The following is a 72089-nucleotide window of genomic DNA, read 5'->3' as shown; positions in this document are numbered from 1 at the left end:
TGACCTTTTAAGGGCCTTTGAAAAAGAACAATATCCAACAAAGTCACACTTTTTTTATGAACTAGAACAGAACAAGCTCAACTTAGTACAGTGTGATTCCTCAATTTCAAATAAGGCCTTCATATCTTTGTCAGAGTCTCGTGGCTTTCAGAAAAAGGCCATGTATTTTTGTTCTTTTTAAGGCTCAAAGTTGTTCTAAGCCCTCGGTGTTGAATATAGGGATAAATTATATTAATGAATTTTAAAAGAAAATGTTAACAAATTCTAAACCCATTTTTAAAATGTCTACATCATACTTATAACTCGAGTTATCTTCATTTAAAGAGAAAAATAGGGGATATAAGAGATAGAAACAAGAAGAGAGAATAGAAAGTAGGATTTAGTCCGAGGTAATGCTTTAAACCATGTAGCCAAACGTGAAAGTCAGCCAGAGGAGATACAATAGTGCTGTGCCTTAACACTTTTTCGAAAATGTCGTTTTACATATGACGTCAGTCTGTCATTGTTCTTACTAAAGACATAGGATGGGGTGTAATAAAGAGAGTGATGGATGATGCACGACTACCTCACTCTAAAATTGCTGTTGAAAAGAAGAAATTATTTTATTCCTTGATTTTTCCTGTTTCGAATTACCGATTAAAGAGAAGAAACTTGAGTTTTCAATTAAGGAGAGTGAGGAGACATGTTAGACTGTCAATAACTTTAAAATACAAAGTTATCTAACCCCCAAGTTTTTATACAATTGAAAGTCTTCCTTTGTTTATCGAATCAACATAAAACCTGGGTTAATTAATGCTTACAATTATAGAGGATTTCAACATTGATATTTTTGACAAAAAGTAAACATTTTAGCTAAGTAAGATATGTTTCTTTCATAAAACCTGAGATGTTAATCTTATATTGTTAAATGTCATAGTCTAGCATGTTGTTCAGGTAAATCTCATACTTGTAACTTATTATTGGTTAATTATGCAGTTCACATCATGTATGCTGATTCCAATACCATGGAAGAGACTTGTTCCACCCCATTTTTATAATATATACTCCTGCTCTCTCTCTCTCTAAATATATATATTATATTTAATTATGTTTTGTTTTTTATTTAACTTCTTGTTATACTTTAATTATCAATAACAGTAAATAATAATAATATAAATAATAATTTCATTACTATCTATTTTCTATTCTTGTGAATGTTGTATTTTTTATCTTATTTATGTAAATATATGTATTAATTTTATGCTGACCAACAGTAACAAAAAGTAAATTAATGCTTTAATTTAACAAATTAAAGTTTTGACATGTTTTCTCCTGTTGTAACATGACTAATCCTACCCTCTACCATGTCTCCTTCTGGTGTATCAAGTATCCTACTCTTGATTAGTTTCAAAAACACCATTAAATGTCTATTAATTATTGCACTTTATCAAGAATACTTAAAAAATTATTTGTATTTTATAACTACCTATGTCATGTTGCTCGGGCGTTGAATTACTTTTAAAATTGTGAAATAATGATCAATTATTGTCAAAAGTGAGAAATTAGTCTTGAGACTTGAATGGACTCCATAGTTTTATATAAAATATATATGTTTACATTAATTATATATGAATAAATAACCCAGAATAAACAAATTATTGGTTTAACAAAAATACATTGAATAAAAATCTTTTCTTGTTAAGCTAAATCCATCTTCCAGACTTCGCATGAGCATTTTCTAAAATATAAAATATATTATACAACATCCTAACTCTTAATTATATCTTCAACTAATAACTAAAACAGTACCTCTAGCGAAGAAAAAAAGTTTATGTGTACCAATACAATCTTTAGCTATAGATTAGGTGGACCCTCGTTTAGGTATTTGGTTTAATGCTTAAGTACAAGGGTGCTTTTAATGTCCTTCTTTTGGAATCCTTCCCTCATTAGAGGTATTCACCGAGTCATCTTTTGTCAACGGAGCTTAAAATAATGTATTTATGTAGGTTTGAAATATTAGGCTTAATCTTATAACAAATTGTATAATATATGTTTTCTTTGTCTATCTCTTTGTTTCTATCTCTTCCAGTATTTGGACGTTTATTATGAGATCAATTCAATAGTGAGTTTTATCCTTAAAATACTGTCGTGGCCTTATCTCTAATTAACAACAATATAGAGCGTTTTTGGAGAGGTTTTTTTTAAAATCAAAGTTCGTACTTTCTGCTATCCAATGAGATACTTTTAAACTTTTTTCATTTATTCGTCTTGAGGCTATGAGTCTTTTATTTAAAAGCATCTATTTTCCACTTTAAACAAAGATAGCTTGAGTTATAAGTATGATGCAGCCATTTTAAAAATGTTTTTAGAATTTTTAAGGTTTGTTTTTAAAATATATAAACGTAATTTATCCTTATCTTCAACAGCAAGGGCTTAGAACAGCTTTGAACCTTCCAAATAACAAAAAACGTATTACCTTTGTCTGAAGGCCACCAGGCTCTAACACAAAAAATAGGACCATATTTGAAATCAAGGGATAAATTTTTACTGAATTAAGGTTTTTTTTTTTTTTAATACAGTTTTTGTACCATTTTTGCTGTTGGATAGTGTAATTTGTGTATTTAATTTAACCAAAAACGGAATAATGTTGAGTTAGATTGACAAAACAGTTTCACAAATGCCAAATTATAAAATGTTATGTAGTTAAGATAAATATAAGGCATATGAAATCTTTGAGGACCTGAAACCTTCCACAGAGTTGCCCCCCCCCAAATACTTACTGCAGTTAACAAATTAAATAATTGCATAAGTGTCGAATACATTTTTTATTGCCGTTTTTGTCGTCATTAAACATGTATCTATGTTCATCATCCACTTACTCCTTGGTATTTGAAATTAAATTCTGATGTTATCAAATCTCCTGTTACGTGTCTTTGTCCAACATGAGAGAGGAGGATTATGCTCTGAAAGGTATCCATAAAGGTAGAAAACTCACTTCACAATTTCAAATATCGAATAGGTTGATTTTTTTTTTCTATATATTTGTAAAGACGGTTGAAAAAATATAACAATGTCAAACATGCTTTTGTTTCCTGTCCACTTTTGAAAAATATAAATGATTTTATTGTACTTATATACCAAGTATATTTTAGATTTTGAGGCGAGAGAATGGGAAGCATTTGTGCTATTTGGTATTCTTCTAACAGGAAGTAGAGTTCAGAGGAGGAAAGAGCAAATAGTGTTGGAATTGCAAAGCTTTTATTGCTCAACAGCTCACAGAAGATAGGACGATTGACCAAAGAAGTTTAAGGACAATTTTTTTATTGGCTGTAGACCGATACACTGCTTTATCTCTGAGGATTCCCAATAACAATACTTATCTTGGGACTATGCTGCCGAAATAATTATATATTTTCCAAAGATATCACTTTGGTATGAATAAACTCTTGGAATGACTATTCCGCGATTTAAGAAGTTCTGCGAGTCAGTTTTCTCTGAGATGAATGCGTTGAAGAATAAATGTAGTATTAAACTCACTCATGAGCACATACATCAGATAATGAGGATTGCCAAAATCAGTCTGTATGCGTACTTTAAAACGAGTAAATACCAATCATTAGACTTATAATATGTATATATAGTCAAAAGTTAATTACTTATCACATTTACATTTATCTGCATTCCAATTCAATTAAAGCCAATTATTAGGGCTCGCCAGATGATTTCTTAATCTTATTGTGCACAAAGATTTTAGTAAACCTTGTTATGAACCTTACTGTCTATCAAGTATCTATCTCTCTAATCCCTAGTTTTATTATATATCATTAGATGTATTAAAAATATGTTATTACATTGTTATACATTCGTCTTTCTGTGTTGAAGATTAAGATAAACTATTACAAATGGAAGGAATAATACTTTTTTACTAATATCCTGTGTTTCTAGTCCATAATCCCTCAAAAAAGAATAATAATTGTACAAATTAAAAATTTTCATTGGGATTTTCAGTATATTTTTTTTATTATTACATTCAAATATCAGTGTTGATCGTTGTCATAAAGTAATATTCGATGTAAGTGTTAAGTCTTTTCTTTATAGGCAATTTGATGGAGTTTAATCAAGATTTATTGTAAATTTATCCGTTTTATGAAGTAAAAATATCAACTTTTAGCCCCCAAAATGGCGTCTCCTTCAATTTTGATCCAATTCATGACGCATATTAAAAGGCTGTATATATATTGTAATCGAAGTGGATATTACATTTTTTTTATCTCATTAAATAATAGGTGTTATCTATAAGTTTTGTTGTCAAATTTCAAGAGTTTCTTCTACTGTGATGCTTAGATTCCTTCACATTGATGAAATAAATAACAGTTGTCAGTTAGTTACAACTTCAGCAGCACACCTTACCTCCATCCATCAACGCCGATCCAAGATTTAACTCAGAAAAAAGATTTATCTTTTTACATTGACTCTAAAATTCACTGGCTAGAGTTAAACTTATTTCAAGCTCCATAGACACAAGATGACATGTTGCATACACGCAGTGAGTGAATAATTCCAAAAGACAGACGTTCAAGAAAGTTCTCGAAAACAATCTTACTGGCCAGGGCAGTTCAGCAGGGATTCCTTCCAGTACATGCATTCTTCCCTATTGATGAGCACCGATGCCAAATTTGGAATTATACATTACCAGGATGGATTGAATTAAATTTTTTATTCATTTTTACACCAACATACTTTTTCTTTTTCTTGTTTCGATTTATTTTCTTCTCCTCTCTCATTGTTTCTATTTCTTCTAGCGGGGGCGTACCAATACACCTGTGCTTTAATTATTAGATCAATTAAAAAACAAATTTTATCTTTGAAATATGGTGTTGGCATTATCTCAAACAGAAAGCAATATAGAGCATTTTTAGAGAAGGCTCTTTTCTAAAATATAAGTTCATACTTATAACTATCCAATGAGATATTTTTTAACTTTTGGAATCTATTTGTCTTGAAACTATGAGCCTTTGAATAAAAATCACTTATTACAACTACTTTCACCCTTAAAAATCGGCAAAAATGATATGAAATGAATGGCCTTCTTCTGCATACTACGAGGCTATAAGGTAAAAAACGAGGCTATATTTGGAATTATAGGAATTAATTGTACTAAATTGAGCATATGCTGTTCTTGTGCATAAAAAAAAGTTTGATTTTGATGGATAGAGTAATTAGTTAATTTTCACAAATTTGGGTGCATGCTTGTATTAGAGTTTTGTAATAAATCTTTCTTTGGGATATTATAATATATCAGAGTAGATTATATTACTACAAAAGTTACTTTTTTCCAAAAGTAACCTTTATTTTATTGTATTTTGTTAAAAAAATAAATTGAAATTAACTAATTTCACCTAGAAAAGACATAAAGAGACCATAATGAAATTTACATATATAAATATTTTTGTTGAAACTTTCAGATCATTTAGTAATTATGACATTCTACACTTGTAATTCTTCAAATGTTCTTTAAATTTTGAGTTATCATACATATATGTCTTAAAAGGATTTATAGCTTAGGTATATGAAAAATGGCAATATTTTAATATTGAAAATAGTGTGAGTAGCAAATTTTAAATAGATTGTTGACTTTTAAAGCAGAGAAAGAGCTATGGCATAGTTTACAAAAAGTTATCTTTTGGAATAATACTCAGAATGTAGAAATGATATTGAGGTTATATTTTTTAAATGTTCAAACAAAATCCAATTTGGGGGATTAATTTCATAAAATACTAATTGATGATACTATAGTCTTTTAATCAATTTATATGTAGGTATTAATGCATATTTGCATGACTTCAACACTTTAAATGCCATTATTTTAGAGCCATAAAAACTAAATTTTGTAAAACAACAAAAACCCTTTTTTGAAGCTTATCAAAGAAAAATATGAACTAGTGGCTGTAAAATTTTACTAAGAAATAAAATTTCTGAAACATTACTGATGTTGAAAAATGATTCATCTAATGACTAGTTTTATTATTTAAAAGACCCTAAAATATCTTATAATACGTTAATATTATCGTTCTACAACCTTATTTCAATATTATAGACCATTAATTATCTTTTACCGTAGAAAACATAAGATATTTTTCTCCAATTATACAACGTTATATTTATCGACCAAATATATCTTTTTTTTACAAATCTATTGAGTGGCTGTTTGTCATAAGCATACTTAAGCATTTAATGCAAGTATTGAAATTATCTTATTTTTAATGTCATTTGCTGAAGTTATATTAAGTAATGATAAAATATCTTGGGTATATTTGATATGTAAAAATTCTTATTATTTTGTGCAATAAATACTTTCAAATAATCCTTTGCTAAGTATAACAACAGACTATTTTCTTTAATAAAAGGTACGTGAAGTTTTATTTCAATTTTACAAAAAAATACAATATACTTTTCTTCAAAAAAGAAATATATCAAATTGTATCATCTAAAAACAATACCTTTACGAATTCACCAAATTAAAAGTGAATATTTTCTTTACATGTGTTTTTGTCGAAAATCAGACAGCGTAAAAAATTTAAAATCATTTATCTACATACAAATATTTATGAATCAAGCAAATCAACAGATAATTGTCGCGAAAAATGCTGAAGGTAAATGCAAATGAAGACAAAGACTTGTACAAGTTTCTTACGTTTTACATTTTTTGGCATCATATTTCAACCGCCTGTAGATTGATATAATTGTTATGTAACATTGATTACTAAAATTATACAGTCTACATTTTTAAAAGAAATTAAGGAAAAAAGCAGCAGCTCAGATATAATCTTTATAATTTATGAAAGTATTGAATAACAAAACGTACACACTAACAAAAGTAAGTACCATAACAATACGTAGACACTAACAAAAGTAAGCATCCATAGTGAAATTTTTAGACTTTTGTACCTTGTAACTTCTATGGCATTCTGGAACGAAGCAAGACACTTATGAATCAACCTTAGACCAATGAGAGGAATCAACAAAAAAATATTACGTTCTTAGTACATAATTAGATATTTATATGTATGAAAATCGTTGTAAATGATATTATAAAATATATATTATACGGGTAAAGAATTAGACAAAATAAAAATATTAGTTTAAATCAATGAAACAAATAAATTGAATTAGACCATTACATATTTACAATTGATAATCAAGAAAATAATTTTAATTGTTAATATCAAATTAATATGCTTTACTTTACTTTACTTTCATATTCAGTTTTTTTAATTCGTAATTATTTAGTGTAATCCGTATTTATTTGTATGGTATACTCAGTGTAAAGGGAATTTTTTTTATTATCAAGCTCGAGGTATTATAAGATAAGTCATCTAAAATATATTTAGAGGATTTTTCAAAGCCTTAAGCTTCAATTTTCCTTCCTTTGTTCTCCTTAATCCACTCCAAGAAAGAAGTGACTCCTCCAAATCCGTTAGGCTTTCCATCATCATAAGTTTTTCCTCCAACAAAGCCTGCAACACCGTGTATTTTCCATTTTCAATTTCATAGTTCATTGGGATTTCCGCTATCATAATGTCATTATGAGATCCGAATTAAATCGTTGGTATAATCGGGGTGAAAATATGTTCATCAGCAAACATTACTTGCTGATGAGGTTCATCCTTGGTGTAATCATGAGTTACAGCATAGATAGTGAATCTATTAAATTTATATGTCCTGGGATTCTGGTTTTTATCTTCTTGTATATTCACAATGTATTATAAGTACAGAGTTTTACGTATTATAAAAAGTTTTTAATTTGTAAATATATTGGAAATTGATTGGAAGTTCACATGATTCAATGAAATCAGGAGAGTTTCATTCCTCCAAATCATTCTTCATATTCTCCTGAAGATCATTGAAAAAATCCCAATGGATAAAAAACTGTCTCGTTCGTCAGAAGCACAAAATAACTTCATGATGTTTGATGGTGTACACGCCTAATGTTAGTAGAGTATAAAGGCTCTTTATATAATTCATTTTACCCTTATCTCTATGGAGTTAATATGTTAATTTTAATCTATGTAGATAAAGAAGATTGAATCTGCACATTAATTTATTCTCAATTATTAAATGGAAAAATTGCAGTGCTAAAAGTGTACTAAAATATATGACTATCAGGGACCGCATCAATTAAAAATGGGTTTATACATTAGATTTTTTTTCTTATTTTTATTAAATAATAACGTAAGTAATATTACTATATATAAATTGAAATAAACATTAGTTTTGGAAACAAAAATATTTAACTACGCAATAACCTTCATAAAAGGACCATTTATTTTCTTCTCTCGAGCCCTCCCCTTCAAAAGGATCACAAAGGGTAAATCTCCCAATTATATTCTCAGGGACGAGACAAACAGGATGCAATTTGTCAACCGCGTATTAAAACCTCCACTTGAGAAGGAGTATTGTAATCAAGGTGGACACGGCAGCTTGATGAGAGCACGGCAGTCTATGGAGATAAATTTTTGTATGTTTGCCAGGAAGAATGTTTTGTCCTCGCCTGGAAACATGGATGTTCTCTATTTTGAGATCTATGGGCTGCTTTATTGATGCAGACGTCTCACTCTGTTTAGTGGCACCATGCCATGGATTTGTTATGGGGGTAATTTATTTATTAAATATTTCTGGTTTTTATCTTCTTGTAATTCGTAACAATCGAGGAATATTTAAAATATTGACAGGTCATTTAGTATTATAAAATATCGTTTTTGTAAATATATTAAAATATAGTAAACAAAATACCATATCTAGTGTTATTAAGATCACATATAATTTATTAACACATTTATCTCGTTAGTCATAAACTGTTTGCATATATATAAAAATATATGTAATACTAATAGAAGAGTTGAATATGTTTTGCGGCTTTGCTCATAAAGATATCCACAAGAGGACCACATTAAATCCATGGTCCAGGATCGTCTTCTACTTTATTTTTTCCAATAACAGAAGAGAAACACAACTAATATTGGAATCAGATGCAAGATCAAGATGAAAGATGATAATTTTCTTTGTTCCTCACTGTTCATTTCATTTCATTTCAGAATTACTTCTCTTGATTCAACTTAAGATCAGTTATTAATCTTGTTTTGGAATTAAAGTATACAACAATTCCATTCGAGATAAAAAGAGACGGATGATATTTGAACCAATGGATAATGAAGTAACAGATTTGGACATTAAAGGAAATTTGCAAAATGATTTATGCTTCCATTAAATGAGATGACAGCCATCGAGTAAAGTGCAAGAGAAGATATCATCCCTGAACAAGACTGATATCCCAATGTCATAAACATAACGGAGTTGAATGAAACTATGGATTGACTCAGATCCATATATTCGGGTGTTCAGTGAAAAAATCCATTCCTACTGTCTTATAAGTAATTAATTAGATGATTAAAGTTTATAGCAATAACTCTTTTCACGAGAAATTGCTAAATTATTTCTTCCTCCTTTACCCGATGAAGTAATGTGTATGTGGGAGGTTTTGTGAGATTTCTCATTCTGACTTGCTTACATATAATAGAATTAACATAAAGTTTACAGAGGTTTAATGATGAAAAAATATAAACCTTTTCGATATTTTGTACATTTTGGTCCGAAATCTTTCCTACATAAAATAAAATGTAATTAGGGCTATGTTTTGATGAAAAGGAGTGCAACATTGGTAAACATCTGTAGAATATATTTATATTTATATACAGATTATAATATTATTACGAGTTGGGATATTTCTATGTATAATATAATAATAGATCCAAAGAAGAACCGAGTTTTATTTAATGTCTAGAAGTACAAACAAAGTCACAAAATTATGCTTCGCTTGGATCAATCGGGGAAGTAGGACAAACAATGGAAAATAATAAGCTTTACTATCATAATTAAAATAAGTGGTTTTAAGTGAAATTTAAAAAGGTTATTAATTTTTTCAGTGGTGCACGAAAAAAATGTAGTTCACCCATTTAACATCAAGGGCGGAGCAAAATGACTTTTTTTCTTTAGTTGTAAATTCAGAGTTTTATTTCTTTCCAAACAAATGTTACCTAGGTAACTTGATATGTTAAGCCCGTAAAGGTAACAAGCTAACGTGAAACATGAGAAAAGTTCCCCAAAAATAGTTTTCTTCAGCCAATACTAGGGAGAATTGGGAAACTCCACGTGCTTAACGAAAATCAAAATAAAAAATAACATTTGCATGTCCAAAGTAAAGCTGAATGAATCAATAAAATAACACAACGGAGAACTTAAAAATATCTTTGATTTTCAATTTTTTTTTTACTTTGTCCAGTCAATACTAAAAGAATCGTATTATTATTTTGGTTGCGTTTTAACTAGTTTAATTAGGTCGTATAAAAATGTAGATTTATAACTTTGTCTTTTCTCTGTTTAATGAGTCTTTCAGGGAGTATACTGAATTTTTAGGGAACTCATTAGTTTATTATTATTTCATAGAAAACATAGAAAAATTTAAGTAGGTTTGAGTATTGATGTCACGAGGTCCAAAGTTAATATAAGAGACCGTGATATTTGCACAATAAACGATTTTTTCCATTATACTTACAGGACATAAGATCCACTGAGTAGGGTGCAAAGAGACAAGATCCCTTGAAATTAAAATGGAATTGAATATTAGAGGGCGTGTGGGTAAGATATCCCAATGAAAAAATAGGAGCTTTTAGGAACAATGAGTAGATAGAGGTCCATGAATCCACAGGAAAAATTCGTCCATTAATGAAATGTCTTTCTATGCAGTTTCATCTATTTTCTTATCTCATCCCCATCCATCTGTTTAGTAATGGAATTCAGTCATGATTTCACACATCCAAAGACTCTGTGAATGAAAAAAAAAAAAAAAAAAAACAACTTTTAAATCCTCTATTTATATAATTCCGGGATTTGATTATAGTTTGCGATAAGATCTTAGAATTTCTTGTCAATACTAAATATAATATTTAAATATCGGAACATTCTAATATATTTACAATTAGGCAGCCTTTACAAACAATCGTAGATAAGTTAACATAGAATATAAACTGGAATATGTAAATAATAATGTATCTATAAGTTTTCAAGCCTTTGGCTATGGGTGATGGATGGAATAATTTATGTATATAAGTAATTAAATACTCTCTCTAGCCCTTTTCAAAATTTCTAACTTTATATTGTACATATTGTGAATAAATGTCTGCACAGTTTGTCATACCATTTGAAGTGAATAAAATAGAACACAAGTTTCATTACTGTTGCCGTTGGTTGAACTTATAGTGTCAAAACAAATTGCTTTGTTTTTATAAATATGTATGCACTCTTTGTTTAATTAAAAATTCACTCATAATTTATTTGCTAGATCATAAAGAGAAAAGAACAGAAATGTATTTAAATTATATATTTTTTGTAGATACCATCTTCAAATAGGATGACTTAAACGTTTATTTCTTGTTTTATTTGTTAAAATTGAATTAAATGGTCAATTTCCGTGAAAAGATGTTAAGAAGGACACTAAGGCCATAATAATTAAAACTTTATATTTTTGTATTGAATTTAATATGATTTAAACGTAATAACAAATTTTTTATATTTATCAGTCCAATAGTTGGGTTACAAGAGGCTAAAGAAATAAAAAAAAGGGTCGTGGGATAAATTTCAATCAACTTCAATTGACGTTATTTTGAACATATAAATATTATTTTTGTTGAAATAATTATCAAAATATATTTTATAGTAAATTTAGTAAGCTCAATTTATTGTATTAACAAAAAAGCTTTAATCTGAAGTATATAAACAGTTTTGAAGAAAGTACTCAGTTTTTTAGTTGAAAATGTAAATCTTTTATACTTTAAGGCCATTGAACTACCTTTAAATATTCTTCAAAACTTTTTACAATTAAGTACCATTTCTCAACCTAAGCCATTTACTTTTCCAAAAAAGTTGATTTCATTGTCACCCGAATATACATTGTGAAGCAGTATAGCAGCAATCTTCAGAGTCAGGTAAGAGTTTTGTTGAGGATTCTGTGGTGGATAAGATGCGTATATAGTATGTGTTCAGTATTTTTATTACTTTGTTCCACTCAACAAGGGAGATGTGATCACCATTTCTCCTTACAATGGTGATAAATGTGGTCTCCTTGGCAATTTCTGCATATAGACGCTTACGCTTAGGGTTTGATAGTGGAAACTTTTGTTACTCACCAGACTCCTTCTATGAGATTTGAAGCCTTTTGGATGGAGGAGTTTCGTCAGAATGACCCTCTTTCTCTCTTTTCTTACTTCAAAGAGATTGTTTTTCAGTTTTTTCATTTGCAGAGAGTTGTACTTTCCGATTATTATTTTTATGGAGTTAGAATTTTGGACTCCAAGCTTGTTATTTTTGTTTTGAGCTTCTTTGGAACCTTGTTCTTCCATCGTGGAATGTGCTCTTACTCTGTTACCCCACTTTCAGGTCGACGTCATTTGTACTTATATCCAGATATGTTCCATCAGTATTATTCTCTTCATTTGCAACCATAGTCAAAGGTTGACTGACAGAGGAGAAAAAATGTTCTGCTCAACTAGAGAGTTAGAAACGCCCTTATTAAGAAGAAGATGAGATCAATATATTAGCTTTTGAGTGATCCATTTATTGGTGGAATGAAGATGCTTGAGGCCAACCCTGGTTCAGAAGAGGAATGATGTACACTTATAACAATTTTATACTTAATAAAAATGTGAAAACGAACCTTTAACCCCACTAAAACGAATTAAACTCCAAGACAAAACGAGTGACGTGTTGATAGTATAAAGGAAGGAAGTCAACTCAGGAGCTGTACACCAGCTTTCACCAGGCTTCCATTTACTGCTATTATTTATAGAAGACTATAGGGGTCAACAAGGACCTCAAATATATAGTTTGAAGATCTCAAAACTCTTGTATTTCTCTTCAGCTTCCTGATCATCTGAATTTACTCTAGGCTATGAGTTCAGGACATGGGCAAATTTACCTATCAATGCCTTCAACTAACTTTCATCAACTCTTTTAAATTTATAGATTGTCTTAATTTTCATTTTTTTTTTCCTCCCGTCAATTTCAAAATGTAACATCCCTTTAATTTTATACATATAGTTGTTAATGCTCCATTAGGTCTTTCCACATCAGTGGTGTATTCTTTCTTCAATTCTGTTAGGCGAGGTCGAATATCAGTGAACTCGTTAGTATATATGGATGCATATCCATAACCCTGCTCGTTCTCCAACAACTTTGTCTTCTTTAAAACTAAAATACAATGCTGCAATATAAATCGTTACATGTTTTAAGTATATGTTGTTATAAACTCTTCCATTATTAACTTGAGTCAAAGTGATGACAAAGTACAATTTTTTTTTTTTAAACATAACAAATTTTGTAATAAAAAGTATTTCTTGTTTAGAAGAGGGAAATTGTGCCTAAGTTTATTTTTATTTTCTCCGATTTATAAATTTGAATTGTTCAGGTTATATCCAAATAGATCATACATCACTAACTCTATCTTATAAATGCAAATATATCAATATGATTGATTGGACAATGAAGGACTCTTATTAATGAATAATTTCTTAGAGAATGAGACGAATCAGAGTTGACTTAAGGAGGAATTGACTCAATAATTTCATTGAATGAGCTGTGGAAAGAGATTATGGACAATTTTTCATAGACATATAATGATTGATAAATAGAAAATAGCAAACTCAGAAAATTTTGCAGCAGTTATTTTTTTAAATAAGTTATATTGAAAATATAAATCTGCGTCACTTCCTCACAAGGTCTTTTAGTCAATTTTTATGTCTTTTCATGAAACTCCTTAGTTCTTATAGAAGTTTACGATGATTATTTACAAGATTCGGAGGAATTGATGCATTCTTGAGTATAGAGGCGATGATTCACAAGATCAGGAGTCACTATCAAAGATCTCCATGTGAATGGACATAATTTTATTTAAACTAATTAAATTAATGAGTTTCAATATAACTTAGAAAATTGCAAACTCAGAAAATGTTGTATTATATACTTAAACATTTTTTCTCGTTAGCGTCTCTCATTTCTGAATACTCTCCTACAACTCATCATTTGAATGCCTCTGCAAATTCTCTCATGGGTTCGGCTCACTGCAGCTAACAATTCTTTCTTTCAGAAATGAGTATTTCCAATATAAATAATCTGTCATGTCGAATGATAATTAAACGTTTCCCAGAAATAGATTAACCCATCTCCTATTAGAATTTATGTAGTGTTTATTTATTATTAAAGATGTAACAACGCTATAAGTTTGCACCACACTCGAAAAACTACTTAAATTGCGTTTGATAAATTTTATGCAAAAGTAGTGTTTGAAAAAAACAAAAGCCGATTATTTACCTTTTGAAAATTTTATTTACCAAGTTTCCAGGATAAAAATTCGGAAAGTAGAGCAAAAAAGATTAGAAGTGCCTTGTTCAGCCTACACTGGATATAGCAATTCTGATATTAAAAAGACAATTTATTTCTGAAACACCACCTTCTGGAGGGTCAGGGTTAAGGTCAACAACGGAAAAAACATAAGTAATTGTCATAGAAACGAAAGGCTGATCAAATAAAATTCAAAAAAAGGGTATTAGCCAAATAAGTTAATCACATCAATGGCTATTTATTTATAAAATCCTTCGAGACAAGTATTGACATATTATTTCTCCACAATTTTAAAATAAATTAAATATATATTATATTAATTATAAGGGTACTTAATTTAAAATATCAAAGATTCTCATTTTTATAGTAGAATCACGTGATATTCAATCCTCCAAAACCCGTAACTTTCATCAATAGTAGCGTATGTTTCGCTTTCGCTTTTTACAAGCACTTGTTCGATGGCCATCCCTAAACATAACGCGTTTACGACTGATGTTTGACATCTACCACGCTTTTAATAGTGACATCATAAACAATGATTAATTGCATGTTTTGTTTGCATTTTCAATTGTATAAAAGAAGAAACAATCTACATTCTTGATTCTACAATTTGACAAGGTCTTCATTTAATTAAAACATTCAAATCCATTTAGAATATTCCACATCGTAGTGAAGATAAGTCTTAGTTTCTCAAGAGGATCACTTTGCCATAGTTGGCTACTGGAAGGAATGAAGAAGATTTTCTGAAAGAATTCATGAAAGACAAAATTATACCGAAAAAGGGAGATGGGACTGATTAAGTCATTGGTGACAAATAATGGTACTAAATAAAACATACAAAATTCTTTCGGGAGTAGGAGCTAAACAATTGCAGCGTAATATTTTTATGGAGCATGACCTCCAATGACAACTCGAACTCCCTATTAAACCAAGGAAAATTCTTCTATTCTTTTTATTAATTGAAATGGTCATTTTTGGCTCAAAAAGTCGAAGCCAATTTTGGGGACATTTTAAGCTATTAAATGATACTGTATATTGCAACTATTTCGTGAATTTTTGGAATGCCAATATATATTTTATATTTTTAGGGTAATTTTTTATAATGTCGTTAATAAAAAGTCATCAAATTTATTATTCAAAAGATGTATATATTTAAGGAGTTTTATCCGTACTTCTTATCAATCATCTTTTAAAGCAACTTAATACGTGGGGAGAAAAAAAAATAGAGCTTTCGTCATAATTCAATGTTATTATCGTGGAGGAGAAACAATAAAGCAGATGCCTTAGATACATTCTTCATAAGGTGTAGAGAGAAGAGTTACTTCTTTCCTTCCGTTCCACTGCTTCTAAGAGTCATAAAAAGACTGAAGGAACAAAATTGTTCCTTAGAAATTCTGATAGCTCCACAGTCAAAAGGGCCAAAATGGGATTTACAGTTACAGGAAAAATCGAGGGAGTCTCTAAGATTGGGGGCAGGGAGAAGAATTTTCTCGTGGTTAGACCCTCAAAACCTCCCAGAATGAAAAATTCTGATGGAATTGCTGATTTAAAATGGGTTTTATTATATCAAGCTTTCAATTCTAAAGCAATTAGTATTTTTTTATATATTTGATTCCCAACTAAGAGGACTTACACATTGACCTTTATATTTTTCTATAAGTTTTGTTTAGGAGAGGGGTTTTCTCTCCTTAACGTGTCAGGGAATGTAGTAATGAATTACGTAACGTCACATTCCACGTCTTCCTATAGTGTCCTTGCAACAACAAAAGCTGCTTGAGCAAAAAATCCATTAAGGGCGTAGGTGTTATCATCAGATAACCTGTCAACCAGATTCAAGCAATGTTCATAGAATTTAAATCATCCGCTTCCTATATATCAAGATACGTGCTATGTTAAAATCCTAGCGATTGATCTTTTTTTACTCTCTGTTTGGGTCTAGAAAAATTCAAGTTTAAGTCATATTAGTAGTGGAATTAATTTAGCAAGTTTTCTTGTCAAAGATCAAGATCACGAATAAATAAAACAAAAAATGTATTTTGTATCATAATATCAGTGTACAATTTTAAAATTTAATATTTTTAAGAATATAATTTTATAATTTTAAATAGGGGCATTGTAAGATATATTTTTTGAAGATTTGATCAAGGGACCTTTTGTAAAATTCTAAAGTCAAAAAAAGGTATTCCAGTCATCTCATGGGCTTGAAACATTTTCCACATTTATGATATATATATATTATTAAATATAACATTCATAAGTTTAAATAGATATATTCTTGTATAAGTATTTTCTCTTATAATACTACAGTCAATATCACTATTAGCAATACGTAGAAGGGTTCCATTGACGTCACAAATTGCGTCGTCGCCCGAAATAAACAATATCTAGGGATTTCAAGTTAATATATTTGTCAAATAAAACAAACTTTGTGAAAATTGTCCATTAGGATTAACTACAAAGAGTGCCATGAAATATGAAAAAATAAAAAAATACGAAACACCTGCAATAAATATATTGTATTTACACCTCATTTTACTTTATAACCAAGCTTATGTGTATGTTGTTTCAGCTTTTATTATATAAATTTCATAAGTATAATTTAGTTTGATTTAAAGTAGCTGACTCTACGTATTTTGAACTCAGAAAAGGTATAACATAATAGTTGGCTTTTTATATTAATTTATATCATTAAAAGGCCCTTGTTTAGAATTTTGTTATTTCATACTCGGTCATTGATAGTTATTTTCAGAAATTATCAAATAAATGTATATAATTATTAATAACTATTCTTTAAATAAAAAATCAACAGTTGATAACACGAAAATACAGACTGTATCCTTTCCTTTTTAACAATTGAAGTAAAGAGTTGATAAAAAAGCTATTCGTTAAAGAATAATAGGGATATTTGATTTAAATTAAATAGCAGGCATCATAGACCAATGTTATTATTAAAAGGTTATGTAACAAGAAACAAGAAAATTGTAGTGCAAATACGGCAGATTTATAAAGTAACTCTCTTTATCCCCCGTTATGGTGACGTCATTATGACTCACAGCACGTGTAAAGGTAATACATAAGACCTAAAAAATGAAGTTCAAAATAACTGGAGATAAGACTCATTTATTTATATTTAACCTTATAATGATGAGTTTATTATAAAAATTGAATATTTCAATTAGTAAATGACTCTTTATTAAATCCCTAATTTATTTTATTGTTCTAAAGGAATGTTATATCACTTTACAGTTTACACATATTTTCCTATTAGAAGAATTTTTTTTATTATGTTTGTTTTTCTGTAAGATAATTTGGTATATTGTTTAGCTTTCCATTAATAATTTTTTCGTTTAGTTTTCCTATTTTGAAGTTGAATACTTACATAAATTAATTAGAGTTATATTCATTTATAAATATATAATGATATACAACATTAAATATTACGGAAAAATACAAATAATAGTTAATCTAATTTTTATTAATCTATGACAAATTTGAACAACAAAGGGAATCTATCAGTATTCATCCCCCCCCCATTTTTTGCTGGAAAAACAAGTAATTATTATATAAGTAATAGTTATTTACTATTACCTATAAACACTGAATTAATTTTACCTTCAAAATTAGTATACATGCTAGAGTATGATTTGACTCGAATTCTAGGCGGAGGCAATTAGTTCATAAATATATAAGTATGTTATCCGATTCTATTGAAGATTGTTTTGGAACTATTATAGAACCTTCTATCTACATATGTACATGCGTATCACGTATTATCTATTTTCAAATCCGGGAGAGACGTATCTCAAATAATAAGAATTAACATATTATGCATTTGTATATTACAATAAATATACAAATCCAAATACTTTGTAATACGTTGTGTTTTTTTTTTTTTGTATTCATAATACCAAGAGTGAGATGCTTTAAACAAGACATGATTCAACTTATTCAAATAAATCAAAGAAGCCAAAAGTAAAATCCACAAAAAATGTATTTATTCAATAAAAGACAAAAAGTAACACAGAATTTTTTTTTAAGAGAGTTATATTTGTAAGTCCTTGTTTGACGCCGAGTTGAACTGAAGATCCACATCGGAGTTATTCTTGTAAATATGTTACAAAAAAATTCAAATTATATTTTTCCCCTTTTAAACCTGTATTATCTAAGAGTTAGTGTTAAAAAAGACATTTTGATATCAAAATACTGTCTTTAGCTTCAATATTAAGGAAGTTATGACCAATTTATCATCGAAATTTAATGCAATTTTTTTGTAGTGCTATGCAATAACCAACACTAAATTCTGTGATTTAATAAAGTATAATATTTATATAAAAAAATATCTTACACATGAAAAAAAGTAGTGAGAAAAAAAATATTTGTAATCTTTATTTTCTCACTCATGGAAACATCACTTTTTTAAAATCTAATTACATATATTATGTACATATTTAAATCTCAATCGTTATTAGGTACAAGTCGGGAGTTCAAAGATGATAGAACAGTCTAAAATTCAGATATTGGATATTGAAAAAACTGTGATTCATGAAGGGTTTGATGAGACAACAGGAGTAAATGACATTGCCTTACTAAAAACTGTAGGCAAATTCACGTTTACTGATTTGGTTCTTTCATTATGTATGAATATAGACCGATCAATAATTCACCAGGGAGCGAATGGAACAAGTAACATTTTTGTGAAATAATAAAGTAAAATTAACGTATTCATTTTTATATTGAAATGTGTATATAGTGAGCGGGATTACTAATGAAGAGAGCAAGGTATTACAAACTGATAGAGTGACGATTATGAAACAAACTAGTTATAAAGTTTGTAGGCATCCTGGAGTGTTTTGTACTGGTCCAAACACTGGCCTTAAGTCAATGGCTTCTGGGGCATCTCTTGCAATGTGTTTTAATGGCAAATGTGCTCTGGCCGGTCTACATTCAACAAGATCGGCTGCATTTAGTCTCGATTACACTAAATTTTACAGTTTTACAAACATTGTATACTACTTGCCTTGGATTTATAAGAATGGAAAATAAAAAGATTTGAAATGATGATATTTCAATGTATTTGTTTGATGAAGCAATTACCTATAATTTCTATAAAAAAATTATTTTTATCTTTTTAAATATGCACTAAATGAACATTGATATGAGCATTAACATTAAAACAATACTGAATAAAAATAAAGAATAGGTTAAAGATCCAGGTTTTTGGACTTCATGTACACATATATGCAAAAAAAATAAAAATATTTATATTCAAATTTGAGGGCTACTGTAAAATGATTGCCGTAAAAAGGTTGCAGACAAAATGATTTGGTAATGTGATTGTGAGGTAATGTCATGGTGTAGGTACATTTTGATTGTAGGTATTATGATTCTGAAGCAAAATTATCGTGAGCAAGGTTATTGTGAGTTATATTAGGTACATTTTGATTGTAGGTATTATGATTCTGAAGCAAAATTATCGTGAGCAAGGTTATTGTGAGTTATATTATTGCAAGAAAATATTATTGTGTGCAATTTGATTGCTATTTATATTATATTCGAATAATAAAACAATTGAATGATGAACTCCTGGGATGCAAGGCACGTTATTTTCCTTCGTAGCTGCTTCCCTGACCATCAAAGACCCCTGTTAATAATCCATAATCCATACAAGAATTTATTACATTCTTAGGTACTTCAATTTGGTTTTTGGAACTGTTGTTTACCATGATGGATGAAAGTTTGGCCATTATTGACGTTGTCAGCTGTAATAGGTATTTAGTATTTAAAATTAAAGTATGAATTTCTAATTATTTATTCATATCAGTACATTTATAACAAAATGGTTAATCAGCTTTTAAAAAAAACCAGAAAAATTTGATAAATTTTAATTAACACACTTACATTACTTAATAATCACAATATTTCTATAATAACAGTAAGTAAAAGCAAATTAAAATATGCTCACAACATTTAGTAACATTTAGCTTATCCGTAGTAATGTACAAATCATTAATTGCGTAGTTAAATAATTTGTATTCAATACCATTTGCTTGCTCGGCAAGTGCCCGCACTCCATCAGAAAAGTAAAATTTTGACCGAACCGTCTATAACATGCGCCCTTCTACTACAGACACCTATATTTCCCTTGTGTTATCTTTATAATATGTATATAATCTTTGTACATAACAATTGATCTATTTTTCTCCTCTTATTGTGTCCCAAAAAATTCAAGTTTAAGGCATATTAGCAGTGGAATTAATTTAGCAAGTTTTATCAGACCAGCAAATATAATTGAACAAGTCAGTAAGACTAAAATTAAAAGATAAATTGCTTGTGACTTTGATTGGAATTGTCACCCCTTTGCATCTCGGACTGCTCGTAGATGGTTGAGAGAGATCATGCAACAAATATCAGGTATTAATATTGAAGCTTTTCAAACCCATAAAAGCGGCTGTTGTAGATTTAAAACGAGCTAATGTCAGCTCAGGAAGGCATTAAGCAAGATTTTTGGAGTGAGAAATCCTGAGATTTTCATTGGTTTTATAATGTTCTTAGAAGGAAATAATTAATTTATAATTCTCAAAATATTATTTTTTTTTCGTTACATGCCGGTATTAAGATTCGAAGTTTACGACGTAGTGCAAATAGATTAAGAATATTTAATAAAGTTTATAATACTTATGTTTTAATTTGTGTTTGGTTTGAAGTCAAACAATTTTGTAGGACTTCGAATGTATAATATCACTTTTGAGAAGATAAATGTTTAAAATATAATTTACTGATTTTTTCTAAACGCTTATTATGTTATAAAAGTGTATTTAAGAACGATTATTTAGTAAAGTAATTGATACTAAATAATATATTATGTTCCTTCATAATTGTCAACTATATTAATGATATTGTATATAAAGATATTAACAATTTAAATTATTTTCTTTATGATTAATTGTAAGTAATGGTGTAATGCAATTTATTTGATTCATTGATTTAAGCTAATATTTTTATTTTGTCTTAATTGTTTAGCCTTATAATATATTTGATAATTTATTAATTTACTACGATTTACACTTAATTAAATTATATGCTTCTTAATATCTGTATGTAATAAAATCGTAAGATTTTTGTTGACTACTCTTATTGGTCAAAGGTTTTTTTTATTATTGTTTTTACATTGTTACAGAATGTCGTAGTAGTTACAAGGCATTAAAGTCTAAAAAAATTCGACTTTTCTTAGTGTCTAACTTTTGTTATTGAATATTTTTATAAATAAGAAAAATATATATTTAAGAAAAAAAATCAAAACTAATATTTTTGCTAATTATAATATTTTAAAAGGAATAGTGGAAAGCCTGTATTACGTAGAAATTCTTCACATTGAATGTGATGAGGATCATTCAAAAGATTCAAAAATTGAATAGTGGGGATTATAATAATGATTTATTTAATCAGGAATATTGATATTTTTAATCTTCATAAAAATTTCGTTTGTCTAGTTGTATTGTACAAGATTATTATTAATATTGAATTAATTAACTAGACTCTACTCATATTTAAAAGAATACATATACCTATCAATGAAGTAAAAACATAAGTATGGCCCTGCCTTATCTCCTCGTGCACACTATATTTTCGTTTAAGGTATGTATTCATTGGATACATAAATTGTACAAAAAGGGGAGACAATAAGTATTTGATCCCTTTCCGATTTTGTAAATTTGTTTACTGACAGAGAAAACAACAATCTATAATTTTAATGGTAGATTTATTTAAAGAGTGAGATACATTTTATAAAAAATAAAGTACTTAGAGGAAGAAAAATGTTGAGTGTAAACCCAAGAGCACCATCTCCACTGTCATGCATGGTTGGTACAAACATTTTGAGACATACGTATATATTTTTTTTGATAATACGCATACAAAATGCAATAGTGAAACTATTCTCCTCATCTTTGATAAATTTTGAATTAAAATAATGCATTTTTTAAGCAGGTTACAAAATGCAATAGTGAAACTAGTCTCATCATTAATGATAAGGCCAAATAAATTATTGTGAATGAAAATAAAGATAAAAATTGTCTTTTTAGTATCCATTTTTGTCAAATTACCTATAATGAAAAATAAATTTAATTACTAAACTAATATTTGTCTATATTTAAGTCCTTATGATCTCAAAGTTAAATAAATGAAAACACTACATTTTCACAATATTAATTGATTTATATGATTCCAAATAAAAGTATGGAGGGTTTAATTGTTAAGAAGATTTGTTCTTAAAATTATGCATTTGAAAAACTTTTTATCTTTGTATCCTTAATTAAAAGGATGTTAAAATTGACTTTAAAATACTACATAAAGAATTTAATGACACATGAGAAGAAAACTGCAAGCAATTTCTTAAAACAAACATTTCAAGACTTTAACCATAAATTAATGATTTAAACTCTTTTGGATTATCTTCAAGTATAAGTTACTTCATTTTGTCAGCACTCTACATATACCAGTCATTGACAATCTATATATTGAAAAATACTTGTCATAAGATCCATTTTAATTACTAATGTTCCCCTAGATAATATTTTGGTCTAAAGTCTTTTCTTGTAAATACTTTCTATGAGCAGGTTTTTCTTTTGTATTCGGATCTGAGTCTGTGTTGAGAATATATTTAGGACTAAAACAATAAATACTTTAAGTTTAAGCTGCTTGAATTGTATCTCATCTCCAAGTTATAAATGAGGTTGACTAAAACAATAAATACCAGGGTTTTTAGAAGATAACCGTGCATTATGGAATTATAGGAAATAATTTAGTTCAGGCTGCTAAAAAAAATATCGTCTCTCAATAATTTTATTATTTTGCTGATTAAGAAGATGTGTTACTCTAACACAATTTCTATATAAAAACCCGGGATAAGTTATGTAGAGGAAAATTCTCCGTTTTTAGTATCACTGGAGGATTCGTAAATACTTGAAGAATTTCACAATTAAGAAAAGATTGAGGATCTTGAATTCATTTTTGTTAACTCTCTCGACTTAGATGAAATGAATTCCTTCGCTTAATTGGTTGGCTATTGTTTACGTAAAACATTTCAGATTCATTCGCATTGTAATGAATGCAAAACATTCTATATTGATGAAGAAAAGTAGGCAAGTGATTAGACCAGCCTGATATCCTTACGAAATTATACGTCTTCAAATGGATTAATTTAAGGCTCGAAAAAAAATTTAAAACAATTTTCGAACGTGGAAATCATTCTTAGATAAATGATCAAAAAAATTTTTATAATATTTTATAATTTTTAGATGTATGGACCCAGCGTATTACTTTCAATGCTCAAAAGCATGTGGATGTACACCTAATCAATTTAACATTATTTTTTTGGTCAAATTTAAAAATCTATTTTTTTAAAATTTAGGTTCCTGTCTTGATCCAAATGCTTGGTGTCTTCAACTATTTGTTGAAATGAACCTAATAGAAATAGTTGTCCATGATCTTGTGGTGCTTGCGAAGGTAAAATACAATTATACAATAATGTATTAACTCATGTATTTCATAAATTACTTTGCTGATTATTTATGTCTTAAATCCAGGTTGTAACCATATAGTTCATGACGATATATGTGAAAGAAATTTAGATAGGTGTAATGAATACAATGTAAAGTATTTGAGTGCCCAAGCTTGTGGAAAATGTATTGGTAAGTTAACTATTGATATTAAATGGGAATACATATATGATTTTATATATATATATATTTTTTAATCCAATATACAAATATAGAAACAAAATGTTTTACGATTAAGTTTTTGATAGATTTCATCGATTTGGGTATTGTTCGAGTATCTCGGATTATAACATAATCATGGAAGAAGTTTGTCACGGCACTTGCACATCAGGATGTAAAAATAATAATATTCCTTAAAAAGCCAGTCGTTCAATAAGTGAAATTTGATTTTAAGTACTTTTGTTACTTTTACAGTTATGAATAAATGATTTAAATGATAAATTACCCAATATCACATTATTATTATTATCATTCAATGTTTCTTTAATTGGTCTGATAGAGTTGTGTTGATTATGTCTAAGTAAACATTATAGTATTTCAATTACTTGTCTTTGAAGTCCATATACCTTATGCGTCCTAATGGGTTTTGAGAGAATTCAAAAGTCTCTGTAATGATTGACTCCAATTATAAGAAATTATCAAGAATATTTTGTTTTATTTATTTTTATGTTACTCATATTGTATATGTGCCCCTCTGTTTCTTTTTACTAAGAGTTTTTTATGATAAGTCGATGATGAATTCTAATGCTTACAAATCCCATTTTAAAGGGAAATATCAAAACGAAAGTTTATGATTTTGCTTTTTGTACCTAAAAACAACTATTGACAAGTAGATGGCATTAATAGAGGAGAGTGAAGAAATATGTTACAAAAAATCTTTTTTTTTTAACTGTCATAAGTTTTACAATTTAAAAGATAATTCAACGCCCGTGCAACTTGACATAGGTAGTTACCTACGACAAATAATTCCAAAGTCTTTTGATGTCGTGCAATAACTAATAGTGTTTTCGAAATTAATCAAAAGTAGGATACTGGATGTACCAGGAGGAGACATGGTACAACAGGAAGAAAAAAAATGTGGATTGATGTGTCCCAATGATTAATTTCTTCTCTCCGGACTCGCTTGCGATTTATTGGTAAAAAGTGAGGATGTTGTCGACCTATACCTAAGCCCCTTCTGGTGATAATTGTGGATGGAATTTTTCAAAATTACTATTGTGTCTACTTTTTTCAGTCTCTTCTTTGAACTAGAGTAGAAAGGTATTTTGCAGTATGACCGTTGGAAAAGGCTTCTCTTATTATTTTACAAGAGATAGTTTCCAGTGCAATATATGCCTGAATTCATAGGACGTACTTGACGTTATCACATATCTCCGCTCCATAATGAGATTCGAGAATTACTCTTTCCTGTTCAATGAGCTATCAAAAGAACGCAAAAATACCTTACTCCTACACTGTGCAGGATGTGAAAACGGTCGCAAAAAATGCTGAAGGTAAATGCATATGAAGACAAAGACTTGTACAAATTTCTAGTTTACAAGATGAATGATGTTCTACTGTGTTGAATCCGTAATTTTCGAAAGTATTTGACATTATGAGTTGAAACAGCCAATGGCGAACATCTCGATGATTAGGTGTCGAATCTGTGATTCTTCAAATTGAATTGTCTTGTATGAAGACGATGTCATTTGGGAGGCCATTCTGAAAAATACTGCGAGAATAATTCAGATTCAAAATCAGCGTAAATCTTGCCAATTTTTTTGTTAATTGTCCTTCTCCTCTCCAACGATCGTTTTTTGGTGTGCAGGTCGTTTAAATTAAACATTGTATTTTAAGTTAAACTATAAGGTTGAATGCTGTGTTTACTCATTATAGTTTAATTTTAATATATTCATTTATTGTTATTGTATTTTTAATGTCTTCAAGTCATTGAGGGAGTAGAGGTGAATTCCTATTCTTAGCTGTTAAGATTTCATTGATGCTATAATTTCTATTAGCTCATTTTGGATGTCAGCTGAAGTCAACTTCGCAAAACCTGCCCCCGCTGAACCAAATTTTTGACCTCGCCCTCCAGTTCATCCTTGAGAATCAAATTTTCCTGTGAACGCTGGGACAAAAACTCCTAGAAGTTTCCTCAGTTGTTTTCATTAAATTCTGTCAACTTTTCTCTTTTCTCGGAATCGCCCCTAAAAGCCCATTCTGATTTGCGATGAACCCAATAGTCTGGAAAAGATGCCTCAAATAAGTTCTCCACTTCACGACTCCCTGAGCATGTTGAGACTGAACCTGGCCAAGAACCGAGGTATTCTTTCTCTTTAATGTGAGCAAACTCGTCCACTTTTCCATCAACAGTTTGTCTTTTTTGTTGTTTGAATAAACTTTGAAGGAGAAACTATTTTTCACATTTTGAACTTAAACTTCCCATAGTTCCTATGCCCTCAACTGGAGCACGGTTATTTGGAAAGGAGGAAGCAGTGACTGAGGTTCAAAACAAAGACACACACAACATTTTTCGTATGGATTTAGTTAAAAACTATATATTTTTAATGAAAAATGCACGAATATTATATGCAAAGGTTCAATCATTTATATCTATAAAATGATAGACAATATTTCAAAGAAATATTACGGTGAATTATAAGGTTTAAATTCAAATTTCTGGGATGAATTGAGATACCCGAGATTGTTAGCTGTAGTTTTAATACCTCTGTTTTATCTATTTAACTTAATTTGGAAAATTTATTTCATGTTCAATTTTTGAGAAAAAATATTCCAGCTTCCTTTTGGGTGGGCGTGCTACATAACTGTAATTTTATTACAACTACTCAGTACTATTAAGAGTTCGTCATAAGTTATATATAATACATTTTAATAATTAATAATATAAAAAATTAAATTTAATTAATAAAGGCAGAATGTAGGCTATCCTGAGAGCTACTCATAGGTGTATGTAGAGTTCGCCTTTTTTATAAATATGCAGTAAAGAGCACTAAAGATTTGATTGGTTCTCTAAGCCTAAGCCGTTGATAATTTAAGTAAGTAGAAATTTTCACAACGTAATTTTCTATAAACGTAATAGAAAAGTGATCTCCAAATACACAAGTATCTTTATATATTTTGCCTGAACCTCTCAAACGAAAGAAATCTCTTAGACCTCGAGTCGAATGATTTCCTTTTTAAATGAAAATATCTATAAATCATTTATTCGTCTATTACATTCTAATTCGAGCTCAAAAGTAGCATAGCCCAAGCTCCTAACAACCAGAACATTCATTTATGACTTGGCTCCTTTATAGTTTACTAGCTGTACAGTGCAGGGAAGTATAATAGAAACATCACTTTGATTTAATCTATCTTTATAGTTTTTATCTTCACACATCAATTGTATGGTGTCAATGGAGAATGATTATAGAATTTGGAAATGATGGCTCCCTTCTCCTCTGGACTCGGTTGTGTGGGGGAAACTTGAGACGAATGCTTGAGCAACACTTCCAAAAAATGTAATTGATTCTAAAGCATCAGTAAGGCCGATATATTAGAAGAATTCTTGATTTCGTTGTGCTAGGCTTTCATGGGCCGTGTGGAGGCAATGTTTGCTGCAAAGAAGGTTGGCATAAGGTACAAGATAAATTTTGTATCTACAGTTAATCTTTTGCAAAAAGAGTGATTCACCTAACTATTGTGGTTTAGTAAAACTAGCATGAGAATGTTAATAGGAATAAATGTTTCAAATTTGGTTCCCCACATTGTATTGAATTTTTAATTAAACAAAGACTACATACATATTTATTAAAACAAATCAAACTGTTTTGACACTATAAGCTCAACCACCGGCAACAGTAGTGAAACTTCTACTTAAAAAATACTTAAAAAAACTTTTAACATTTGCTTGAAGACACAATCTGATAGAATTAGTTTTTGAAACTGTTTTCCAAGAGTGTATGGATGCCACATCGTCACCAGATGCTGCTTTATTCAAAAGATTCAAACAAAATTGGTCATCCATCAACAAAATTAATTCCTCCATTCCAATATTGCTCTAAGAAACAATTTTTCGTTGATGTTGCCGGTCTCAACAATAGTCTTCATGGCTTTTACACATGTTTCAGCATGACCATTGCTTTCAGGATGATAAGGACTTCATATAATGCCCTCTACTCCCCATTAATTGAGATACTCCTTCCATTCATTTGACTTGAATTGAGGTCACCCATCCCATCGACATCTCAATGGAATTCCAAAGATAGAAAAAGTTGGAACTATTGCTTTCAAAACTTGTTTTGTCTTTGGGCATCTATCAAATGGGAACAACAATGGATACCCAGAATAACGGTCAACCATAACTAAATAATATTTCTTCCCAATTTGAAATATATATAGCGACACCTCTTCAAACGTGCGATTTGTTGGTTCATTTTCACTCCATATGTCTTCTTTGGCTTGTCATGATTGATATCGTTGGTATAAGTCACACGAATTAACTTTTTCTTCTATGTCTTAATCAATCTTTGCCCACCACACGGTTTGACTTTGTTTGCTTCGTTGATGACTGTCGTGTAAAGCATTTAATATAGACTTACATAGTCAAATTGGAACAACTATTCCTCTTCATGTAGATCTTCCACTTCAAGGCTTCGGACGATTTCTTCTCCAAAAATGAATGTTTTACATCTCGTATCTGGGATAACTTAAAATCACATCTATTTGTATAGTTTTTCGTACGTACTTCGAAATTTAACATGATAGTGGGTGCTTTTTGTCTTGAATTTCCCACAGAATTCGACCTTGTGTGACAAGTTTTCACTTTCTTCGTCACTTTTTCATCCATCTTGTGCTTGTAAATCCGAGCAAAGTGTACCAGCTTTTCACAATGAAACATTTTTGATTAAAAGCCCTACATTCTTCTCATCTATCATGAGCATTACAACCACATCTTGCGCAATTCAGCTGTCTTGAATTTTATCGGTGCCTGAACTTCTTTGGATCTACTTAGTTCTTTTTCACTATTGAAACTGGATTTCAGAACTTCTTCATTGAAAAGACCAAACTCTCTTCCACTACAAACTTGAGTATTTTTTTTCCCAAGCAAGTGATCTTCATCTCGAAAAATATGACGCCTCGTGCTTTCATATTGTAAACCTGCAACAATTCTCGAGACTTATCTATCGTTGACACAACTTTTGCAAAGATCTGATCTCTCAGAAAATTCCTTCAGCGACGTGAGAAAGACATCAAATGACTCATTCTCGTGTTGATATCTATTTTCGAATTGAAACCTATCGACAATGATAGAACGTTTGTCTCTGAGTTTTTTTCAAATAGCATCGAGAATATCTTCCCAGATTTGCTTCCGTCTTTTGGCATTTGTAAATTGTGTCGAACGCTTCGAACCATACTGTTCGATAACAAGCTCCATAGAACAGTAACCTGTTGCTTCATCGTTTGAAGACTCACTATGTATTCTGAATCTCCAGCGCCACTCCTCAAAGTCCTCGAACTCGATGTTCAGATTCAGCTCCTCTGGTCTTGGAAGCTTAATGAGATTTTTTTCTGTTGCATTCATCTGAGCACATTCTTTCTCATTGATTTTCTTCAACATTTTCTTCCTCTGCTCAATAGCACAACAAAACTCATAGACTCTCAGCTCTTGTTCAACCAAATAATTTACTTCTGACTTGTAATCCAAACTATCCTCTTGCAGAGAACAAATAATTTCATCACTGAGTTTAGTTTCGCTCCCTAAAGCTTTATGAGCAGATCCTACGGCGAATTCCATGCGATGGATACTCCTTTCTTCCTCCAATAACTCACAAATAAGTTCTTCATTTTTTTAGATAATATCATTATAACCACCTCGCTTCCTCCTGAGCTTCCGAAGCTCGATCATCCTGGATGACTCTTGTTTTATTTCGAATTCTAACATACTACCGATTGCGCCATGTGTTATTCTAAATTAACATAACTAATATATACATACAAAATAGGCTGAGTGATAATGAATTAACATAACATTCCGATAATACAACTTTAATATATTCATACATATATATACTACTTTTTCTCTGATTATTACAATGCCTAATAATATCTTATCAGCGAAGAATAAGAATGATATCGTAACTTCTACTTACTCAATTACTAAACGTGATTAAAAATAAAATAATAATATATGAATATATTAAAGTTAAACCATAATCAGTTAACACAGTATTAAGATGGAAGCGTGATATTTTACCTTAAAATACAATGTTTGATTTATCTGCGTACCAAAAAATGGTCGTTGGAGAAGAGAAGGAAATTAACAAGAAGATTGGCAAGAGTTACGCTGATTTCGATTTTCAATTATACTCGAGTCTAACACGTAATTACTATCAAAACTCCACAACAAATCATCATGGTCATTCAGGTTTTGGATATAATTTAATGTCGAAGAAAAATATATTCACAACAATTAATCAAATAATAATGACAACAGCTGACGAATAGAAAATTAATTTTTCAAATTAGCAATTTTAAAATAGCGTGCCAGCTAAAAAATACACTCGATTTACATCACTAATTATTTTACAATACACTTACAATAGTTTTATTGTCCATTCACATCTACTATGCATATAATTAGAAGAAGTTCATCATATGCATCAACATCCAGTTGAGACCAGAGATCTTGGAAGAATATTGAAATTTGCATGAATGTACAACATAAAATATACCGGTTGTCCACCAGTGTAGATTCACACGAAGGGACCTACAGCGTTCCATGAGGGAGAGATCTCATCGATATATTCTGGTAGTGCATTCATTATCTATTGTAACGAGTGATTCCAATTTTATGAAAATTTCAATAATATGTTGTAATATATTTTTTAGTCGTACGTAAATTTTTTATGTTCCCTTATGTTTCTTTTTACTATGAGTTTTATGATAAATCCATGTTAAATTCGTATGCTTAAAAATCACAATCACCAATCGTTCCTTAAACTCAAATTTTATAACTCATGAGTCAAACCTCTAATAAATTATTTGAATTCAATAAAGTTTCCAGAAATTACAAATAAGGAGAAGTTATAGCTGCTATAATTGAGCTAAGGACTCATTGAAAGACGCAATTGGAAATTTCCTTGACTTATTTATTTCTTCATCGAGTTTCCTTATTGTGTGGTTCACTCATAGATAGAGTTATACATATGAAATATGAGCATGCAATATTTAGATATAAATAAATTGAAAATTAACGTAATTAACCTAACATGGTGAAAATAATTGGGAAGATATCAGCTTATCTTTACGTTTGTTTATATAATAAAAATGAGGAAGGAAATAAACAAAATTTGCTTTCCGTATATACAAAAAAAGAAAAAATAGGCTTAACGGAAAGAGGGAGATCAATGAACCAAGTGCTAATTAGATATTATTACTTTCAATTCAATTGTGGGTGGGTTCGAAACGCAGTCGTTCCTAGAGAAGGATGTATTCTTAATCCATAAGATTTAACAACTAAGAATAAAAATCTCTTGCAACCTCTCTTCTCTAAATGACACTTACCAATCCAAACAATAAAAAATGTTCATTTAATCAAGCATATTTTATAAGTAAATATATATTTTTTCTCAATATTTTTGATTAAGGACTTTAAAAAATATATTTTTTGGGATTAAACTACGCCACAAGGAATAAACATTTAAACTTACTAACGGTGCAACTCAATCTTACCACAAAAAAATGGAACATTTTTTTAAATAATAATGTGATTTTGATTAATTTATGCTATTTTATTGAAAAAGTTATTTTAAAAGTTACATTGTTAGTTAATAATCATATTCCAGTTATAGAACGAAGGTTTTTTTTAAGGAATATGACTTATTCTACATCCTGATGAACATGAGGCGTAACATACATCTCTCATGATTGAACTATATGGAGAGGTACTGAAACAATATCCAAATTGATTAAATCTATCACAAGCATCATCAGAAGCCAATTTGTTTCTACATGATTCTATTTGATTAAAAGAAAACAAAATATATCAAATCATATATATATATTTCCATTTAATATCAATAGTTAACTTACCACTACATTTTCCACAAGTTTGGGCACACAAATACTTTACATTGTATTCATTACACCTATGTAAATTTCTTCCACATATATCGTCATGAACCAAGTTGTTACAGCCTAGATTTAAGACAGAGATAATGGAGATAATGAGTAAAGTAATTTAGGAAATACATGAGAGAATATCTATAGGCAAACTTATTGTATAATTGTATTTTACCTTCGCAAACACCGCAAAATCTTGGACACCTCCTTCTTTCATCTTTCTCTATACAAATCGTAGATGCGTCAAGACACCCAGCATTTGAATCCAGACAAGAACCTAGATAAAGAAAAATTTTAAAATTTGACAAAAAATAAATGTTGTAACAATTAATTTACCTGTACATCCACATGCTCTTGAACATTGAAAGTAATACGCTGGGTCCAGACATCTAACTTCATCCCTTATACAAGTGGGCATGGTGTTTTTACATACATCTATTTTGATGAAATAAATAATTTAGAAGACATAAATCCAAGGTTTTCCAATGTCTTATACTTACTTTCAAATCCTCCAAATACTCCAAGGATTAAGGCAGAGACAATGGAAATTTGAATAATTCCCTTCATGTTGTCGTTGAATGTAGTACTGTTACCTAGTATAAGTAATTCCAGCAAAAACTAGAGTTTATATATTGTGTTCATTTATGCCACAAGTGTAGATTAACAAAGAAAGAGAGCTTTATTTTGAAATTATGTGTGAGTTTATTTCTATTTGTTCAGTGCTACAAATATAAGTTTACAAAAAATTTAATGACTAAAAGATACACTTTTTAAGAGTGTGTTTCAGTTTTTTCATAACTCTTCACTTTCAAGAGTATACAATTATCAAAAACATACTTAAATGTAGCTCGTATATATTTATAAAAAGTAAATAATCAAAGTTTTCTTGTTTACTTAAAAAATGTAATACTAATTAAATAAACAAAATTTATATTATTCATATTTCTATGGATAGCTTATGGGTGGTCAAACTGTATATGTTTTAACAAATTTATAAGTATGATATTTTAGAGGAATAGAGGGAATTGAAGGAAGATACTTTTCATTTGATCTCAAGAGATGTTCAAATTTGGTTTCTGTATTCCAATAGGAACGATAGGATGAAAACTACTAAGCATCACATGGAGTAGAGTGGACTTCTTCCTTTGGAAGGGGATTCCAGGATCAAAAGAATGAAGAGATCCCTTCACAATGAGTACATATTTCATAGTTATATTTTGAATTTCTTCCATTTGTTTTATCTAACTGAGACCACGACTATGATTAATTAACGTGCCCACAATGTTGAACCTAAGATGCTAAAATTTTGAATGGGTGCATCTTTCAAAATCTGGTGGGGATGAGACGGGAGTGCTGATTTGTCAAATTAGGGGCTTATGCAATACCAAAAACACAAAAATTGTTTTCTGAAGCTCAAGGTAAAGGGTTAAAATATAAATGAAATGGGGTTGACGTCTCAAAAAACAACTATACGAATAATTATATTTTCCTCACCTTGTGAATCAGGAAAAAAGTCTCCATGCGGACGTTGACGAGGTCTGCAAATCATTTAGGCCTCGCAAATGGCTGTCAAAGATAGCGGAAACAATGAAGGATTTTTTTTTTTTTTTATTATTAGAACTTGTAAATAAAATATCAAAACTCTACTTTCTTCCCTTAATAATCAGGATGCAGTTAAAGGTAGTCAAGATTTACCTGAACGACTCTGTATACAGAAGCTCTTAACATTTAAAAAAAATAAGTAGAAATTGGTCTTTTAAGTGTTAATGATTTTAGAAAAAAGTTGCTATGTTTTTAGTTCAAAATTATATTACACTAAGTATTGGTTTGTTTTTTATACTATTTTTTATATCTCCTTTATATGGAACCAATTTTATCGTACAAAATGTTGATTTATGTATGTCAAATAAGAGTCTATCCACTTTCCATTTAACAACGGGTTGCATATTAACGTTGAAAAATCAAGGGTTCTTTTAACACTGCGTTATTCAAATTTTCAGCATGCTCCTAATGCATTCAATTTGTTTATATGCATTTCCTTAATCATTAAATAATACCTAGCTTAGGAATAATTTGCATAATTGAGCAATTTTTTTTAAGGTTTAGTAAACTTGGTAAATTGTTTTGCCTAAGAAGCATTCCTTTGTTTTTCCTTTAGATTTCTTGATAATGTTGGATTGGTGTACAAAAACAGCAGTTCTTCAGTCCAGTCATATTAAAATTTGTGAATTCTAAATCTGGTTTTTATCTGGCTTTTATGGTGACTAAAACAACTAAATTGACGTCGTTACCAACTACATACTTTTACCTGTTCTGCATAACCTCTTTCAATGAGAATATAAAAACAAGGGCAGCAGCTTCAGATACCTGAAACCAAATATTTAAAGTCTTAAATGAGTTTAAATGAATCTGAAGGACTTACAATTATAACTCCACAAAAATCCTAAAGGTTACTCTTTGTATTTTATGAGCACATGTTCAATATGGATTAAGTATAAATGAATCTAGTTGCAAAAGATGTTCACGATACAGGAATAAGATAATAATGACAACACCATCAGAAAAGAAAATTCATGTTCCTGATTACCAATTTAAAAAAAAAAAAAAAATACTCCCAATTTACACCATTTATAGTCATGATAGCTATGATTATCCCTAAGGCTAAACAAAAATTATCGATAATTGACAGTAGTATGAAAAAAAAAATTGAAAATACATATGTCTTAATTGTTCTTTTGATCCATCCTGCGTTCAATGCACCTTCTTCTTAGTTTAAAAACACACCCAAAACATAATGTTTCTACCATCCATGCTTACAAGTGTAGATGGTATTCTTAGGGTTACACATAACATTTTTGCTCCTACAAGTAATTTATTTTTTATATAATGTATCTCACTGTTAAAATAAATCAATCACTTTTTGTACGATGTATGTATCCAATGAATATTTACCTTAAACTTTAAGTAAACAAGGTAAATATATATTTTATTGCTATTCCAACATCATATTTGGTAGAACGGGCCTTTAGTGCAGTTGTCTTGATTATTTCAAAAGAAACAAACAAATTTAGAATTACTGAACGTAGGGATATACGTATTCTTCTCAGTTAGTTTCAACCTTCTGTGGAGAAACTAATATCCGTAGACGAAGTACACCAACCACATAAGCAGGAATTGTGCAAACGTATGGTTAATTTATTTTTCAAAAATATATTTTGTGTTTAGTTCATTACTGTGTTAGTTTGATTTTGGAAGAAATGTGTTTAGGGGGGGAGGGGAAGGAGGGTGCTAGAAGTTTATTTGGAAGTCATAGGGCGCCAGCCTGAAAAAGTTTGAGAAACCCTGACTGAAAGAAAAAGAAAGTATGCGAGAGGAGATACGGTATGGACATATTTATGTTTTTACTTCATTGATATGTATATTCTATTTAAGTAACAGTAGATTATAGTGAATTTATTTAATATTAATAATAAAATTATACAATACAGTTAGACAAACGAATTTTTTATTAAGTCGAAGAATATTATCGATATTCCAAATGAAATATACCCGCATTATAATCCCCACTATTCAATTTTTGAATCCTTTTTCACCCATTAGTTTTTTTTTAATATAAGTTATTTCTATATCTTTTAAATATTACCATTTACTTCAAAAACTAGTTGTTTTGTCATCCACTTGAAAATTTGACTAAAATATAGCTTAAATCAATTAAGCAAATAAATTGCATTACACCATTACTTACAATTAATCATCATGTAAATAATTTTAATTGTTAATATCATTAATATACTTCACAATTGTCAAGAAACATTATCTATTATGTAATTATCAATTAATTTACTCAATAATCGCTCTTAAATACACTTTTATAACATAATAAGCGTTTAGAAAAAATCAGTAAATTATATTTTAAACATTTATCTTCTCAAGAGATATATGTTAGATTCGGAATCCTACAAAGTTGTTTGACTTCAAACCAAACAAAAATTAAAACATAAATATTATATAATTTATTAAATATTCTAAATCCATTTGCACTACGTCGTAAACTTCGAATCTTAATACCGGCATGTAACGAAAAAAATAATATTTTGAGAATTATAAATTAATTATTTCCTTCTAGAAACATTATAAAACCGATGAAAATCTCAGGATTTATCACACCAAAAACCTTGCTTAATGCCTTCCTGAACTCACATGAGCTTGTTTTAAATCTACAATAGCCGGTTTCATGGGTTTTAAAAGCTTCAATATTAATACTTGCTATTTGTATGATATCTCTCAACCATTTATAAGCAGTCTGAGATGCAAAATTCCAATCAAAGTCACATGCAATTTATCTTTTAATTCTAGTCTTACTGACTAATTCAATTATATTTTCTGGTATGAGAAAACTTGATAAATTAAATCCACTCCTAATTTGGCTTAAACTTGAGTTTTTGGGACACAATAAGAGGAGAAAAATAGATCAATCGCGATATTTATTCTATAACTCGAACTTAATAAAGTTAAATAAGCTATACTCGCCAAAGCTATTAAAATAAATGTCGTTTTTGAGTTCATATGATAAAACTATTTAACCCTGAATCTTTAAGGAGCATTTTAACATTCAATGTATTTGAATATTTACGTAACGATGGATTTAAATTGTATGAATATTACATTAACCTGGTGAACAACTTATCTGATGAGAACATTTCTGACCTACATTGATTCTTTACTAAAGCCACTTTTGTTGTTACAAGGACATTATAGGAATACGTGGGATGTGATGCTAAGTAATTAATTAACACATTCAATGACGCGTTAAAGGGAGAAAAATCCTCTGCCAACCTAAAATTATAAACGCCGATGTGTAAAATATTGTTTTATTGAAATGTCATATTTTATTAGATCACAGAATTTAGAGTAGGTTATTACATAACACTACGAAAAAATTGCGTTAAATTTCGATGATAAATTGGGCATAACTTCCTTAATATTGAAGCTAAAGACATTATTTTGGAATCAAAATGTCTTTTTTAACACTTTCTATTAGATAAAACAGGTTTGAAAGGGGGAAAACTATGAATTTGAACTTTTTTGTAACATATCTACAAAAACAACTCCGATGTGGATCCTCAGTTCAACTCGGAGTCTAACAAGGAGTTACAAATATAACTCTGCCAAATATATATTATAAAAATATAGTGTATGTTCTTTTAGCTTCTTTCATTTATTTGTATAAATTGACTCATGTCTTATTTAAAGCAGCTCACTCTTGGTATTAAGTACAGAATAAAAAAACGTATTACAAAGAATTTGGATTTTTATATTTATTCTAGTATGTATTTATAATATATGTATTGTCATTATTTGAGATACGTCTCCCGGTTATGAAAATAGATAATACGTGATACGCACGTACATAGATAGACTGTAATAATTCCAAAACAATCCTCAATAGAATCGGATAACACATTTATATATTTATGAATTAATTGCCTTCGCTTAGAATTCGAGTCAAATCATACTCATCTTGAAGGTATAATTAATTCAGTGTATATATGTAATAATTAATAACTATTGCCTATATAATAATTACCTAATGTTTTTTCCAACAAAAAAATATATTTATCTTATGACAGTTGAGGCTAAGTGTGAATAAAAAAACCTTGAATTTGTTGCAAAATATATTATACGATTAGAAATCAAAAATTGATAGTCATCACTTTACCCAGGGCAATAGATTACTTGTAAATTAAAGTTTTTTAACGTACAGGGTTGATCTTATCATGTCGTAAATATTTGACTTTTTTCTATTTTTCAAGAGTAAAACATAAAGGAGAGGTTTTGTGAGACTATTCCTCTTTAAAATCATCTGAAAATAGTACTTAAGTCTTGGTAAGTATTCCATCCTTATTATCCAGGTGCTGGAAACGGTAAATGGTAGAAGGCAAGGTTAATAGAAGTACAAGGCTAAACCATCATGTAATCGGGCTTGCCAGAATTTTCAATCTGATGTACTGTACCGACTGCGGGGCAAGACAGGCAGATTTCAATAAAACACACAACCACTCATAGTCTATGACGTCACTATTGCTAGAATTTTCAATTTAATGTATCGTGCCGACTACTGGGCAAGAAAAAACATATTTTAGATAAAAACACGCAACTACACATCTACTATGACGTCAATATTAAAAGAGTGGTGGAAGTCTAACATCAGTCGTCCATGCGTTATGGTATAACCTTGTATTTGTATTAACCTTGGTATAATGGAACTGTGGAAAAAAGCTTTGAAGCTCAGATTTTATTGTATAATGATTTATCTTTCTATGTATAGAATTGACAAATGTGAAAAGAAACGAAAGAAAAAACGGCACATCCTTCCATTTGGGCATAGCCAAGTTATTTGTGTAGTTCATTATGTCTTTCAATGTTCTGGATCCTTCTCTATTTCTCCAAGTTTTTGGAAATATTTCAGGTCAATGGAGTGTTAACAAGAGTTTTGAAAAGAATAAAAGAGAATGGGGGAAAAAACGTTGCATTAGATGAACAAGAAATCACACCAGGTCAATGGAGTGTTAACTGAAACTTTGATTATTTTTGGTTTGTTTTTGAAGGAGTTTTGACTAAAAAGAATAAAAGAGAATGGGGAAGAAAAGGATATTTTCGTTGCATTAGATGAGACAAGAAATCATCAAGGGAGGTCAATGACAAAATTTATATATATTATATAGTCGAGAGAGTTAACAAAAATGAATTCAAGATCCTCAATCTTTTCTTAATTGTGAAATTCTTCGAGTATTTACAATTCTTCCAGTGATACTAAAAACAGAGAATTTTCCTCATCATAACATATCTTGTGTTTTTATATAGAAACTGTGTTATAGTAACTATTTTCAAGGCGTTTTTAAGTACCATATGAGAAAGTGTTGGATGGTTATATATTACTTGGGTAAATATATTCTCAACACAGACTCTAGATCCGAATACAAAAGAAAAACCTGCTCGAGATAACAAGAAGTTGGAGACCAAATATTATCTAGGTTAGTAATTAAAATGGATCTTACGTTTTTCAATATATAGAGTGAATATGTCTGACAAAGAAGTACGACACATTTGCGAAGAAGTAAAACTTTAAAATGTCTATTTCATGTCTTAAATCATGAAATGAAGTTTATCGATCTAAAATCGGTATTTTAAAGTTAATTTTAAATCATTTTAATGGATACTAAAAAGCAACAGGTTCAAATGCTACTCTTTGGGAACAAATCTTCTTAACAATTAAACCCTAAGCTACTATTGGTATCATATAAATCAATTTAGTATTGTGAAAATGAGTTTTTTATTTATTTTTTAGATCGATAAGCTTAAAATACAATATTTAGCTTTGAATTTATTTTTAATTTGGAAAAGACAATTTTATCTTTATTTTCATTCACAAATTCATCGATGAGACTAGTTTCACTATTGCATTTTGTATGCTTAAAAAAATGCTTATTATGAAAAAATATATATATTAATATATACATATGTCTCACAATGATTGTGTCAGCCATGCTTGACAGTGGAAATGGTGTTCTTTGGTTTACGCTCAACATTTTTCTTCCTCTAAGTACTTTATTTTTTATATAATGTATCTCACTCTTCAAATAAATCTACCATTAAAATTATAGATTGTTGTTTTCTTTGTCAGTAAACAAATTTACAAAACGGGAAAGGCATCAAATACTTATTGTCTCCCCTTTTTGTGCAATTTATCCAATGAATACATACCTTAAACGAAAATATAGTGTGCAAGAGGAGATAAGGGAGGGCCATACTTATATTTTTACTTTATTGATAGGTATATTCTTTTAAATATGAGTAGAGTCTAGTTAATTTATTCAATAGTAATAATAATATTGTACAGTACAACTAGACAAACGAAATTTTTATGAAGGTTAAAGCACAATATCAATATTCCTTACTAAATACATTATTGTAATCCCCACTATTCAATTTTTGAATCTTTTGAATGATTCTCATTTCATTCAATGTGAAGAATTTCTACCTAATATAGACTTTACACTATTCCTTCTAAATTTTTAAAATATTATCATTGGCGAAAATATTCGTTTTTATTTTTTTTCTTCAATATGTATTTTTTTAATTTATAAAAATATTAAATAACAAAAGTTAGACACTAAGAAAAGTAAGGACAACATCGAATTTTTTAAAAATGCAATGCATTGTTACTATTACGGCATTCTGTAATAAAGTAAAAACAATAATGAAAAAACCTTTTAATAATAACATTGGTATATGATGCCTGCTATTGAATTTAAAGCAAGTATCACTATTATTCTTGTATTTTCGTGTTACCAACGGTTGATTTTTATTTAAAGAATAGTTATTAATAATTATATATATTTATTTGATAATTTCATCAAAATAAATATCATTGACCGAGTATGAAATGACAAAAATTCTAAACGAAGGCCCTTTATTGATATAAATTAATATAAAAAGCCAACTATTATGTTATACCTTTTCTGAGTTCAAAATACGTAGAGTCAGCTACTTTAAATCGAACTAGATTATACTTATGAAATTTATATAATAAAAGCTGAAACAACATACATATGAGATTGGTTATAAAATAAGGTGAGGTGTAAATATATATTTATTGCAGGTGTTTTGTATTTTTTTTTTTTTTTTTCATAATTCATGCTACTCTTTGTAGTTAATCCTAATGGACAATTTTCACAAAGTTTGTTTTATTTGACAAATATATTGACTTTAAATCCCTAGATATTGTTTATTTTGCCCGACGACGCAATTTGTGACGTCAATGGAACCCTTCTACGTATTACAAATAGTGATATTGCCTATAGTATTATAAGAGAAAATACTAATATAAAAATATATTAATATTACATTAAATTATAAAAATTTAATATATTAATGTTAAATTTAATAATATATATATGATAAATGAGGAAAATGTTTCAAGTCCATGAGATGATTGGAATAAGTTTTTATTGGCGGTCATACATTTCAGCAGGGTTCTTTAGGGCGCACTTTTTACAGCATAGCTTCTTTTCAGCGTGCTTCTTTTCCGCTAAGCTATTTTTAACGCAATCAAGAACTTCCCTATTAATGTTGACTTTCTTGCATAAATGAATACTGAATACAATATTGATAACTTAAACTAAATTTATATCTATTTTACGTTACTTAATTTCCAAAATCTAGTCAAAATATTCCAAATTTTGTTCCAATTTTAGCTAGAAAATGGCCATATAATCCGTTTGAATTTATCAAAATTGCCGTTGTATTATTAACATCGAAAGAAAAATAAACAAACCAAGTTAGATGGATCTTTCCTACGAAGCATTCGGTTATGTTGGACCATCGTTTCCATTCTTAATAAAATTATTTTTGGATATCTAGTCTTATGCCTTCTGATCCTTGCTTTAACTTCATGTTCTGTTCAAGGGATATCGTCTCCTTTAATGGAGGGATGGTTCTTCACATCAAGATCTTTGATAGGGACTATTGACTTCTGATCGTGTGAATTATCACCTCTATGCTCAAGAACACATCAATTCCTCTATCATTCAATGAAATTATTGAGTCAATTCTCCTTAAGTCAACTCTGATTCGTCTCCTACTCTAAGAAAACATTCATTGATAAGAGTCATTCAGTGTCCTGAAATGCTGAAATCATTCATATCTATCACATTGATATAATTCCATTTATAAAATGGAGTTTGTGATGTGTGCTCTATATGGCTAATTATATAACTTGAACAATTCATGCTCACCCTTGATTTCTTTATTAATTTTGAGTCTATTTTGTCATTGGAAAACATATTCTGTTATATTATTACATATAAATTGTTATTGGGAACTTTTAAGTGATTATGTGTTTTTAAAAAATATAAGTGACTTACGCATACTTCAAATGGAATATCTGAATGTTGTTGCAATTCCCAAACTTATTAAGTCGGGAATCCTTTTCTAAACAACTTCCCACTATATAGGAACATTACTCTTGCAAAGATCTAGGATAGATAGATAATAACTAAATGTTTTCTATAAGAACTGATTATAATGTGTTTTATTGAAGACAATAGTTAAAATGTATCAAAATAATAATACGATTTGGTTGGATAAATAAATTATATTCCTCAAAATTTAATTCCCTATTTATGAGTTATCTGTTATTTTGTTTTTGTATCTTATTGATTCCTTCAACTTTATTTCGATAGGAAAATGCTATTTAATTATTGTAATTTTAGATATGCAAGTTATCAAAATTATTACTGTTATCAGTATTATAATTATTATATTAGTCAGTGTTACAAACTGTTTAAGCAATATGAATATAGGTATTTTCTTAGAAAATTTTATTTCCTGAGTATTATTTAAATATTTGCAAAAATATATATCTCTAAAGAAATAATAGTCAAAATCACAAAGCACACTTAAGATATCATATTCAGTTATTTTAGCAAGATCATTATATTAAGCTCTACATTTATTATATTCAGCAAAAATGACTCATTAAGATCTTATTATTAGTCTGTTTTTGACATGATCATTTCATGTTTATTACATAATATCCGATTATTCTTAATATATTACTTATTTCTCCACTATTTTAATGAAAAAAATATTCCTAGTATTAAAAAAATAATGTTTATTCCTAACTAAAGAAAGTATATTGAAAATATTCATCAATGACTTGGATGCGGTAGATCAAAGTTATATTGTAACTAAAAGTTGACTACCATATTCATAAAAATTTTTTTGTAGAATAATCACGTTATACAAAATTTGGTACGTCCAAGGTATTTAGTAGATGAGGTCTATCCCTTCTGAATGAAGATTAAGAATATTAATGTCATTAATGTGTCCATAGGTTTAAAGATAGTGTTGTTCCATCAAAAATAGAAATCAAGAAATTGTACACGTCCATAAAAAATTCTGCTAAATCATCTTCCGAGTCTACAAGAGCAATTATTGCTAACAATGTCCAAAATTTAAGCAAAGAAGCACCTGCTTTTTTAGGAAGTAATTGAAATTTGGCCAAAACTTTTAGGAGGATACGGCACAATAACATGGTTCCACCATCACAGGGAGTAAGAAATGGATTTTAAATTCCTCTGGAAAACGAACGCTGGAGAACAATTTCTCCTGTATGATTCAGGTGTCGATGCTAAACATCGTATTATAATATTTGGCACAACAAAAATGTTGGACTTAATGACTAAATATAAGCATTGGTTCGTGGATGGGACATTTAAAGTCTGTCCGACTATATTTTACCAACTTTTCACTGTCCATGTACTTGTTATGGGGACAGTAATTCCATGACTCTATGGATTACTTCCCAACAAGTTATAGAAGACCTTGGAATGGACTTTTCCTTAGTTGCCATGACCGAGTCTTCTATCCTGAAAGCATCCTGGCAGATTTTAAACAGGCAACTATACCAGCAACACAGGATGCGTTTCCACAAACAAAATTCATTGGTTACTTCTTTCATTTAAGGCAATCCCTTTGGAGACATATCCAAACTTCTGGACTAAGGCAAACATACATAACTAGTGAAGATTTTCGATTAAAGGCAAAAAAACCTACTTTCTTTGGCTCTTTTACCTCTGGACCAGGTTCCAGGAGCCTCCCAAGAGGTGACGGATACTTTTCCGGAAAAACTGCGAGTCGTTGCAGACTGTTTTGAAGAAACATACATAGGTAGACCGTACGGTTTAGCCAGAAGAGTTGCTAGACATCCACCAGCTCTCTGGAATATTTACGATAGAGTGGCACAGGGATTACCAAGGACAAATAATTCAGTTGAGTCGTGGCATATGATTTTCCAGTCCTCTCTATAGTGCCAGCATCCCTCAATCTGGAAATTAATAAATGTAATCACGCGAGAAAATGGACTCCAAGACGTAGTTCTGCAACAATTTGTTATGTATTTAATATTTCCTTACATGTTTTTATCTTCTTGTATATTCGTCTATGTATTATAAGTAAGGGTGATAATTTTGGTAAGAATACAAAAGAGTGCGAGGAGAAAAGAAGAATTACTTATGGCATCATTGATTAAATATACATCTTCTTCTATCAATCATTAACGTGATCATTCCCGCCTTTATTATTCAATATTAATATATGAGATGGTGATAGTCGATAGAGAACTGAATAAAATCCCCAAAATGACGTCGCCTTCTGTCTGGATATATGAAAATGGAGGCCCAGGAATTTGGAAAATACTTACTGGATGAGAAACAGATGGTTTTCGGATTTGTCGATATAAATGTGCCTTTAGTCCCCTGTCTAGAATTACACGCCACTCATTATCCTCATCTCATAACAAGAGTATGGATATTCATCTATAAAATCAATTTAACGATGAATACATCAAGTCAAACTTTAACTTTGATCTCACAACGATGCTTATTGCATGTAATATAACCTTATCCATTGCTAATCATCTACGTTCATAAAATTTATGGAGAAATACAAGGGTAAACATATCCCTTCCCGAGGAACCATCATTAAATTAATGGAGGATGTTAGTACTGATGTCATATATAGAAATACATATAAAAATGTTTTGAGTCATCCACACCAAATGACGATCAAGTTATCAGTAAAAAGTATTTACTAATATCGAAATGGAACTCTGAATTTTGTACCATCTCACAGTAAGTATTCAATTATTTTTAAATCTAACCATAAAATATGATTCTATTTTAGTTAAACATATCTAGAAGTATGATACACAACTCATTAAATGCTAAAAACAACTGCTTAAATGGTCACAGCAACGGGGGATAGTAGCTTTGGATGGTTCGCAACTAGTTTGTCTGAGACTAGTTTCTTCACTTAAAGACTTGGGTATGATAATTAGGTTTTCCAATATTACATAGTCAATAAATATTACTTTTTTATCACTTAAGGCTTAGCTATGGTTGATGGGCTCCAAGAAATGGTGTTCAGAAAACTCATAAAAGGCAAAAACAACTGTTTAAATGGTCACAACACCGAGGGTAGTTACATTGGGTGTTGCATTATAATTAACAATTGTGTATATCCTTCATGATAATAGTATGTTGTTATATAAGCATACCTAAATAACGGGGAAAAATATTTTTTGATGCTCTTAATAAGGAGTAATATCGCCGGACATTACTACATAATTAGCTTTTGCTCTAAATCTTTAAGATGAATTTATTTCTAACATTTTTTATTAATATATTTATTGTCTAATTTTATGATCTTGACATTTACTTTATTATGAATAATTAGTTAGATCTCATCGGTAGAGATATATCTATCCTGTGCATAATTGTATATAGCAACTTCCACATGAAGAAGAGGGGTGATTATTTTTTGATTAAACTCTACGTCTCGCTTGTGTATTGCAACCTAAAGTTATGACATATTTAACTGAATTCCGATGTTAGAACAAGAAAAAATTATCTGGATCAATCTATTATTTCAATATTCTTTATTTATAATTTATTATTATTAATAGTTATATGATTTTAATTGTTTAATTTTATATATTTAACTTAAATGTTTAATGGTTTATTTTTTAGTATGTAGATTATATTTCATTAAAGCCTTCTTTTTTAAACTTTGAGCTTCAAATATATTTCAAATACTCTACTTTGTCGTTTCATTAGCTATTATTCTGAGAATAAGGTTCATAATGAATTACAATTTCATGGAGTGTGACGTTTTCAAATCTACTGTAACGGATAAAAACGTCGAAGTCAATTATACGTAGTATATCTTCATTAAACATTTTGCTAATAAATACATTCGTTACACCCTCAAAAATCATAATAAAGCAGGCAGATAATAATCACATCAGTATTTTAAACAATGATACCATATGTCTTTTTTTTCCCCCTCCTCCTCGCACGAGTTTTTCTCTACAATATTATCAACTATAATTATAAGTACTGTGTTTTACGTATTATAAATAGTCTCGTCTTTTGTAAATATATTAGAGTATTGTTGGAATACACATGATCTTATAAACAGTGTTACATTATTCCTCCACGTGAATTCTTCTCCTCATTTCTCTCGGTCATCCTGGATCTCTCCTATTATAAATAAGTTTGACTCTCTCGTTCGTCAAGACGCAACATTGGCGACGAGGATGGGATCAGGATCACGTGACCTCCTTGCTGTGGGATCGTCGGCGAAGCTAGCCCTGTTGGAGTTGGGTAGCCCTTTTTCGTCGATGGGGAGAACGCTCGTTCGTCTGCAGAAGGCGGAGCAATATGGACTGTGCCTCAGTTTGGGCCTCGTGGAGGAAGGAAGAGAACCTTGGTCACTTTCAACAAGTGAAGTGTGTGTCCGGGTCAGGGACCACATAATTAAAAATGGATTTATTCCTACGCAATTTTGGTTCTCTACTGTTCCTACTCTCCCGTTCACATCATTGGTTTATGGATGTGGAACGGTCTCTCTTCTAGATCATCCCGAGTTGGATGAGGGTACATCGAGAAAGATGTCTCCCAGGGACGAGCAGGGTGCTCGGGTCCTTAAAACCTCAACAAGGGTGAATATTATTTCTCCCAGGGACGAGCAGGGTGCTCGGGTCCTTAAAATCTCAACAAGGGTGAATATTATTTCTCCCAGGGACAAGCAAGGTGCTCGGGTCCTTAAAACCTTGATGAGGAGTATTGTCCTCCTTTCTCCGGTGCGCGTGCTGAGAGCACGGTACGTCTATGGAGATAAAGTTTTGCAGTACAAGGAAGCATGTTTTGTCCGCGCCTGTGCATGGATGGAGCGGATCTATAGGCTGCTGTTCATGGAGAGGAACCTGTTTAAGCACCGCCATGGATTTGGTGCTTGGGGGGTGATGTTATGTATTTAATATTTCCTTACATGTTTTTATCTTCTTGTATATTCGTCTATGTATTATAAGTACTGTGTTTTACGTATTATAAATAGTCTTGTCTTTTGTAAATATATTAGGGTATAGTTAGAATACACATGATCTTATAAACAGTGTTACATTATTCCTCCACGTGAATTCTTCTCCTCATTTCTCTCGGTCATCCTGGATCTCTCCTATTATAAATAAGCTTGTGTCTCTCCCTCGTCAAGACGCAACACAATTATTATCAGGCGCTAATCTTTTAAGAATGAAAAATCTATATAGACGAATCACATTTGCACTAGAAAGATTAATTAAATTGAGGAATTTATTACCAGTAACTAGATTTCTTGTGCGGATGTGTATTTAATTTTGAAATAAATATATGTAATTTATATGTTTTTAATCTTATAAAAATAAGACTCTTGACATTATATAATTAATTTTTGTGTTACTATAGTTTCACTCAGTAAATTATCTTCGATTCTAATTTAGAAATGTAATTCTAAATCTATACAATTCCACAGCAAATATTTAATCCCATTTATTTCATTGACAATTCTCGGAATAGTTCATTTTTATACTAAGAAAGATTAATAAGCACTTTTTTCAGAGAACAAGTTTAAGAAGTTTGTTCTGTATTAGAATGTGCTTTGGACGAGTCTGTTTATAAGTATTCTTGAGCTATAAACAAATTCAACAAGAGTCGAAAGCATTAATTTTCCGACCATATTGTATCCAGCACCAAATCCTAGACGAGCCAGAATTAAAAAACAAAAATTGTAGAGTTTAAGTATGATATGCCGAAGTCAATAATCGAGAGGAAAAAACTGAATGATACAGTTGACTGAAGAGAAAGTTAAAGGAGTTTATTGTTGGAGGAGATAGTATAAAGAATGAAGTCTCATCTTTGAACGTAACATCCCTTAGAGGTGGTGCACACGAAGTATATGAAATAATATAGGAGATACACCATAGATCAACTAAATTAAGGTAAGAGTTGAAGACCTCAGGGATCTTCTTAGTCCACGGAGTTCACCATCGAGTCTTGTTCGCTTCTTTCATCCCTTCAATACCATACTTAACTTTTTTTTAAAGAACAAGCTGAAGAAAAGCACATTCTGTGTTTGGAATAAGTTTTGACAAATCTATGTATAATTACTCTCGAGTCATAAACAAATTCAAGAAGAGTCTTAAGTTTCCATTTTCACCAAATGCATTGTATCAAACACAAAATCCTAGAAGAGTCAGAATCAGTAAAGGATTATTGTAGAGTTTAAGAGTATGATTTACCTAAGTTAAGGAGCGTTCCTAGATTTCATCCTTTGGGAGACTTCGCCCCAAAAATTATCAACACCTTAATACAATACTCGTATAAATTGTTTTATTTTATATATGATAATATTTTGGGGGTTTTGGGGCTAGCAATTCCACTCTATAAGTCAATGATAGACATAGTAAAAACTGAATGATATATTTGATTGCAGAGAAACCTAAATAAGTTTAGTAAAGGAGGAAATAATTTAAGACATGGGTTACAGAATGAAGTACGAGGTTCATATCTTCAATCTGTAACAAGGATAATCAAGAAATTAGATCTAAAAGGAAGATAAACAAATAGAAATGACTCTGTAGCTCAACAACAGTGAGTACTTATCAAAGATAAGAAATTTTGAATGACGAAAAGTATCATGGAGGAACAGATCAATAAACACTCAATTTTCATGCAATTTCCATAACATGGAGCCCCTATTCCAAACTATAGGTAAAAAATACCTTGAATTTTGATTACAATTTTAAGAACCGTTTATCGAAGTGTGCATTCTTCTTAATCGACGGTTTCTAATCCATGTTTCTGTCACTCTATTCGTATTCCTCGTTATATGTTCTATGCCACTTGAGAAAATAAGTCAACTGATATAAACTGAATTTCAGAGTGAGAATGATAAATGATTACCCTATGTTTTGCCAATTATCTCGCTCCCTTAGAGGCGGAGCACAAAAGTATATTATAAAATGATGTAGGAGCTTATTCTAATACAGCATAAATCAACTAAATTCAGATAAGAGTTGAAGACGCCACGAAGTTGAACTCCATGAGCCTTGTTCTTTTATCGTGGCGAAATGACTTCTTTTATTCCTTCAACACCTCACTGGGAGATTTACCACAAACAAGCGAGGAAGATAGATATAGAAACAATAAATATTATTCAATTGATGAATTAGGGTTCTTGGTTATGAGGATATGCAATATTTGCTAAGCTATTCTACTGAGGGTGATAGATCAGCACTTTTCAACCAGCCAAATAGTGATCGAAAGACGGTTCCTTGCCCAGGACTAATCTCTAGAACAGGATCTCCTCCACAAAGTATCAACTTCTTATCATCTCACTTTGCACTCAATTTCTTCCATTAAGATCTAGGGCGAGATTTAACTTCGAACAGTCTCAGCACATTATAAGAGCAAAAGCTTTTCCGCTTTTCCAACACGTTGGTTCATCCCCCCTCTTTTGGTCATTGCGTTGGGTAAGACTCCTCCGGTATAATAGGAGAGTCTATTTCAAGGCGCAATGCAGGCATACTACATGCCATATACTAAGTAAATGGAATGCTACTCCTTATCTGAAGACTCCATGCGTGCTTAGTTTCAGCATGCGGATAATATATTCTATTGTTATTGGACTACTAGTGATGACATGATCCTAAGCTTTTGATTGAAAGTAATTCCAATATTATATAAATAAATGATACGCCGAAATGATACTACCCCAAATAGAAGCAAGCTAAAATGATCCGCGCTGAAAAGAGCCTCGCTAAAAAGATGCGCGCCCAAATGAGTGGACACAACCTCATCTACAGAGTAAAAACACAGTGAGATTTCATTCATCAAACTCTTATACAAATATATACATATATCACGGAATTTTATATCTAAATCAAAATGATACTATTAGTTCTGGACAAAGACGATCGGTAGTCACAGCAGCAACTCAATTAATATCATTTCTAAATTGAATTCTAAAGAATTTATCCACCATTTTGTTTCTAAATTTAAATACTATTATATAGTTATTATAATAAATAATAATTAGTTAAATTAATTTTGCTTCATCAATTATTTATCTAAAAGCTTTAAAATAAAAAAATAAACTAATTTTACTCTAAGCATATTTCGTATTCTTTTAAAAGGTGTCTAGATATATAAGAAGTCCTTACACAAATACTTATATGGTTAATATGAAGCACACGCTTGATGCTATATGCAAAAGACCTCCAAGATTTCATAAACATGATTACAAACGGTATGAGTATTTCCAGGGCTTCCTTTGCAATAAGAGGGTATGGTACGACTTGCTGACACCAAAACGTTGACATTGTTGTTGTTCTGAAGAGTTACTGTTGAAGCAAGCTTTGCTGAAATTCAATGATTTTATCGAGATATTCATTGTTCACGTCTTTTGTGCCAACACTAAACGTGAAAGGCTTCCAGGTTTTCATCCGCTTCAATGATGTTGACTCCACCGCCCTGCATCTGTCGATTCTATATTAAATAAACAGCGTCATTGTTTAATGAAGTCCTTGTATCATTTTAATAAGTTAGTAAAGTTTTTATTCGAAAAAAAATAAGTATTTTTTTTAGCACGATAGAAAATGTCTAAGTAGTATATTAGTAGTACAATGACTAACTCGTCAATTTGGAAGACAAATTTTCCTCCTTTTTCACAGCCAAAAATGACCTTTAATATTCCAATGGCTGATCGACTTTTAAATCTTGGTCAGAAGCCAATAAATTGTCAAATTATGGTTAACTTAATTTTTCTATTCCTAGATGAAACAAAATGCCAGTGTTCCTTTTTTTTTATTTGTATTCGTAATAGGCGAATATTTACGTATTTAATTTGTTTGGTATTCTATAATTTATGAAAGTACACTGTTCAACAGTAAAAATGTTACAAAAACAGTATATGCTCAATTTAATAGAGTTTGATCCCCTGATTCCAAAATTGGCCATATTTTTTCTCTTAGAGCCTCGTAGCCTTCGGGAAAAGGCCCATTTTTTGGGCTATTTTTAATGTTCAAAGCTGTTTTAAGCCCTCGGCGTGGAAGATAAGGATAAATTATGTTAATATATTTTTAAACCAAATGTTAAAAAATTCTAAAACCATTTTTAAAATGTCAGCATCATACTTATAACTCGAGTTATCATTGTTTAAAGTGGAAAACAGGTGCTTTTTATTCAAAGGTTGGATAGTGTTAATTAAAATTGAGTACACTATCTTTTGAGACGTAATGATTTTACAAAAAACGTACAGACAATAAAGATATCGGTGCCAGTGATTGGAAAAACTTTGTAAGAAATATTCATTTCATCTTTTCACCTGCTAATTATGAATTCATATGCCGTTTATACAAAAACCATTAAATACAAATTAATTGACTTTCCTAATTCACCATCTTCAAGTTCGAATCCATGAGGTGTCTAATTGAAAAAAAAAAAATATGTACAGAAAAGTTTCATGTTTCTTATAAAACTAATTTAATGGGAATAAAATTAAAAAGAGGAAATTCATTTAGAGGAACTTAAAAATATTAATCTTTTTTTTTTAAATGAAATAAAATAAATTACAAGGGTAATTTTTCAACCCAAAACGTCGAAGCAAATTTGAAGATAAAAAAATAGTCCATTTATTTATTAGCGATCACAAACTTCATTATCTCAAAAAACTGATTTTGTCATGAACTTTTATATATTTTTTCAACAATGAATAGAAAAAAAATATTCCAGTTTTTTTAGTTTTAAATCAAAAAAAAAAATATGTTTTTAAATAAAAAAATATGTTTAACAATATAAGGATTATTTTCGGCCCATAACGTCAAAGCCAATTTGAAAGATAAAAATTAGTTTTTTTATTTACTAGCGGCTACAAAGTACTTCATTAAAAAAACTGATTCTGTCGATCAACTTTTATATTTTTTTCACTAATGAATAGAAAAATGTTTAACTTCTTTAGTTTTAAACAAAAACATTTATCTGTAAATTAGAAAGGTTATATTTGGCCCAAAACACCGAAGCCAATTTGAAGATAAAAAAATAGTCATTTTATTTACTAGCGGCTACAACGTTCTTCATCGCATAAAAACTGATTATGTCCAAACTTGTATATTTTTTTCACTAATGAATAGAAAAATGCTTAAACTTTCTTAGTTTTAAATAAAAACAATTATCTGTAAATTACAAGGGTAATTTTCGGCCCAAAACGTAGAAGAAAATCAGATGTTACTCTCTTGCCACTAAATATTTTTTTGCTCTTTTAAGATACTCTTGGCGTTTGGAGATTTAAAGTCTCAGAACTGATTCATTCATCGGCTCGCACCTCTTAAAAAACCTACCATGAATTAGAGCCTGGTGGAATTTGCTGTTCTCAGGGGAAAATAACTTAGTCTTTTTTTTTTTTACTTTCTGTCATTTTGGATAACTCTCTTGCGTTCGGTAAATGCATCATCATAATGTTTCTATCTTTGAAATACATCTCTCAGATGTTACTCTCTTGCCACTAAAAAGTTTTTCGCTCTCTCAATATACTTTTAGCCTTAAGAGATTTAAAGTCTCAGAACCGATTAATTCATCGGCTCGCACCTATAAAAAAACTTACTTTGAATCCCTGATGATCAATTTTTTACACAAAATAACCTTAATATTAATTACAAGATTACTCCTAACGGAACTTATTTCTGTAAAAATTGGAAGGGTAATTTTTTCCAAAACGTCAAAATTTGAAGATAAAAATTATTTTGTTTTATTTATTAACGATCACGAACTTCATCATCTCATTAAAACTGATACTGTCGATGAACTTGCGTATATTTTTTCACGTATGAATAGAAAAATAATTACTCTTTCTTTATTTCAAATTAAAAAATTATCTATCAATAAGAAGGATTATTTTTGGCATAAAATGTCGAAGCTAATTAAATTACAAAATTATAGTCCAATTATTTATTAGCAATCACAAACTTCATTATCTCATAAACAATGGTTCTGTGGATGAACTTTTATATTTTTTACACCAATGAATAGAAAAATGTTTAAGATTCATTAGTTTAAATATAAAAAAATCTCTATCAATGATAAAGGTTATTTTTGGTTGAAAACATCGAAGCCAATTTGAAGATAAAAAAATTGTTCTTATATTTACTAGCGTCTACAAAGTTCTGCATCTCATAAATTACTGATTTTGTGCATCAACTTATATATTTTTTTCACTAATGAATCTGAAAATATTCAAAGATCAATGGGTCTCTTTTTCATACCTTATTTTTTAATTTAAGAATTTTTAGATATCTAATCCTTCATATACATATGGTGTCCCATTTACTAGTATTTTTTCCTTGCAAACTTATATTTTCTTGCCTTGGGAATAATTATTCCCTCATTATTACTTCAAACAAAAGAACAATGAATAACTTATGTTGTGAATACAGATCGACCCAAAATTATTAATTTCAAGAGCGTACTTTAAATGTAATTGATCCCGATCAAAAAATGAAAATCAAGAGATAGTTAGATATTCCAGAAGTTTAAGAGGAAAAAATATTTATTTTTTTAGCATAATACAAAATTAAAGTGTGTTCCATTTATTGTACAAGTAAGATAAGTTTTACTTTTACAATAAGAAAACATTCTTATTTGTGTTCTGATGGTTACGAATTTCATTTATATTAATTTACAGACATTTATTTTAAGTTTTGAAATCACTTCTAAGAAAAAAAATTATGAGAAATGAGATCAATAAGTTTGTAGATGATCTGGAACATGAGATCGACATTGCAATCATCAATTTCAGAATGTTTTCATCCCTTTCAAGGTTTATGTAAAGAAAATGAAGTAATAAACCTTTTTAAAAACTAAATATTAAATGAACATTAAATATACCTAAAAACAGTTAATCTTCCAATCCAATTAATTATCAATTAATCAAATCCATCAGCAAACATTGTACCTCTCCCAAATACTTATATCCCTGGAAAGGATAACTAACCCCTTCCTAGGAGTACCTCCAGGATTTTATTTTGAGTTGTGGTTCTCTTTTAGAAGAAACAAATCATTTGAATTCGCTTATCAAAGGTAAATGACTTGGTGGAGGCAGGGACGCCCGCAGGATTATATAGCTCCTCCCCCTTTGCAGACGCCCAAGGTAGGAAAACTGTCATTTCGCTGCTATCGAACACTCATTTTTAGCTCTGGTTCTGATGGCTGAATTGTAGTAGATGGTTTCGGTAATGATAGCTCATTGACAGTACGAAGTGGTTCACAAGAGGCAGAAATATGATTTGCATATAGGGTGTAGTAAAGTTCAATATGAGCCGATAACTAATTTATTAATTTAAATACATTATAAATATTTTTTTTTATGTCATCCCTATTCTTTCAAGAAACTTGTTTCAGTGATTTTCCAAGTTGCTGTGTATATATATCCTGATGTTTTTGATCTCGGAAGATTTTCTTAGTCCCTGAGCTAAGGTAGAAAAATAAATTATTTAAAAAACCTTGTAATAACTTGAGATAGTCTATATAGGCAATTAAATATCTTGTAACTTCATAATAGTTATAAACAGAAAACTTAGAAGTAACAAAACATTATCAAATTCAAACCAGCTAACACATACCATTTTTTATTGATATTTAAGAATTCCACGCGATGATGAGGTTGTCTAGTTTTAGTTTAGATTGGAAAAAGTCAATTTTTTATTATGATACTTAATTTGTAATCAATTTTTCATTCAGAATGACAAGTAGTACCTTTTTTTTTTTTTTTATATTCAGTTTGAAAAAATGTAAAATCTACCAACCTAATATTTATGAACCAACTGTTAATAATGATGAAAAAAAAAAAGAATACAGCAAAAAGTATGAAGTAAACTATTGACTTTGAAAATAAACTATTGACTTTGTAAATATGAACACCATAATGTTATTTAATATATAAATACATATCAGAATTGAGTAAATTTCTAGAACAAAAATATTCTTCGTATGTGTCCTTCGATGACCACCTTCAAATTGAAAATGTACTAATAAAAACATATAATAATTGACAGGCAATGAATTGTCAAAAATATTCTCAGAACAATCTTTAACAACTAATTGTTTAATTTATTTCAATTAATTGTACTAAAAAGGGGAATGAATGGCCATATATTAAATATTTAAATAAAATATTTGATCATATAAATATATTTAAATAACATAAAAAAGGCTTTATAATAAAGATATTGAATAGAAGAGTATTTGTGTATTATAAAGCACTGTAGTCATTAATTAATTTTTTTAATGAACTAATATCAAAATCAGTAATAATAAATAATTTTTTGTACAGATTGTTATATTCAATAATTTTCTTCAATGGATTTTGAGAAAATGTATTCAAGTTTCAATTCATTCAAAGGAATTTTAAAAAATATAAAATTATGGGTGTTCTATCCAAGCTCGAAGAGGTGCTCATTTAGTGTTGATAGAAAAGGCTTCACCACACAAGGATATGCAATAAAAATTAAGGGTTAGTGCCTTTATTCGATTATAATAATTAAAAAGAATGGGACATGAGGATTCTCTGTATGTTAAAACGCTCCAAGAAATTGGCAAATTAATACAAGCAGTGGAAGAAGGTATAGTCAGGTAATGAGAAGACGCTCAATAGGCCTTGTTCTGTAAAAAATCGTTTTAAAAAATTCCCTTAAGTCATGAAAAATCAAAAACAAAAACAATAAGTATTATTATTATTATATATATTATTAAGTTGGCGGAAATCCCAAAAATTTAACAAAAGAGCCTGGGAAAAATACAGAGAGCTCAACTTGATTTGAGCAATAGGCCTATGATGTTTTTAGGCAGGTGCAGTTTTTCAAACTTAAAAGTTTTATTTAAAAAACTACGAAAAAAATTATTCAATGTTGACATGATTGTTGTCTCACTTTCCTTTTCTTTCTCTCCACTGCAAGGACTAGGGGGAAGCTTGCTATTTAGTGACGTCAGAGCGTTGTAGGAGCGACGTAAACGCCAGAAAAGCAAATATGATACGAGTCAACATAAAAGCAGTCTAGAAATAAATATTAATAAATATGAAGGACTTTTACGGAAGACACAGAGGCGGCTTGCCACAAATAGTCAAGGCTAATTTGCTTGGTTTGCTATGTTGATAATTTATTTTAATAACTGTTTTAATTATATGCAAAGAAGAGATGGTTTAATAATATATAATTAAATAAATACCAGTCACAATGTATTTTGTGAGCCTAGTATGCTGTGTTTATCAGTTGAATAAGCCTTTACTTTTTCCAATTAAATTTATAAATAAATAGGTATTCTGTGGTACAATAAAATTTATATTGCACACCTTTACACCACTCCTTTATATAAATTTATAAGTAGTTTAAAAATAGAAAATTTCAAATATTAGTTGGTAATAAAAATGGTTAATGCTATAATTCAAATTAGACATTATGAGACGTCGAATGACAACTTGTACAATATGCTTATGCGAGTTATTTACTTCTTGCTCTCATAAAAAAGTCATAATATTCTTAATATGACATAATCTATCGAGATTTTATGCAGGATACTCAGGTCTTGGAAGTCCAAATATCTTCAAATACGTTATAAAAAAAATGTTGCATTTTATGAAGAGATTTTAAAGATTAATATTCCTTCTTATAACGTTTATTATTTATGAAATATATGTTTGTGTTGTGATTGTTTTAGTATCCTTTTTCATTAAATATGTAAAATCGCGGGCATTTTTATTTATAGCTATCAATACACTAAGAAAAAATAAAATTTGTAAAAACAATGCATCTAAGCATAATTAAGTAAGCATTTGATGTATTTTATATTATATTTGTCACATAAACATTGCGTAGATTCAGGCCAAAGAGCTACGCTAATAGTCACACTCCATGAAATTCTAATTCATTATTAACCTTATTCTCAGAATAATAACTAATGAAACGACAAAGTAGAGTATTTCGAAATATATTTGAAGTTCCAAGTTTAAAAAAGAAGGCTTTAATTAAATATAATCTACATAATAAAAAATATACCATCATACATTTATGTTAAATATACAAAATTAAACAATTGAATCATATAACTAATAACAATAAATTATACATACAGAATATTGAAATAATAGATTGATCCAAATAATATTTTCTTGTTCTGACATCGGAATCCAGTTTCCATTCATGTCCATCCATTCGGAATCCATTCATGGATGAATGTTTCCTCTGGATTCATTGATCTCCATGTACTCATTGTTCCTAAAAGCTCATATTTTTTCATTTGGATATCTTACCCACACGCCTTCTGATCTCCGAGTTCATGTTTATTTAAAGGGACCTTGTCTCTTTGCACCCCACTTAGTGGTACTCATGTCCTTTAAGTATAATGAAAAAAATAGTTAATTTTGGAAATATCAAGGTATTTTATATTAACTTTGGAACTCGTGACCTCCATGCTCAAAACTAATTAAATTTTTGTATGTATTCTATGGAATAATTGTATAATTTTATAAGAACTATTGAGTTCCCTAAAAGTACAGTATAATCGCCTGATAGAACCAGTAAACAGAGGAATAGACAAAGTTCTCAATCTATTTCTACATTGTCATACGAGCTAATTACAAATTTTTTTCTCGAGAAAAGTTAAAATGTAATTAAAATAGGAATAGGATTCTTTTAGTATTGACTGGACATATTAAATAAAAATAGAAAATGAAATACATTCTTCAAAATATAATTTCTCTATTTATAAGTTCTCCGTTGTGTTATTTTATTGATTCATTCAGCTTTACTTTGGACATGCAAATGTTATTTTTTATTGTGATTTTTGTTAGGCACGTGGAGTTATCCAAATTTTTCCTAGTATTTGCTCAAAAAAACTATTTTTGGTGAACTTTTTCATGTTTCACGTTTGTTTGTTACCTTAACAGTTTTAACATATCAATTTTAGATAGGCAACAATAGTTTGGAAAGAAATGAAATTCTTTAATTTACAATTAAAGAAAAAATTAATTTTCCTCCGTCCCTGATGTTAAATGGGTAAAAATACATTTGTTCGTGTACCACTGAAAAAATTAATAAACTTTTTAAATTTCACCTAAAAACACTAATCTTCATTATGATAGTAAAGATTATTATTTTTTATTATGTGTCCTACTTCCTCGATTGATCCCAGCGATGCATAATTTTGTGACTTTGTTTGTACTTCTATGTAGACATTAAATAAAACTGGGATATTTTTTGGATCTATTATTATACTCTACATAGAAATATCTACACGTGTAATAATAATATAATCTGTAAGTAAATATGAACACATTATACAGATGTTTATCAAACATAGCTCTAATTACATATTATTTTAAATAGGAAAGATTTTGGATCAAAATACAAAATTCGAAACTTTTTTATATTTTTCATCACTACACCTCTGTATATCTTATGTAAATTCCATGTCTTTTTTTGGAACTGAAAAGAATTTACTGTACATCTACAAAGTATTTACCATAGTTTTTAGCATTTTGCATCCCGTCTCCTCCCTAAGAGTTACATTTGGTAGACAATGAATATGTAGTCTATTATTTATGGAGTTTCCCCCAATAATATATTTGTAAATCTCTGAGCTGCTGCTTTTTTCCTTAATTTCTTTTAAAAATATAGACTGTATAATTTTAGTAATCACTGTTGCATACAAATTATATAAATCTACAGGCGGTTGAAAGATGATACCATCGTATGAAAATTCCCGAATCTAGCCGGTTATTTCTTATCACCTTCTCCAGAACCAACACAGGTATCAATGAGGACCAAAAGATTGCAGTTGAATAATGAAAGACAAGATTCAATGGAGGATACATTATTTATGGTAAAGAACTTTCTATCAGCTTAGTAGATTTTGTATTAAAAGACTTTAAATCTCCTAAACACAAGTATCATAAGAGCGAAATGGAGCAAGTGTATAACCTCTTTAAACAAAATAAAGGTAGAAGATATTCTTCTGTGCTCCTTTCTGTTGCTTTGATATGACACAATGTCAATTCACATAATCAAACTTCTAAAATGGTTATAAAAGTTACGATTTGTAGTTACAAAGAACTAGTGCGTATAGTACATATATCAATTAAAGACATCTGTCTCAAAAATAAAAAAATATTCGAGCAAGTGCCAAAATTAATAAAATAAAGTCAATTATTCTTGTCTTATCAATCTGTGATTCCTATACTAACAATACGAAATTACTGAATGTACACAGTGTATAATGTAAGGTTAGATACTTAAAATTTGATTTCCCAATTTTTGGTACAAGAGTGTCTGTTTTCATCAGAAACCAGAAACCCCCCCCCCCTCTCCGGACAAGAAAAAAATCCCATATTTTTACCCGTAAACAAGCACCCTCCGTTCTTTTCAACCCCTAGTATTTCACTTTCAAGCCATCTACCCCCAAATACTTTACCTGCATGCTTTTTTATCATTACTATTGAGGAAGTACAGCTAGTAAACGACAGAGGGCTAAATACATAAATGAATATTATGCTCTTTAGGGACGGTTATAGGAGTATGCTAATTTCGAGTTAATATTAGAATGTAATTACTAATTAGGAGAAGACCAAATTGTATATAGATATTTTCATTTAAAGGCAAAATCATTCGACTCTAAGTCTAAGAGGTTTCCTTTGTTAGAGAGTTTTAGCCAAAATATATAAAGAGACTTCTGCCTCTTACAGTTGCCTTGACAAAAATGAGCTATTCCATGCTGATATAGATTAATAAAGGAATAAAAAATATATTTTACTTTTCCAGAGCCTCAATTTTCTATTATCATTATTTTTTACCTAATTTACTCTTGATGTTCGTATTTTATTCAATGAAAACATCGAAGAATTAATATTGTTTCCTTATGTCAATTTATGAAGAAAACCTAACTATTTTTTTATCAAATCAGTCCAAATTTTGCTGAATCTTTAAAAGTAAATTAGTTTAAAACACCATTGGATCATGTTATTTAGTTGTTTAGTCTTGCAATAAAACTTCCAAGTATAGAACTTGAGTATAAAAGTTATTTTTGTTTTAGGTCCTGAGGATTTGCGTGTTTATTTATTTATATTAAGTTAGGTTACATTTTATGCAAATTCATTTCGTATACATATATTATCTTGTATTTATAATATATTAAAGAAGTAACTCGAGAAGTAAAGAATTATTCCTAAGTGTATAAACCTAATCGCTGCAATTAAATTACATATCATGGCGCAGTTGGTAATTACTGATAATTACAGTTAAGAATCTTTAAAAACTTTAATTAAAAAAAAATGATAAGTGGATTTTAAGTTATAAAAATTGATAAGTGAAAATGGTTGGACGAGGTGATGACTTAAAGAAGCGATCAAGTAACACGAAATGTTAATAGCATAAACAGTTTGGGTAAGTCCATATTAGCACAGAAAACTTCTGAAGGTAAATTATTCCTATAGGAAAAAAGAATTCGTCTTCAAAAAGCCTATGAATCATTGAAGGGTCATTATAGGGAATTGATGGACATAGATCCAGATCAAACTGATGTTTACAATACCCAATTGGAGGAATATAATAACAAATATCAAGATAAGAACATAAAACATAAAAGTGCACAAATTTTTGACGGCACGCCCAATAAACATACATCAACAAGATAAAGAAAAGGCACTTATCGATAAATTAATTAGAGATAATATTATTAAACGAGTTTCTAACCCGACTGAATAAATAAGTACTACATTTTTCGTCAACAAAGAAGGAGGCAAGGGAGTCCGATAAGTAGGTGATTACACACCTCTTAACAAATATGTCAAACGTCCACTTGTTGGTTTTGTTCAAAAAAACAATTATGGATATCCCAAATAAACGCCTACAAGGTTTCAGAGAGAAATTAACTGATTACAACTTCGAATGGGAATAGGGTCCAGGTAAATCTCATGAGAAAGTGGATGCTTTGTCAAGAGCTCCAGTATTTGACCCACCTGATGAGTTGGATGTGAAGTTTGAGGATAATACAGTGTGGTGTAACAAAATTTGTACAGATCCTAGTGTGCAATAATTGATCGACACATTAGTAAACGACAGTGAATATCAAATGATACAGGCATTCAGGTCGGGAACAGAAATGAAGAAATTTCCAATCAACCACACAGCAAAAGAACTTTCGTCAATCTGGGATCAATTATCTCTATTTGATGATGATGAATACACACTCCTCATTTAGGACAACAATCGTATCATTGTTCCTTCGGCCGAGCGAGAAAGAATCTTACAATTACTTCATATACCTCATGCAGGCATTGTGAAAACAAGAAAGGCGGTGCAAAAAAGAAAAAAAAGTTTCCTCATACAATCCCTATTTTAACAAACTACTTAAAAATCTTACAACAGCACTGAAGGAATGAATTATATTACTCTTTAAAAAAAAGGCAAAAACACAGAATATGTGCAGAACTTGAGACCTATTACACTCTTAAATGTACACTATCAAATTTGATCTGGATTAATCGTCGAGAGAATGAACTCAATTCTAGAGGAAGTTTTACCTATTTCACAGTTTGGGTTTAGAAAAAATGGATCAATCAGCGATGTATCAGTATCCGTTCGAGAAGGGATAAGATGGCAAGACAAAAGAAATAAAAAGATGGCTACAGTTTTTATTGATTTAAAAAAAGAATTCGATACAATATCGCACGATCATATAATTCATCAGCTCCATACTTTAAATATAACTCTAGGAAATATAAATCTGATGACATCTATCTTAAAAGGATCAAAAAGAGAAATTGCCCTAGGGGAGGAGTAAAAATAAATATTGGAAGAGGATGTCCATAAGGAGACCCCCTAAGAACATAACTATTTAACTTGGCATTAAAACCACTACAACTAATCACTGAGGACATACTAGATGGTACAAACATAAATGGGGGAAATATGAAAGTATTTTTTTTTTTTTTTGCAGACGACGCCATATTCCTATTTGACGAAAATAACATAAAAAATTTTTTTTTAACATTGTAAGAATATTAGAGGAGTTTAGATGCCTAAGTGGACTGAACACAAATAGGAATAAATCTACATTTGTGATATATGTGCTAGAAAAAAACAGTTTTAGATAACTTGGAAATGCAGGAAAAAGAAGAGGTGGATCTTTTGGGAATTATAGTGAACAAATCAATTACATACACAAGGGATTATATTGAAAATGCTCTTTGAAAACGGATAATATCCGCGAAAAAGCACAATTTGAACCTAATAGACAGAATAAAAGTGTTAAATCGAATATTAATTCCTTCACTGAACCATTGGTTCAGAGTAACAAACTACAACCATACGATAAATCAAAAATATTTGAAAATGAATACGTAAGGGGACCTAAAAACATAATAAAACACAAAATATACGTAAAAAAATATAAAAGTGGACTGGGAGCAGTAATTTAAATGCTCACTGGATATTGATGGTATGTTCGATGACAAGAAAAAAACCTTCAGAAATTATTGTGGAGGGAATTAATATACGATAAAAATTATCCTCCTTGGGCAGAAGCAATGAAGAATATAATTAAAAATGAACAGGTGCCGCTATCTCCGTTTAAGAATGTAGATATAATTTACTTCCCTATCAGTAAGATGAATATTGAAACGTTAAGTAGAAGATGAATTAGGACCGCCGAGGAATAAATGGCATCAAACAATACGACTGATGCAGCCATTGCAACTATCGAAGTTGCAAATAAACTGGAGATATAAAAATGAAGAAAGAAATAAAGCCACAAATTATTCTAGCCAATTAATGAGGGGTAAAATTTTTTAGGGAAGAGAAAATGAGCCAATTTTTTAGCACTTTTTAAAAAGGACAGTAATTGAGACAGGCAAGGTGATAAATTGATGCTATGGAATCTATGACAAGGATCTAACTTCGTATTGTTATTTTTTTTTACTTCGTAATAGTTGACATTTATTTGATGTGGCAAATTATAACTAATAACTTGTAGATATGATTTAATATTTGAAATAATAATATGAAAAAAAAAAAACTATGCAATGTTCGGGAAGCAAATGAAATCATGAACTTTTATTTTGGTATTTGTCTTAAAAATGGGATTTGTAAGCATTATAATTCACTTTTAATTTATCATAAAACTCACAGTAAAAAATACCATGGTAAATATATACAATATCAATTGTTACAAAAGACTTTTGAATTCTCTCAAAAGCCAGTACTACGCATACGGTATATGGACTTCCAAGACAAGTAATAATACTACTATAATGTTTACTTATACATAAATCAGTGCAACTCTATCTGATCAATTAAAGAAACATTGAAAGATAATAATGATAATGTGATATTGGTTAATTTATCCTGTAAAATATGTATTCATATTTGCAAAAGGTACAATAGTATTTAAAATCAAATTACAGAACGACTGATTTTTTAAGGATTAATATTATATCTACAACCTGATGTACAAGTGCCGTGACAAACTTCTTCCATGATTTTGTTATAATCAGAGGTACACAAACAATATCCAAATTTATGAAATCCATCACAAATATCATCAGAAGAGATTTTTTTTAAAAGATTCTTTTTGATTAACAGAAAAAAATATATATCAAATCAAATATATTTTCCTATTTAATATCAATAATTTAGTTACCCGAACATTTTCCAAAAGTTTGGCACACAAATACTTTACACTTTTCTAAAATTTGTATACATATATCGTCATAAACCATGTTGTTACAAACTGGATTTAAGACAGAAACAATGAGTAAAGTAATATATGAAATCCTGAGTTAATATCGATAGGCAAAGTTATTCTATAATTATTTTACCATTGCAAACACCACGATATCTTGTCATCTTGACATTGTCTTTTGCTCCATCCTGCGTTCAACGCACTTTCCTCTAAGTTTAAAAACACCCCCAAAACATAATGTTTCTACCTTCCATGCTCATAAGTGCAGATGGTATTTTTAGGGTTACACCCAGCATTTTTGTTCATCCAAGTACTTTACTTTTTATACAATGTAATGAATATTGAAAAGTGAGTGACAGATCCCAAGAAACGGACATTTAAGGAAGTCTCATACACAATTATAACAAAATAAAATCCTAGTCGCCAGGGCCAGTTAATGGGGTAATCTTGCAAGGGATTCCTTCCTAAATATGCACATTTCTCCATTGATACTTAATTCCGGATCCTACTTACAAAAGAAATTTCCTTTCACACTTTTTTAAAGATCTACTGCCTTCTTTTATCTCTCTCTCTTTCTTCCACTTTTCTTCTCTTCCTAGCTTTGGCACTCAAATATATAAACTTTTTTTATATGATCAATTCATAAATGAGTTATATTCTTGAAATATTGTCATGGTCCTATCTTGAATTACAACGATATAGAGCATTTTTGAGGCATCTGGTTTAAAATCGATGTTCAGACTTTCAGCTTTGATTGTAATACTTATAAACTTTATGTATATATTCTTCTTGAAGCTGCGAGTCACTGAAAAAAGCACATATTTTCAACTTTAAATAAAGATAATTCAAATTATAAGCATGATTCAGACATTTAAAAAATTACTTTAGAAATTTGAATCCCTAGCCTTTGTAAATATGTATATTCATAAAATGGATCACTTTCTTCAACACCAAGTCCCCAAAAAAGCTTTGAATCTCATAAATGGCCAAAAATAACAAAAACTTGATGGAATTTTGGTGAAAGCCATGTTTCCAATTGAGAAAAATAGGAGCACATTCAATGAATAAAGTTCTACTAAGTTTATCATATGCTATTATAGTAAAGGAAAAAAAGTCTGATTTTGGTGAATAGTGTTATTATTCTATGTAATAAACTTCAAAGTTATTATAAAATGTATTTGAAAGAAAGTCTATGTGTGGATTATTTTGGTGTTTTTGTTTTTTTTCATATAAGACTATTGACCGTTTTGTAAATTTCAGGAGCACTGGGTGCACTGTCAGGAATCAATTATATGGTGACAATCAACTGCATTCCTGATGGGGAGTAGACCAGTGCAACATACCTTAGTTCTAGAGCTTTTCTCTATCCTGATGTAATTTGGTAAACAAATTTGGGCTCTCAAATCTGAAGTTGTTTCGTCCATATCCAAAAATCTGAGTGAAATTTTCCCGAGCTTTCGTTATTCTTCATCAACTAGTTTATTAGGCATTCAGATATCCAAATCGTAGGAGGAAAGCATTCTACAAAAGGAGAAAAATATTCTGGGATCTCTTAAAGTTTCATCAAATCACTATCCAAAGTATAGTTTAAATTTTATAGACAAAATTAAAGGTTGAAATAAGAAGATTATTAAAAGAGTAAACCACATCAGAAAAAAATTTATTTGAAGATAAAAAAGACGCTATATATACGAAACTAGACTCCAAACGACTATCCGTGAATGGGGGCTTGGAATGAAGCATTTCGAGTCTTTCTGGGACACTTTTAATTTATCATGGCCTAGAATGCTCTGGGGAAGTGGAGATCTCTTGGCAAAGAAAATAAAGAGCAAATTTCTGGAGGAGAAGGGGTAAAAAATTGAAGAAATACTATTTATGGGTCACAGGAAGTTTTTATCCACAATCAAAAATGATACATATACTGGAAAGACATAACCTTGTCATGGAATTCTTTGTTGAATAAAGTACTTCCACTTGTCACTCAAGATGAACATCCATCTTTAACACAAGGATCAACAGTAGATGATAATTCTTCTATCCCACTGGAATGACCTCCAGACTTAAACTCCTGCAATCAAAAACAGAACATCGTCCTCAAATGTTTTTGCTTACCTCAAGATTGCCAGCGAGGAAGCTGGAAATACCTAATGAACATGGTCCGATCACTCATTTTACAAAGCCTTAGAGTCTCTTCCCTGCAAATCTACTAAGGACGATATAAATACACATTTTAAGTCAAACCTCTCAAGACAATAGTAATAAGAATAATCAAATGCCTTGGAGAAGAGGAAAACAAACATTTGTTAGATTGCTGATACATCATAATGAAAAATCGGTTAAGCAACTCGAGTAAAACATGGTTCAGATACAGACTCGCTACCTCCAGCCTCTATACAGACAAGCCAAAAAGAATGAAGAAGAGAATACATGCTCCTTTTGTTTTAAAGAGTGGCATATCTCCTTATTTAGGAGTGGAAAGTCAAGGAAATTATACTAAAGGATTTTGGTCTAACTCTTGCCATGAATTACTGCTCTAACGAAGGATGTTTGATATATCACCTGGAGGTCTCCACTTCTTAAAAGCAGACTCCATTCTCACTAAAGCCATTTCCATGATGTATTTAGTAAGGATCAACCACCTCGACATGTATGGTCAATGTCATCAAGTGAAACGTTGACTTTTCTTTCGGGGCTCTTGGAGGCTTATATCGACATATACAAATAATAATAATATTAAAGTACTGGGTGAGCTAAATTTAGATAATTGTTCCGAAGGGAATGATTTTATAACATATCAGGAATAGTCTCACTTCCTTGCATTTCTTTATAACTTCTTCTATTATAAATTGTATGTCATTGCTACATTAAACAATTTGTATTCTATAACCCACGCAATCCATCAGAATACCAATCCGTCTAGAACATGCGTCTTTATACTTCAAAGACCTATATATTTCCTTTATTCTATCTCCATCTTTGCTATTCTTACTTCGAGTGTAGTCGCTCGCAAGAACTTTTCAGCATTTTTTTGTACTATTTTGTGTTTTTTGGTATAAGTATAGCTTCAAAAAATTTCAAATGTATATTGTGTGATGAACAACTTAATGAACTGAACTTAATGGTTGCTCACGTCCATTCAGCTCACCCTTCTACTTTGCTTCCATATTTAGTCTTATCTGAAAAATCACTTTATTCTTCAGAATTTAAGGACGAGGGCATTAATAACACGGTCCGTGACTGTCATTTGCCTGAACCTTCGATCCCTACTCCTCTCCTAATTCCTTATCCGGAGAAAGACATTCTTTTTCTTCCTTACCCTTCTGCTCAACATGCTACTCCTTTCCCTTATCTAACATGTAATCCTTGGTGCTTTCACCAACCTTCGTCTATGTAAGGCTAAGATATATCCTTTTGACCTTGATTATGCAATTTATACAAATGCATCCTGTTCAGGCTGGGGCATCAGTTTTCTACAGGACAAATATTTCAAGAGACATAGTTAATCACAGAATCCTTTTACCTTTTTAATTACTTGGAAATGCTGACAATGCGCTTCGCTATTAAACATATCCCTATAAACTCAACTGTTTAAACTCTCGTTACTGATAATACGACGGTTTTTTCTTATTTTAAGAGACTCGGAGGGTCACATTTCAAACATCTGTCGGATCTAACAGAGTATGCATGTCCTTAACTGCTACACAAACAGATCCATCCTCAATTCTTTTGGATTCCGTCAGTAGAAAACTCTGGAGTGGATTTCCTATCTATTAACATGGGACTTCTAACTTTATCTGAAAATCTTCAAATGTCTCACAAAAACTGCAATTACTTCGTGTCTTCTCTGTGCCATCTGGTAGATCATTATTTTTCATGGTCAGACAATCCCAATGCATTGGGGATAGAAGCTTTCTCAACAAGTTGGAATCATTACAGTTAATTTTCTTCCAGTTCCTCTTTTACCTAAAGTAATCTCGAGATTACGCTCCTGGACGACGAGCCGTCCAGTTATCATTATAACTCCTCTCTGGAGGGGCACCAGATGGTTCTTGGACCGTATCTCCCTCTCGCAGGGCTCAATAAATCTGGGGTATGGTTCCCAAGTCTTAATAGACCCTCGATCTCAATTTCCACCAGACATCCTACAGGAAACACTGAATGTGTTTCCTGTAAGCCTAGAAACATCTTTATTGAGAGCAGGGTATTCTCATCCTGCCATCAACATTATAAAAAATGATATTCGTCCCTCATCCGAAAAATATTATAATTCATGCTTTACGCGGTTTATGTATTTTTGTACTGCCTCTAAAATCTACCCTTTTAGTGGTTCTCTCATAATTATGATAAACTATTTAACACAATTGCACACTTCTTCATCATTGTCCTTCAGTTCACTTTCCAGCCACAAAGCGGCAAATATCAAAAATCAGTGTCAGCCTGCAGTATTGTTTAACGACAAAAACTTAAATAATTTTATGAAAGGCCTCTTTAATAAGAAAACCTCTTATTCCTCGTTATAAGGACACCTGGTCCGTTAAAGTATTTCTTGAACATTTAAAGTCCTTAGGAGCCCTGGTAAATCTTACTTATGAAATTTTATGTAAAAGACTCTAGTCTTAGTGGCACTTGGATCTATAGCCAGGGCCAGCAAATTACGCCTATTGGGTTCCAAAATTCGTTGCAATAGAGACGGGTCTCTCTCTGCCTCTTTTATGATTAGGGAAAAACTAGTCTTTACGCAACCTTCGTGGTGGTATTACCCTCGATTCATTTGAGGATGACGGCCGGCTTTGTATGTGTTCTCTTTAGCTAACACGACACCCCATATTCGGAGCCAATCTGAAAATTGTTTTAATACTTTTCCCCACTAGCAATCCCCCCCCCCCCTTTAAGTCGCTGGCTTTGATCATTGATGTAATCAGGAGGAATTAATATCCTATCATTAAAACCCCACAGCTATTAAGGCCTCAAACGTAATGAAGGTAGCTCATTGGAAAAATAGTTAAGCAGGGCTTTTGATATGAGAACTCAATTACTTTCCAACGCTTTTATAACGTTCCTCGTTTATCTTGAAATTTTAGGCAGATATGAACCTCAGAATCATGGGTTAGGATCTCCCATGCTATAATTTTTTTTTTAATCTTCAATTCAATATTGAAAAACATCTCTAGAAAATAAACCATATCAAGATATTACTTCTATCTTGGTGAAGAGCTAATAGTTATTTGAGAAGAATTGTTATATATATATATATGTGTGTGTGTATTAATATTATAGTTTTTATATGTTGAACGATATCGTTTTAGTGTTTGCTTTATATCTCACTTTACTTATAAGAATATTAAATATGTCTAAGAAAATGAAAATATACCTTTTGTCAATTATAAATAACTCAGTAAATTAATGTATCTAATTCATGAAAACTACGAAATCGGCTAACGCGATCACGATCTTCTCATGTGGCTTAATACATTTAAGGGTTTTTTCCTGCTAGACACCATGTAACTCCTTTTACAAATTGTTTAACGTTACAATGACACAAAATTTTATACATTACCTAGGTTTATCCTTAGTAATGTTTGATTTCATTAATTGCGTAGTTAAACAATTATTGTGTCCCCCCTCCTCCATCCCTTCGATGTTTTCTGTCTCTTTCATTCTATTTAGATTTTTTGGTGCAAAAATGAAGATAAAACAAAGGAAATATAGGTCTTTGAAGTAGAAGGGGGCATGTTCTAGACGGGTCGGTCAAAGTTTTACTTTTCCGATGGAGTGTGGGCGTTTGCCGGGCCCAAATGGTATTGAATAAAAATTATTTAACTACGCAATTAATGATTTATACATTACTACGGATAAGCCTAGTTAACATATAACTTTATTTTGCTAAATGTTGTGAGCATATTTTAATTTGCTTTTACTTACAGTTATTATAGAAATATTGTGATTATTTTAAGTTTTTTTTTTTTTTTTTAAGCTGATCAACCATTTTGTTATAAATGTACTGATATGTATAAATTATTGAATTACTTTAATTTTTTATCAAGCTGGCTACGTTTTTTTAAAGCAGTTGATTAACCATAAATTTTTGTTATAAATGTAGGGGTCTTTGATGGTATGAATAAATAATTAGAAAGTTCATCATTTAAGTGTTTTATTTTAATTTTAAATACTATATACCTATTACAGCTGACAACGTCAATAATCACAAAACTTTCATTCATCATGGTAGACAACAGTCCCAAAAACCAAATTGAATGTACCTACACCATGACATTACCTCACAATCATATTACCAAATCATTTTGTCTGCAACCTTTTTACGGCAATCATTTTACAGTAGCCCTCAAATTTGAATATAAATATTTTTATTTTTTTTGCATATATTTGTACATGAAGTCCAAAAACCTGGGGCTTTAACCTATTTTTTATTTTTATTAAGTATTGTTTTAATGTTAATGCTCATATTAATGTTCATTTAGTGCATATTTAAAAAGATAAAAATAATTTTTTTCTAGAAATTATAGGTAATTGCTCCAACAAACAAATACATTGAAATATCATCATTTCAAATATTTTTATTTTCCATTCTTATAAATCCAAGGTAAGTAGTATACAATGTTTGTAAAACTGTAAAATTTAGTGTAATCGGGACTAAATGCAGCCGATCTTGTTGAATGTAGACCGGCCAGAGCACATTTGCCATTAAAACACATTGCAAGAGATGCCCCAGAAGCCATTGACTTAAGGCCAGTGTTTGGACCAGTACAAAACACTCCAGGATGCCTACAAACATTATAACTAGTTTGTTTCATAATCGTCACTCTATCAGCTTGTAATACCTTGCTCTCTTCATTAGTAATCCCGCTCACTATATACACATTTGAATATAAAAATGAATACGTTAATTTTACTTTATTATTTCACAAAAATGTTACTCGTTCCATTCGCTGCCTGGTGAATTATTGATCGGTCTATATTCATACATAATGAAATAACCAAATCCGTAAACGTGAATTCCCCTACAGTTTTTATTAAGGCAATGTCATTTACTCCTGTTGTCTCATCAAACCCTTCATGAATCACAGTTTTTTCAATATCCAATATCTGAATATTAGACTGTTCTATCATCTTTGAACTCCCCACTTGTACCTAATAACGATTGAGATTTCAATATGTACATAATATATGTAATTGTATATAAAAAAGTGATGTTTCCATGAGTGAGAAAATAAAGATAACAAATATTTTTTTTCTCACTACTTTTTTTGCCCTATTCTCGACGGAGAATACATTTAAGCAACTTCCAGTAGTTATAACCCATTGTTCATTGGCAATTATTCCACTGCAAAATACAAAATCAATTTTTTTCTTTTTCCTGATCAATACATGCCATGGAAAATCTTCATTTGTAGCAACTCTCAAGACATCATCATTGCACGATCTGGAAATAGAAGTTGACAGCCCGCAGGCTTATAGAGAAGAAGAGTTAAGGTACAAGATAAAATATGAACCAATTTTTACTATAACAGCTTGTTGGACAATAACCCCAGTATCCATGAGTATAAGGAGTATATGTTGCACACCAAGGAGATCCTAATTTGTCAACTGTTGTACAAATATTATATTTACGGTTCTGATATTCGAACGGGAATACGCAAGTCTGTCCATCTATGGTTTTACAATTCTCTGCAATAGGAATATCATGAAATACTATGACCAGTCATTGAGGACCACTTACTGGACCAAACAATGGATATGAAGAAAATAAACAATGAAGTACATTCAAAAAGGAACTTCATTTTTTTGACACTCTTTAGTAAAGGCTTTTAAGTAAATGTACTTCAATTCTGTAGACCCCACATTTTTAAGGGATATTTATATTTATACAATGATATTGTAACATTTGTGTCAGGTAATATGTATATATATTAGAAAAAGGTAATAAAATACGTAGCTTTAAGGATTATTAGTTTTTATAAACATTATCACTAGTAATGTGCCGCAATCTGAATTTTGCTGCATGAGTATTTTAGAGTTTCTAAAAAGAAAAAACACACTCGAGAAATTACAATTTATACTCGTTACTCGCTTTGAAATAATATTTGGCAAAGTTATATTTATAAGTCCTTGTTTGACTCCGAGTTGAACTGAAGATCGACATTGGAGTTATTCTTGTAGATATGTTACAATAAAATTCAAATTTTATTCCCCCCTTTCGAACCTGATTAACTAAGAGATAGTTTAAAAAAAGACATTTTGATACCAAAGTACTGTCTTTAGCTTCAATATTTAGGAAGTTATGAGCAATTTATCATCAAAATTTAACCCAATTTTT

The 72089-nt window shown here is 30.1% G+C and overlaps 1 protein-coding gene, 1 long non-coding RNA gene and 1 other non-coding gene across 3 annotated transcripts; 1 reads left to right on the top strand and 2 right to left on the bottom strand.

Moving 5' to 3' along the window:
* Window positions 1-18503: 18503 nt before the first annotated feature.
* LOC121124197 (uncharacterized) lies at window positions 18504-19700 on the top strand. The gene is made up of 2 exons (XR_011781736.1): window positions 18504-19113; window positions 19181-19700. It is a non-coding gene; the product is annotated as an uncharacterized lncRNA (long non-coding RNA).
* A 12038-nt stretch (window positions 19701-31738) lies between these two features.
* Window positions 31739-33706, bottom strand: LOC121124602 (uncharacterized). The gene is made up of 6 exons (XM_071891015.1): window positions 33585-33706; window positions 32591-33496; window positions 32427-32525; window positions 32266-32367; window positions 32061-32165; window positions 31739-31985 (listed from the first exon to the last, which is right to left on the bottom strand). The coding sequence occupies exons 2-6, from the start codon at window positions 32655-32657 to the stop codon at window positions 31834-31836; spliced, it is 525 nt and encodes a 174-aa protein (XP_071747116.1). The 5' UTR covers window positions 32658-33496; window positions 33585-33706; the 3' UTR covers window positions 31739-31833.
* A 36454-nt stretch (window positions 33707-70160) lies between these two features.
* LOC121124300 (uncharacterized) lies at window positions 70161-71640 on the bottom strand. Its single transcript, XR_011781769.1, has 3 exons — window positions 71493-71640; window positions 70690-71440; window positions 70161-70622 (listed from the first exon to the last, which is right to left on the bottom strand). It is a non-coding gene; the product is annotated as an uncharacterized protein (transcript).
* Between the last annotated feature and the right edge of the window lie 449 nt (window positions 71641-72089).

This window comes from Lepeophtheirus salmonis, chromosome 9, assembly GCF_016086655.4.
Source record: "Lepeophtheirus salmonis chromosome 9, UVic_Lsal_1.4, whole genome shotgun sequence".
Lineage (NCBI taxonomy): Eukaryota > Metazoa > Arthropoda > Copepoda > Siphonostomatoida > Caligidae > Lepeophtheirus > Lepeophtheirus salmonis.
This window is presented reverse-complemented; position numbering and strand designations above follow the sequence as displayed.

What these genes read in the sequence shown, in the direction of transcription:
- LOC121124602 (XM_071891015.1), bottom strand. Translation starts at nt 32,657, where the DNA reads ATGAAGGGAATTATTCAAATTTCCATTGTCTCTGCCTTAATCCTTGGA. An exon ending in ATTTTGCGGTGTTTGCGAAG is followed by an intron (nt 32,166 to 32,265) that starts GTAAAATACAAT and finishes TCTTAAATCTAG; the next exon opens with GCTGTAACAACTTGGTTCAT. An exon ending in AACTTGTGGAAAATGTAGTG is followed by an intron (nt 31,986 to 32,060) that starts GTAAGTTAACTA and finishes TTAATCAAATAG; the next exon opens with AATCATGTAGAAACAAATTG.